Raw genomic sequence first — 71,328 nt, 5'->3', positions numbered from 1 at the left:
TCTTCTGAAAAAGATGCGGCTGGATCTTATTCTGAAGTTGTGCAGGTGGGGTCAGCCAAGGGGGGGCCTGGATCCGCTCTGCCTGGCTGAGAGGCTGCAGGGTCGCTCCTGTCACTGTTTGCCCTTCCCAGGAAGTCACCCCCTGGGATCGGGCTCAGGCTGGCAGTTTGCTTTGGAGCTCTGAGGACTCTTTTCATATAGATTCCTCTACCAAAACTTTCCAGGATTTTCACCACTTTTGGCTCCCCAGCCTCCGGTTACAGCAGGTGGGGGGGCTTTGGATTTGGCTCTGCCTGCAGGGGAGCGGGCAGTGGGGAGGACAGAGGTAGCGGGGGCAGCCAGGGCTTGAGCAGGGCATGAATGGCTCTGCCCAGAGAGATGGATGGGATGGAGGTGGAAGAGCTCAGGAAAGTTGCTGTGGAGGCACAGACAGTTCATTCAGAAGCCTTGAAGCCTGTCTCATTGGCTGCTGGAGTTGGGGTGGAAAGCATGCTGAGATTGCAGATCAGACCTGAGAGTTTTCCAGCTGAATACCTGCGGGCAGGGATACAGTGTGGAACCTGTCACAATCCATTGGAAAGCATCACAAAGACAAAGTCGGGGTCTACAGCTGGAGAGCAGCCCAATTTGTATGAATCTAAAAAGATCCAATTTAGTGAATCCAGATGTGAGATAGCAGGCTCTGGCCTTTCTTCCTGTCACCAAGAACTTGGAGCTCTCCTCCCCAGCACTTCCTGGCAGGGCTCCCAGGAAAGTTGCTGCAGCAACACTACTGCCAAGTGACGCCAGCTGGGGGCTATTTACAGACTACGAACAAGACAGGGCTGCTTTGGAAGGTGCCTAGAGCTGTTTATTTTTCAGCATCAGTCTCATTACATGATTATGATAATGGGAAGCTGCTAGCAGCTCACAATCCAGGCAGCAGGCCAAAAAATGTAAGGTTACAACTTACTTTATAAGCTTCTTGACCAATCACACAAAGCAAAAGCATATTGACAGTAGTTCTATCCAATCACCAGAAGCACACGTAGCTTTGGTTAAAACAATGCTGTCTTATTTCGAATACAATACCTGTTGATAAGCCTTAAAACACAACACACAGAACTCCATTATTAAGCTCCAACCTTCCTACTATCTTGCTAGATAAGCTTTCTGCAGCTTAAAGAGCTATTCAGACAAGCGTTAATACACAGGCTTATTGTTCAATTTGCCCTTGCCTTTTCCTACTGTTTAAATATTTTTTTCTGCTGACCTATCTCATGACTGTTGCTTTAGCTCTGCTCACAATTCTGCTGTATCTGAGGCCTGCCTTTTGCAGCTTTCCCAAAACCCTCTAATTTTATGGATTCCCTCAATTCCCTCTCTCTCTTCACCCAAAAAGAAACCTTACCAATCGTATCATTTATTACTTGCGTTTTGTAGCCTTACTATAATATTTTTGTTTCTTATCTGCTTAAAGCATGTTTTTGTTGGCACTAAGCATTGCTGTATTACAACACAGTAATTTAATGCAGTGAAGGTCCAGTCATTGGAAAGGGCATAAATTATGCCTGACAATAGTTACAAGTCATTATTCAAAAATCTCTTGTCGATTCCAGGGTCTTAACTCAAAACCTTCCTCCACTTCTATTCCTTCATCCACCACCTCCATGACCTTTTGAGCACCTGTCTGTGAATCCATTTCCTACCTCTCTCTCTTGAGTGAGAGAAACTTCTTGGACAGTTTTGTTAAACATTCATCACACACACTGAAGTGTTCAAGGTATTACTATTAATATCACTACCAAAACACCCAAAACATGAGACCTATCTTGCAAAGTTCCCTTAGCCAAGGTGCAAAGCTCTATTCTTGGAACAAATCATCTAACCAGGACCCACTATCTTCTTTAATTTGGGCTGTCAAATCTCTCAGTTTTTGTATGCTTTTGAGGATGGATTCAGAGTGGTCAGACAGGTTCATACAACACAATCCTTCAAATTCTTCACAACCATGTCCTTGTGCCAGTAAAAGAAAATCAGTTGTTGCTCTATTTGGAAGGGTAGCATGTCTAACACTATTAACATCGGTCAACATGTCACTGATTGCAGTGGATGTGGCATTAGTTTGTTTACTCAGCCAATATGCAAACCAATCTAATTGTTTCAATGCCATTGCTGAAGCCAGTTGGGGTGAAAAGAAACCTGCTGAAACCCTTTTCGCAGCCTTCCAAGGCATGAAATCACTTCTACAGTTCTCATCTTAATGATGAGAACTTGGAGCTTTTTGGCAGCATTCATGGGATGGCTGATTGCTGTGAAAACACTTACTGTTCTGATGGATCATATACAGGAGTGATGAAAAGGAAAAACAACCACGGTCTAAATCTTCCATTGCAACTACCTAATTGGTCTAATATTATTCAAAATTTAGAAAAACTTTGAATTCAAACAAACACTTCCTTGCCTTACCTGTAAGATATGGTCATAATGATGTAAATCCACAATACAAAATTCCTTCTCACCATGAGATCAAAGAACTTATAGGAAGAATGCAAAAAAAAATTATTATAACTTTACCTGATCAGCCTCCAACTGTAACAGAGATGCTAACAGCTTGCAGTAAGCTCACCTCTCCAAAACATCTTGCTAATGTGCTAGTCAATGCTTTTGGAAAGCAGATTGCAGATTCTTAAGAAAAGTTAGGAAACCATTGGGAGATAATTTGGGAAAGGCTTTGGGAGAAAATTTGGGACAAAAAATGGAAAAGCTTGAAAAGACCCTTGAAGCATAAAGAAACATTTTCTAAAAATCTGCTGGTACAGTTGGACTCTGATAAAAAGGCTTGTGGCTTTGCTTGTGGTAAAGCAGGACACATGAATAGAGATTGTCCTACAACAACAATCAAACTTAAACCTCTTTCTATTTGCCCTCAATGTAGGAAAGGGAAGCATCTTGCTAAGTACTGTCATTCTCAATTTGACATCGATGGCAAAGCTTTATCATTATACTCAAAAAAGAGCTCGGATTATCACCACACCTCGACACAAGTAGTGACCTCCCTACAGTCAATTACCCAGTCAAATGGCATTGGTACCTCAGTCATTTATCCCTCAGTCATCCATCCCTCAAATGGTCCCAGGTCAATACCCTCATGTACAAGGTTTGAATTGGCCTCCTCAAAAATTGATACACCTTTTAAATAAGTTCTGTTATGAAAGTATGAGACGGAGTGGGGATCCATTCTGAATTAGGTGAAGTGCCTAGAAGAGGTGAGAGGTCTGTAGGGCCAAAGCTGAAGAAAGGCCGCATTCCAGAGACAGCAAGGAGACAGAGAAAGAAAAACAGAAATTACCGCAAGGTCGATCTGCCCCAGACCTAGGAATTCCTCTGATAAAGAAGAACTAGTGCTAAATGTCACGCGGAATGAATATGTATGAACTTATTGTGAAACTGTATGCATATGCATTTGGGAGGGGATAAAAGACGACCTGAGATCTTCAGAGGTACGCATGCCTTGTTGGGGGACTTGCATCCGGCGCGTGTCGTAAAATAAACATACCGGGCTTTACAACTTTTATAAAGTTGTGAAGTTTCTTCTTTTCTCCGCAAAACATTATGGCGAGCCAGATAGGAGTTCTCTGTCCCCGCAGGGGCAGGGGGGATAGACGGACCTCCAAGGCGCGCCCTAGGATTTTTTCCTGGTGGGGCTCCGCTCGTCTCAACTTGCCACCTGCGAGGACAGACAAGGACCTGCTGGCCTGCGGAGGAAGATACGGTATGTACTGAGGGGCCCCTGGGGGAGGGAAAGGAGAGCAAGGGAGTAAACCACCCGGAGACGTCTGGGTTCAGCTGATAGAGCAGCTGTATTAGAGATGGGGTTCATCGTTCTGATAGAGCAGACCGCTAGTGGCTCTGGGGGTGAGCCGGGTGAACCCGTGTATGTGTGTTGAGGGTTCATAGTTCTGATAGAGCAGAACCGCTAGAGGCTCTGGGGGTGAGCCGGGTGAACCCGTGTATGTGTGTTAGGGGTTCATAGTTCTGATAGAGCAGAAGTGTTGAGCCCGTGTATGTTTTGTTTGCATGTGTGTGATGTCCAGACACTGTGTTGCTGTATGGTTAATGTGTGCATTGTGTGGTCGGTGCACTGTGTTTCTAATCGTGCAAGTGTATAAGTGTATGGTGTATAAAAGAGAATAAATCTACAGTGCGGGGGGGTCAGTACTACCCGTGTTTGAAGCAGCCGAGTGAGGCCTGAGGCGCCGGCTGCAGCAGGCTGTGGGGGCAGGGACAGAAGTGCCCCGCAGAGAAGCGAGTGGAAGAATGTCAGTGATGGTACTTATCGTGTTTAAATGTAGTGATTTGTGTAGATCTGGTACATTTTAACCGTGAGTATGAGTGTGAGCTCAGAGAGTTCCTTTGCCTTGGATGTTTGATTTTGATTGTGTCCAAGAAAATTGATGTGAGTAAATGCTGAATTATGGTATGCTATGTTGTGTTGAGAAAAGTGAGCACTTTGAGAGATATGCCCTTTCCCAGTGGTTTTGTGTGGTGATTTTCTTCCGCTGCATTGTGGTAATTTGATTTTCATTGTATAGTAGTGTTTGTGGAGATTTTAAGATTTTGTTGCAACAAGAGTGGCATTTTACATAGGAGAACTATAGTACAGTGATTTATGCTTAACTACGATAGAGTTAAAGGAATTCTAAGAATTCCCCCCCTCACAGCAATTCAAGCCTTGGCTCTAGGGAATTTGAGATAAAGGGGGGTGCAGGTGCGAGTGTTTCTGTCTGAAGGCATATCAGAGTTTCGGCTGTGACTAGCACAGCCTTTTTGCAAAGCAGTAAAACAAGTGTAAGTAGGCACAGTGCTTAATTAGATTGTGCAAGGAAAGAACTAGAAAAGACTGATATTTTGTCTGATCAGAATATAGTGTCTATATCACGTTTTTGATTAGCATGCTGTGTGAGGTGACAGTGGCTGTCCCCTGGGCACAGGGACAGCTCTGGCTGCCCCGTCTCCCCAGGGAACACGGGATTGGCCTGTGAGCAAAAGCTGGATGTGCAGTTATTATTGCAGTGCGGTGTTTATGAGAAACACTGGTTTTGCTGTTCTAATAAGTGTTAGGGCACATGTAAATTAGAAGTTTCTGGTCAAGCAGATTCAGAACCTAAGGTCTTAGAACTTGTGTGTGGGAACCACATCTGATACCTGCCACCTGGAGCTGTGTGTATAGGAGGAAAACTGAGAAACTACTGTGAAGGTCTGTAAAAAGGTTTGAGTGGAAGCGAGATAGGGCAAAGAGAAATAAATAATGAGAACTGACCAGAGCAAAGAGGTTCCTAAATTAGCCCCTTTTGAGAGGGGCTCAGTGGGAGAAGGCTGCCAGTAGGAGCAGCTCAGAAAATAAAAAGATTTATAATACTTCATTGCTGTTAGTACTGTTTTAAAGTAGGAGGATAAATGGGATAGAGTTTTGTATGCTGAAATGTCTTTGTGTTTTAAGAAATCACCCAGATTTCTTGAAAAGGGAAAACAAGGCAAAGAGAAAGCAAATCAAACATGTTGTTCAGCATGCAGCATAAGATAGCAACGTATGAAACCAGACAAAGATCATCATGCTGAAATGCAAAGCAATCACAGTTCACAAAATGAGTACACATGATTTGCTAAAGGCTCCTCCCAAGGTAAGGGAGGAAGGGTAAAGATGACCTCCCCAAAAGGGAAGAATTTTTGTTGACACAAGGGCCATATATTCAGTTTTAAATAAAACTTTAGTACCTGTGGAGAATGTTTATGTTGTAGTGTGGGGAATGAACAACTGGCCAGTCTGAGAAGGCATACTTGTGCAAACCTTTAAAGTAACATGTGTACTATGTGTACCTAAAAGCTTTTGTACAATTCGCTCAATTTGCTAAACATTCTCAAATGAGAAAGGTTACTCTGGAGGCAAATGATATAAAGATGTTTAGCTTAACATTAACAGACACTGAAATTAAGAAAGACATTAGTAAGGAGGTATTAGAATAAGTAAACAAGTGTTTTCAAGGGTATGGGCCTCTGCTGTACCAGGGAGACTGAAAGATGCTCCCCCATGAGCATCAAGTTTAAGGAAAGAACACAACTAGTGAGAACTGAGTAGTACCCTCAAAAGAAAGATAAGGAAGGAATCAGCCCAATAACTGATAGTACTGGATTAAGAGCTGTCAATAAGATAACACAGAATTTATACCCTGTGGTAGCAAATCCATATACCTTACTAACTTGTTTAACACCTGAGCTAACCTGGTTCACTGTTTTAGGCCTAAGAGATGCCTTCTTTTGCCTCCCTATCCACGAAGCCAGCCAGAAAATTTTTGCATTCAAACACAAGCTCACATAGTCCATGTGCCTGAAGGCTTCAAGATTCCCCACTCCGATTGGAGAACAGCTTGCAAAGACCCAGAGTCCCAGGAAGCTCCACAAGAGGAAAGGAGGCTGTTGCAGTACATGGACGATTTTCTAGTAGCCACTCAGATGAGGGAAGCGAGAGAAGCCTGGACAGTAAGCCTTTTGAATTTCCTAGGACTCCAAGGACGCAGAGTCTCAAAGAAAAGGCACAGGTAGTGAAACAGAAGGTAATCTACCTGGGGTAAGAATTATGGACTGCTCGCCAGACCCCTCTATGCTCTTATTGCCAATGGAAACAGAGATCTCCAGTGGACACAAGACACCACATGGGCCTTTCGCCAACTAGAGGGAGTGCCCTCGTGTCAGTTCCAGCTTTGAAACTTCCAGATGTAAGTAAACCATTCTTTCTATTTTTCCCAAGCAAAGAATTGCCCAGGGAATACTGGCTCAGGACTTAGACCCTTACTGAAGGGCAGTTGCTTACTTCTCTAAGCAACTAGATGCAACAGCCAAAGGATGGCCAGGTTGCCTCAGAGCTGTAGCAGCAGTCATGCTGAATATTCAAGAGGCATGCAAGTTTACCCTGGGACAAAAATGTGCTAGTGTCCCACACAGTGTCGCAGTACTGGAAGTAAAGGGTGGCCACTGGCTCTCACCACAGAGGTTTACGATGTAGAGATAGTGGTGACTAACATTGTCAACCCAGCTTCTTTTCTCAGTGGACACCATAGTTGCCTAGAGACCACCGAAGCTACGTACTCCCGTCGCCCAGACTTAAGGGACACTCCTCCGGACGATGCAGAGACCTGGTTCACTGACAGGAAAGCGACATTGCAAAGTTCACAGTGACCACCTGCAGAGAGGTAATCGAGTCTAGACCCTTACCAACAGGTACCTCTGCGCAGAAGGCTGAGGTAATTGCCCTGACCCGTGCCCTGGAAAGGGCAAAAGGGAGGAGAATAACCATCTACACAGACCCAAGGAATGCATTTGGAGTCACACATGCACATGGAGCCATCTAGAAAGGGAGGGGACTGCTGACCTCACAAGGAAAGAAGAGACAATCCAGCTGCTAGAAGCAGTTCAGCTACCTGAAAAGGCATATTAAGGCACACTAGAGAGTGAGCTTAAAATTGGAGGAAAGAAATGAGCTGGCGGATGGAGAGGCAAAGAAAGCAGCAAAGGGTGAGGTACAGATTTTCCTCGAAGGTAAGCCATAATACAATAATACTAACCAAAAGAGACGTACAACTGCAAGGGGTGGGCTACCATTGAAAGAGAGCTAATAATCCCTTCCCATTTTCGTAGTTACTAGTGAAGGAAGAGCACTAGAAAACACACTAGGGCCTAACTACTTAGAAGCCTTTTATAGAGTGTGGCTCCTTTTCAAAATGACCAAGGCTGCGAGTGATACAGAGTGCATTACACAAATCTGATTGAAACAATCGTTGTATCGTTGTCAAGAATTTATATGCCACTATCACTCAGGTAAGCCGACAATGTGATCCTTGCCTCCAGACTAACCCCAAAATACACCCCCGGCCAAAACTCGGTCAGACTGGGAGAGGCCATGGGCCTGTACAGCAGTGGCAAATTAACTTTTCAGAACTCCCAAGGAAAGGGGGGTATCAGTATTTACTGGTATTGATAGATACATTTTCAGGGTGGCCAGAAACATTCCCCACCAGAACTGTCAAAGCTCAAGAGGTGACCAGATTATTTTTATAAGGAATAATACCACGCTTCAGAGTTCCAGCCACGATATCCTCAGATAAAGAATCACATTTCATTTCCAAAATAGTGCAACAGATTAGTAGCCATCTAGGCACAGATTAAGAACTTCACACCCCATACCACCCCCAATCAAGCGGCCAGGTAGAGAGAATGAATCATTTGATTAAGCAGCAAATCATAAGACTGGGGCAAGAAGTTAATCTACCCTAGCCCAAGCTCTTCCACTAGCAATATTGCAAATTCAAACTAAAACCTTGAGCTAAAGGAATGCTGAGTCCTTTTGGAATGCCTTATAGAAGACCATATAGAACACAAAGAGAATGTCCAGAATACATGGTGGCATTAAGCAAACAGCTCAGAGTAATTGAGAAACATGTAGCTGGAACTTGGAGCAAGGAGTTAGATAGCCTGGGGATGATGTATATGTTAAGTCTCTTACAAAGAAGACTTCAGAACCACAGTAAGACAGACCACTGCGAGTACTTCTCACCACCTTCACTGCAATCAAAATCAAGGAGCAGAATGCCTAGATCCATCACTCTCGGGTGAAGAAGGCCCAGAAACCCCTTAAGGAGTGACGCCAGGAGACAATGAACTGCGATTAAAACTTACTCGGGCAAAATGAGTATATTGCGGTCGGGAGTAGCTCATATTTTAGTTTGTAGAATTGTATTGTGTGTAATCATAACTAAAGTTTCAGAACTTGAGAGTACCTCTGTTCAAAGTAATGCTAAATGGCCTTGGTCCCTGGCATTTAATCAGTATACTGGATCATAAGAAAACCTTCTGAGATAAAAGATTTAAACATATCTACTGTAGTCATCCACGAGAATCAGATATGTGAGGAGCAAGAATGGCAAGAACAGGAACTGTGGACTCTTCAAGGAATCAGAGGAGAAGAAATCAAAGTAGGGTGCCAGGTCATCAATAGGGTAGCTTATGAGAGACCAGATGTAATTAGTGTCTGAACCTCTCCTGGTGTATATGAACACCAGGAAGTCTGTGATAACCTAAGTGAATCAGACTGTTAGTGTAATTTCACCTTGATGCAGCCTGTAGAAGTGACCTGCCTTTGAGCTCGAATTACTATCAGACTTTCATTTGAATTCAAAGTGGATGTGACTGAACAACAGCTATTATTCAATCCAGAATGGTCTCTCAAATGTGTAGAGTTGATAATGCAAATTAACATCTCAAAAATCCAACCAGCCTGCTCCTCCTTCCTAAAAACTCCCTTTGAGGGCTGGACACTGCACTTTTTACCACAGCAAGGCCTTATACACCCCATACTAGTTCAGACTAAAACAGGCATATCTCAGGAGCAGAACAAGAAAAGAAGGAGACAGCTCTCCTGGTGCCTAAAACCAGGAACACCAAGAAATCAGTTTCCTTAGGTCATTTTCCAAGCCGGTTGGCTGAACACTCAGGCAATGACTGGTAAAGGGCGCTGAACTGCAGGTGGTAAATTAACCCAAGCAAGGAAGGTGATTTTCTTTATTTATAGCTATCCCTTTTCCTACTGAGATTTGGATCAGTGATTGTCCCAGTCTGAAGCAGTTAGATTCTGCTTAAAAGAGGTAGAGAGAGACTCCCCCTCAGAGCTCAGCAGCAAGCTGTAAGATTTTGAGCATCACTTTTGTGCTGAGTGTTTCAAGTAGCAGAAACCTAGTCCCAGTTTCTTCTGAAGCACTGCAAATGAATTTAAGCTCTTCTCTTAGACTTCCCCTTCATTATTTACTTGAGACTTAGACCTGAAGCTAAGGGCAAGGTGGGTGAAGTTTCGTAGACCAAGAGAGACATTCCTGCTTGCCACACATCTGAGAAATCAGGTGCTCTAGAGGGGAAAGGAGATTCCTGAAGTCTCTACATTTCAGAACAAACATTGCCTCAAATATGACCTAAACCTCTGTCAGATACACTTGTGAAGTGTGTCTGAATTTGCAGTGTGAGCCCAGCACATCCCTCTGGCAGGGAGGGATGGTCATAAACAGAAAGCAGTTCCTGTTCCCCATAACAAACATCTAACTGGTATATTAGAGACAAAATTAAGAGTTTTAAATAGAATTGATTCAGAAATACTGGTGAATAAACTGGCCACTGCAGCAAGTAGCCTAACAAAATTGAAGCAGCCTTTATAGTAATCTCTATTGGCATTAAGAACTAGCCAGTGACAGATTTCAAAAGTACTGCCAAAGTAAAGAAGTATGAAAAGGCCGGGGACCAAGACCACAAGTTGATAGTAGAAACACTTAGTATAGTACAAGATAATGTGTCTTTAGCTTTCAGTTGTATACAAGCACAGTTATAGATACAAGCAACAGCAGCTCTGATCATATGGGAAAGGGGTGAAAGTAATTTTCCAGCTAAAATTCAAGAAATTGTGTGAGATAATGCAATTGATATTGAAAGGAAGTTTCAATCCTGGCAGACTATGGTGAATTTCACCTATGATCCTGTTTCTAATGTGGCAACTGCCTTTGTGCTTACCATACATAATGCCACTGTTTATGTTGTCCATCCCATCATTGCTCTAAGATCAAACCACGAAAAAACAATACTCTATCCTTCAGAACATAGAGTATGGGCACGAAAGATGAATAGAAAGTGGCAGACAGTAAACTTAGAATCCTGCATTACTAGAGAACAGATGGGATTCATTTGCGAAAGCAATACTATTAATGCTCAAGGTGTGTGTTTGGACACTGAACAGAGTATTTGTCCCTTCAAAGTCCATCCAGTCACTGACAAGAAAACTGTGCTCGTATATACTAGAAAAGGGGGTATGCTTGAGAACTGCTTGTGCTGCTGTACAAATTGATAGCAATGATGTTATTCTGTCTAGTAGAAACCATTCTAATCTCTGTATATGTAATTTTGTTAAAGTTATTAGATGTGATCTTTGGGTGGTCACCAACTGCGAATAGAATCTTTAATAAGTTGTGTCACCCCATTGTAGTCTTACTAATATTAGTTGGGATAAATTTAGGACTATCTATTATATTGTTAATTTAGTACTGGAGAATGCTACAACAAATAGCTGTACTAACATCTTTGTCAAAAGCACACGGTGAAGCACTAAAAGACACTTACTGTTGTGAAAGTTTTCATTAAGTAAAAGAATTTACTTATTTCCTAGGAAAGGGGGGAATGAGACGGAGTGGGGATCCATTCTGAATTAGGTGAAGTGCCTAGAAGAGGTGAGAGGTCTGTAGGGCCAAAGCTGAAGAAAGGCCGCATTCCAGAGACAGCAAGGAGACAGAGAAAGAAAAACAGAAATTACCGCAAGGTCGATCTGCCCCAGACCTAGGAATTCCTCTGATAAAGAAGAACTAGTGCTAAATGTCACGCGGAATGAATATGTATGAACTTATTGTGAAACTGTATGCATATGCATTTGGGAGGGGGATAAAAGACGACCTGAGATCTTCAGAGGTATGCATGCCTTGTTGGGGGACTTGCGTCCGGCGCGTGTCGTGAAATAAACATACCGGGCTTTACAACTTTTATAAAGTTGTGAAGTTTCTTCATTTCTCCGCAAAACACCTCGACACAAGTAGTGACCTCCTTACAGTCAATTACCCAGTCAAATGGCATTGGTACCTCAGTCATTTATCCCTCAGTCATCCATCCCTCAAATGGTCCCAGGTCAATACCCTCATGTACAAGGTTTGAATTGGCCTCTTCAGTAATTGATACACCTTTTAAATAAGTTCTGTTATGAAAGTATTTCTACTGGAATTATCAGGTTTTTCAGCAAAGACAAGAGCTTTTGATTCTAGGCTTTTTTCAGACTTTCAGTCCTTCCAGTGGTTGTTTCAATAAATTGTAACAAAGAGCTAATATATTTAACTCTTGCTTTTAATGTTCCTATAGTGACTCCATCAAAAACACCTATAGCTATTGCATTTCTTCTACCCATGAGTACAGCCAAGCAAAACAACTTTCCAGAGAATTCAGTGCTGTCTGTGCCATTTGGAAGCTCAGGTCCTGAGGTCTTTTGGGTGCAATTTTTGGACCGCAACCAAGCAAAATTGACTTGCTGCCTGACTCACTGTGGTAAAACAATCTACATTACAGGCATGCTGGATACTGGTGCAGATGTCACTGTAATCTCTCACATGTTTTGTCCCAGCCATTCGGATTTAGTAGCTCCTGCAGGTTCCCTCACAGGGATTGGAGGTGCTACTGTATGTTGGCAAAGTGCATCCATGATTAACATTACAGGTCCTGAAGGAAAGACAGCAATAGTGCACCCTTTTCTTGTTCAGAAGCTTCTCACCGTCTGGGGGAGAGACATCCTGTCCCAATGGGGAGCAGAACGGGAGGTGGGCCTGTGATGGAAACCACGTCAAAACCTGCCACTTGAAAGCTGAACTGGAAAACTGATCATCCTATATGGACTGATCAATGGCCTTTAACAGAGAAAAATTTAAATATCCTTAAATCATTGGTAAAGGAGCAATTACAACAAGGTCACATCACTCCCACAAATAGTCCCTGGAATTCACGAGTATTCATCATCCACAGGAAGACATTGGACTCCTGGAGGCTGTTTCATGACATGAAGATCAATGTAATGACTGAAGACATGCGACCTCTTCAACCTGGACTTCCTTTTTTATCAATGATCCCAAAACACTGGCCTCTCATTGTCATTGATTTAAAGGATTGTTTTTTCCACATCCCACTTCATCCCAATGATGCTCCAAGATTTACCTTTTCAGTTCCAGTCATCAATCAAAGAGAACCCATGCAGAGATAGCACTGGAAAACATTGCCTCTAGAAATTAAGAATTTGCCTATAATTTGACAATATTTTGTTGCACAAGTTTTGTCTCCAGTTCAACAGAAGTATCCAAGATCCGTGATTTCACACTACAGGAATGATTTGCTCATCGCAGCTCCAATGAAGCCAGAGATGGAGCAAGCTTGTCCTAGTGTTGTTACTGAAATCCAAAATGCTGGACTTAAAATTTCTATACCCAAAATTCAAGAAGTTCCACCTTGGAACTATCTGGGATGGAAGATGACTGAAAAAAACAATTACACTGCAGAAGATACAGCTCCAGACCGGTGTCAACACCCTGCAAGATTTACAACAGCTTCTAGAAGAAATCAGTTGGGTCAGACCTGCTTTGGGAATCACCAACGATGAATTGGGTCCAATTTTTAATTTGTCGAGAGGAAGCCGCGTCATCGACTCTCCTGAACTCTAATACCTGAAGCTTGTGCAGCGCGTGACAAGGTCATGGAGGCTCTCCAAAGATAACAAGCTCATCGCTGTATTCCAGAAAAGCCATTCTTTTCTGCAATTTTAGGAGGAAAGATGCAACTTTGTTCTGTCATTTTTCAATGAGACCCTTCTGAGAGAGATCCTTTGTTGAAAATAGAATGGGGTTTTCTTCCCTCAAGGTTTCAAAGACTATTTTTACAGTCTTAGAGAGGATAACACAAATTCTGATTAAGGCCCGAACAAGGTTGTTAAGTTTAGCAGGTGAAGAATTTGCAGTTCTCTATTTGCCACTGAAAAAAATTATCTTGATTGGGCAATGCAAAATTCTGCAAATTCTGATGATTTGCAAGGAGAATTATTAAATGTTGCAGATATTGCTTCTATTCATTACCCAGCTCACAAATTGTTGCAGGCAAAACTGAGTTTTAGAGAGAAACCTTTGTTAAGTAAAGAACCTTAAAACACAATAACTCTCTTCACTGATGGGATCTGGCAGAAGTCACAAATCAGTCATTACTTGGTTGAACCAAACCAAGTTCCCAACTAAAACTTGGGAATCATCTATTCAAATAGTAGAGGGATCTCCTCTGATTGCTGAGCTTGCTGCTGTGGTTCAGGCTTCTCAGTTCTTCCCACAACCTTTTAATTTATTCACACATTCTGCATTTGTTGCCAATGTGGTTAAAAGACTAGAAGGATCAGTTCTAAAGAATCCTAGTAACGACACTTGATATCATTGGCTTTCATGGCTTTTTACAACTTTGCAATAACGAACTAATCCACAGTTTGTTTCTCACATCAGGGCTCATTCTTCGCTTCCTGGATTTTTTGTAGAAGGAAACGCCAGAGCAGACAAACTGACAGTGGTTATTTCAAACACTTTGCCAAACATTTTGGAACAAGCAAAACTGAGTCATGCCTTTTTTCACCAAGACGCACAAGCACTTGTGCGAATGTTTCAAATTTCCAAAAGTCAAGCTAAAGCTATCATTAGTACTTGCCCTGACTGTCAGCTTGTGCAGCCTCCTGTTTCTAGAAAGAGTTGTTCGACCCACGGGGTTTGCAAAGCCTGCAGTTATGGCAAATAGATATCATTAAATAGCCTTCCTTTGGTAAATTTACCAGTACTCATGTTTCAGCGGACACGTTGTCTGGTGCAGTTTTTGCATCTCTTCACAGAGGGGAAGCAGGTATTCATGCCTGTCAACATTTTTAGCAGAGCTTTTGCTTCACTGGGTGTGCCCCAAGAAGAAAAAACTGTCAATGATCCCACATATATATCTCAAAAATTGGCCACATTTTTAAAGATTGGGGTGTTCGTCATATCCTTGGTATTCCACATTCTCCCACAAGCCAAGCAGTTGCTGAGAGGACACATCAGACATTAAAACGCATTCTTGATCAAGAGAGGGGGGAGTCAAAGTCACACCACAGATGAGGTTAAACAAAGCTTTGCATGGTTTTAATTTCTTAAACAATTCTGTTGCAGAACCTGATCCACCAATTTCTAGGCATTTTTACAATAACACACAGGCAAAACTGAAAGAAAATCCCCCTGTTTTAATTAGAAACCATGGGACAGGACCAATTGAAGGTCCTTTCTGATTAATCCCTTGGGACAAAGGGTATGCTTCTGTCTCTACAGGTGCAGGAATTAAGTGGGTCCCAGCAAAAAACGTCAAACCATATCGCACCCCAGGAAAGTTGACGAGTTCAAGACCGTAGAAGCAAGTACGCAGACGTGAGCCAAACAGAGGGATCACGGGTCACACCTGACGTTCCTTGTGCATCGGTGGAACCTGCAAACACTAATTTTATGTGGTTTATAAATGTGTCACTTGTTGGTTTCATAGAGCTCTATTGGAGAAAGTGTAGGTTTTGTTTGGTTCATTTTTATTAAAGGTCAAAAGTAATGTTTTTGAATTGAGAAGAATATGGGAGGAGCTTTAGCCAACAATTAGCTCACAAAAAGGATGATGCAAAATCAAATGTTACTATGGTGCTAGTTTTGATTGCTTCTTAAAGTGTGGAGTTTTGGTCGATTTGTAGTGTAGATTTGTCTGTGGAACAACCAAAACCAAATGTCTGGGTGACCTTAGCCAAGACAGCAGGCTCGGATACCATGTGTTTGTCTAATTCGGAACAGAAAAGCCTTTCTCAACCTGACTAGTCAGTGTGCCAGTAAAGAATATGCCCTTGGTTAAAAAGCAATTCAATAGTAAGCCTGGTGAAATTGACAATGGGAGCAGCCCTGTATAGGCTTGTAACATTTGGGAAAAAGAACTTCCCAAAGCAGTACCTGAACCCCAAGAATCGGAAATCCTTGGTCCTTTAACAATGGATTTTTGCCTTACGTTTACAGCTAATGATTAGTGAGAAAGTGATCCTCCAAAGTACAATGTTACTCCTCATTATAGTGCATATAGAAATTCAAGGTTTTGGTGTAATTATTAAGAATGTTGGGATGTGCTTTCTAAGGCTGACCAATATCCACGACAATTACCAAAAGGATGTTGGTTCACCTGTGTAGATAGGCCCTGGCAGGGCATCCCATCATGCCCTGAAGGTGGCCCATGTAGCAATGGGATGCTCACTGTAGTTGCGCCTACTGCCAAAGTGGTCATTAAGAAGAAGCAAAGGGGAACAAGATCTGGTCGTCATTATCGTGAAAACTGTAGAAGTTATTTCAGGCCTTAAAAGGCTGCAAAAAGGGTATCAGCAGGTTTGTTTTTACCCCAACTGGCTTCAGCAATGGCATTGAAACAATTAGATCAGGTTGGATGTTGGCTGAGTAAACAAACTAATGCCACATCCACTGCAATCAGTGACATGTTGACCGATGTTAATAGTGTTAGACATGCTACCCTTCCAAATAGAGCAGCAATTGATTTTCTTTGACTGGCACAAGGACATGGTTGTGAAGAATTTGAAGGATTGTGTTGTATGAACCTGTCTGATCACTCTGAATCCACCCACAAAAGCATACAAAAACTGAATGATTTGACAGCCCAAATTAAAGAAGATAGTGGGTCCTGGTTAGATGATTTGTTCCAAGAATAGAGCTTTGCACCTCGGCTAAGGGAACTTTTCAAGATAAGTCTCATGTTTTGGGTGTTTTGGTAGTGATATTAATAGTAATACCTTGAACACTTCAGTGTGTGCGACGAGAGAGGAACAAAACTTTCCAATAAGTTTTTATCATACAAGAGAGAGAAGTAGGAAGTAGATTCACAGAAAGTGCTCAAAATCTCACAAAGATGGTGGATGAAGGAATAGAAATTGAAGAAGGTTTTGAGTTAAGACCCTGGAATTGACAAGAGATTTTTGAACAATGACTTGTAACTATTGTCAGGCATAATTTATGCCCTTTCCACTGACTGGACCTTCACAGCATTAAATTGCTGTGTTGTAATACAGCAATGCTTAGTGCCAACAAAAACATGCTTTAAGCAGAGAATAAGGAAAAATATTAGAGTAAGGCTACAAAAGGCAAGTAATAAATTACACGATTGTGTAATATTTTTTAAGTGAACAGAGAGGGGGAACTTTGGGAATCCTTAAAATTAGAGGGTTTCAGAAAAGCTGCAGAAGGCAGGCACCTCAGATACATCAGATTTGTGAACAGTGCTAAAGCAACAGTCATGAGATAGGTCAGCAGAAAAAGTATTTAAACTGTAGAAAAGACAAGGGCAAATCGAACAATAAGCCTGTGTATTAATGCTTGTCTGAATAGCTCTCTAAAATGCAGAAAGTTTATCTAGGAAGATATTAGGAAGGTTAAAGCTTAAAAATAGAGCTCTTTGCATTGTGTCTTACAAACAGGTACTGTATTCAAAATAAGCAAGCATTGTTTTAACCAAAGCTACGTGTGCTTCTGGTGATTGGATAGAACTACTGTCAATATGCTTTTGCTTTGTGTGATTGGTCAAGAAGCTTATAAAGTAAGTTGTAACCTTACATTTTTTGGCCTGCTGCCTGGATTGTGAGCTGTTAGCATCTTCCCATTTTCATAATCATGTAATGAGACTGATACTGAAAAAATAAGTAGCTCAAGGCACTTTCCCAGCAGCCCTGTCGTGTTCGCGTCTGTAAATAAACCCCTGACTGGCGTCATTTCTGACTGGGCCTGAGGCAGGGGCTGCCATTCCTCACTTGTGGGGAGACTGGAGCTGCCAGAACCACACTGAGCCTGCAGGCACTGCCTGACAGCGCTGCAGCCACTGGGATGGTCGCGCCTCTGAGGCTCAGCCACTCCCTGCTGCTGCTGCTGCTGCTTTTAGGCACACGCAAAGCTCACTGTTAGGCCACGACGGTCTCTGCTTTTGCCCTCTTCCTGTCCCTGTGTAGGGATGGAGCATTGCTATGCTTTCAGGAAGCTCTCTAGGAAAAACTTCAGCATTGCAAGCTCCTCTGCGCCCTCCATAGATGCATGCTGTGGAATCCCTGACAGCTGCCTTCAGAGCATCCTCAAGCTGGCTCTTCTAAAACCCAGGGTCCTTGTTCCCTTCAGCATGCTCAGCATGACTTTGAACTCCATGGTGCTGTGCAACTGAAGCAACAGGAGAGGGACCTTTGCAGCCTGAGCAGCCCTTGTTGCTCTCTGCCCGTGCACATAACACAGCGTGGAAGAGAACGGCAGCAGGGCCCTGCATGTCCCCGGGCTCAGGATTTGTGCCACTTCAGCACAGGTGTGTAAAAAGTGACAAAGCCAAACTGTTTGTTAAGGGAAGGCAAAGCAAAGGGGTGAACTGGGAGGCAAAAAAGGGGATGGGCAGGGCCTGGGGGTTGGAGAGAGGGAGGGAGGGAGCTGCCAACAGGGAGGGAGATGACAGGAGCTACTGGAGCTTCCCACAGCTGTGACCAACAAGAGCTGTGCCTGGAGTTCCAGTTGGAACCCTGTGCTCTGCAGGTGGTCTCATCGTCATTGGGAACTGGGGGTTACCGAAGGACACGGGTTCTTCTGGTCCTGCAGACCAAGTTTGGCAGCTCTTGCCTCGAAGTTCACCTGGATAAATTGGGTGATCAAGGAGGGGCACTCGTATTCCCTCAGGGCTTGAAGAGCTAGAGAAAAGAAGCACAGAGCCACGGTTAGAGGCCGGATTGCAGGAATCCAGGGAAACACTCCTGCCAGGGCCATTCCAACCATCTCCTGCTATGGCCAGAAGGGAGGCAGAGACAAGGGCTTGGGCCAAAAGGTGCTGGCCTCGGCTCCCTCACATGTGCCTGAAAGCTCTCCGGGCTCTGCCCCCGCTGCCCCTTGTCTGCACAGGGAGCAGAGCCCTCGGCAGCCTGGGCAGGGATTGTAGCTCCGGAGCCAGGATTTGCAGCTGCCCCCGGCGGCCCGCACTGGCACCCGTGTGGCTGCCCTCATTCACCCTGACTGAGGATCTGGAGCTATTCCTTCTGCCCCATCATGAGCACTCCGGTGACCTCTGGCAAGACAGAGCCCGTGGCGGCCCCGGGTGGCACAGCTGCCCGACACGGGCAATGCCAGCCCTGCGGCCGCACGCCCTCCTGCCCCTGCAGGGCTCCTGCCGGGTCCCTGCCTCCCGCTGTCGCCCCAGGGCATGGCTGCAGGAGGGCGGCGGCAGTGCCGAGGGCGGGCGGGGCTGCAGCGGCCCGGGCGCGGCTCCCGCTGCCGGGGCAGCAGCTGGGCTGGGGGCAAGGAGGGGCGTGGGGCTGATGGCTCATCGATCAACCTGACGGCCGCCTGTCGCAGGCGCCTCTGTGGGCTCTGCAGGAAGAGCAGGGCCCAGCGCAGGTGCTCGGCCGCTCGGCTCTTGTCCTCCAGCAGCTGCGGGGAGCACCGACAGGGAAGGCTTGGCGCGGGCTCTGCCCCTCGGCCAGGCGCTCTCTTCGCCCAGCCGCGGCCGAGCAGGCCCGCATGGGCCAGGGCAGGTAGCGACGTGTGGGGCGCAGGCTGGCGGGCCCGGCTGCGGCGCCAGGCGGGGGCACAGCTGCCAGCCCCAGCACGGGGGGCAGGGGGCTTCTCCAGCCTTTGTCTGGGCCTCCTGGGCTGTTCTTACTAGGCGCTTGGCGAACTTCATCCGCTGCTGCTTTGTCAGCAGCTCCTCCAGGTCCCTCTTCCTCTGGAAGCGGGCTGCACAAAGCAGGGCTTGGAAAGAGGCCTGGAGAGCAGCAGAGAGCCGCAGGTGGCACCACAGCCCAGGGCACAGGACCCGCATGCCTGTGCCAAGGCCAGGGAAGGCCGGAGCCTGCAAGCTGCCAGGGCAGGAGGCAGCCCAGCTCCTTGCCAGGGATGCAGCAGCGTCACACAAAACCTGACCTTTGCCACACCCCGGATGTCATCGTGCCAGAGCAAGGAGAGAGGGAGCAGGCTCTGGCTCACAATTCTCATGTGAGGCTTTTCCCCCTCTTCCTCTGCCAGCTCCATCACTTTGCAGAAGAGCCGAATGGAGAGCAGCTGCACCTGGCTGTCCTCCTGGAGGAAAGGAAAAGACCTCAGCACCAACTACTCCAGGCCCATCGGGGCAGAGGCCCAAATGTGCACAGGCACAACATTTCTGGGCAGCGTCCAGTGCCCATGGCTGGGGGTACAGAGCCTTACATTCTCCAGATATGGCAGGAGGTGCTCAGCCAGCTTCAGGGCGGTGGCGCTGGGTATCTTGAGGTCTTCCATGTGGAGCATGTGTGTGAGCACAGGGAGGATGATGGCGACCGTTGCTACATCTGCATGTGCCAGCTGCTCCAGCAGGTGTTGACAGAGGCCGCGTATTCCTCCACCCTGTGTGCAAGGGCAGGCCATGCTGTGAGGCTGAGGACAGCCGCAGCACCAACAGCTGTTTGGGGCACTCGGGCAGCTGAAGGGGGAGGCAGGAGAGCTGGGAGCAGCTGCCTCTGCTGCCAAAGGCCAGCCAAGGCCAAAGGTCTGTGTTGGCCAGCCCCACGCTGTCAGCGTGTCTTCAGCCACTGCCCCTTCTCACCAGCGAGTGCTCCTTGCTGAGCACCATGAGGCCTCTGAGCTCCGGGTGCAGCCTGTCCCTGCACTCACTTGGCAGGTGCCTGAACACAACCAACAGGGCACTGCTACTTTGCTTGGTCAAGTGCACAGCCTGCAGGGCCGTGACAGCCTCCAGTCTTCCCTCAGCCACTGCCCTGACAGAGTCTGCTGCATGCTCAGGGGAGGCTGAGGTGACATCAGCCTCTGCCCACAGCTCAGCCGTACCCTCGGTTGTTGCGGCGCTGGTGTTTCTGCGCCCAAGGCCCAGGAACCTCCGCAGTATCTGCAACAGAAGGAAGGGCGGGAAGAGAGGGACATTCTGTGGCCTGCTTCAAGCGTGGCGCTGGGCCGAGCAGTGCCAGCAGGCCCAGCCCAGGTGGGGATGTCTGCAGGTACCTGCGCTGCTCTGTGGAAGCGGCCGCGAGTGGGGTCCTGCTCTTGTGTCCCATCCTTGCCCGCATCTGGCAAAGAGCGAGTGCAGCCAGAGCTGAGGGGCTGCGGGAGAGGCCGGAGAACACGGCCCAGCCCTGCACGGCCCAGGCAGGGACAGCCCCCAGGTGCCCAGGGGACAGAGCTTTGCCAGCGGGGGCAGCCCCAGCCCCTCTTCCATCCTGTCTGCGGGCACGTCCACAGGGGCACGTAGAGGTTTGCAGTTACGTATGATCTTTTTCTCCGCCAGCAGGCCTTACCAGCAAGTACTGAGCTAACGTAGGGCTATGCTGCCAGCCCAAATCTGCACTTCCTTTGCCCAGCCTGTGTGCAAGTGGGGCATGTGCTGGGCATGGCTGGAGATTTGCATGGCCAAAATCCTCCTGCATTTACATCTGCCCATGGCTTTGACTAGCACAAATTACAACACATTCATCTCACTTGACAAATGGCATTTGTTATAAATTGATACACCAGCACTGACAGCATATAACTATAGAGATCTTTGTTAAATTTTAAAAAAGTAATTTTTTTGATTGTTTCACCATACTATTTAGAAACATACAAATATAAACTTCTTTTAATAAAAACTACTCTGCAAACCTCTACTACACACAAAAAGATCAATGGAAATTATCAACTGAATTTATTGCATATTACAAGTGTACAGCCCATATAGAGATACAAAACTATCAGTATCTCCACGTAATACCAAGAACTCGATAAATAGAATTCCTCCACTATACAACCCCAAACAAATTTAAATAGAACTATATACATATATAACCACCACAATATACACATGTGAATATTGATTAAATGTTACATATTACATTCAAGATTCAGATACAAAAAAAACCCTATTTATAAAGAGACACACAGCACTACCTGTGGAGAGTTTTGTTAACAGTTGCTTAGCTGAGCAAGGCCATGCCAACATAATGCCGCTGGTTAAGCTTGAAAGGGAAGTCAGCAGTCGGTGACCAATGACAGGCAAGGACATGATGCCCTTGCCGCAACATGAGGATAGGGAAGAGAAATTCTTGCTGAAAATATGCAGAAAGTACCAAAAGAATAACTACAAAGATGCAGAAGTAGGCGTAGTTGATGATATGTAACTAACCAATCCTGAGCTCAGCTTTTGCAATATGTATGAAGCTTATTATGAACTGTATTTAACCCGCTGTATCGATCAATAAAATTGGACCTGTGATGAACCAATTGGTGTCCAGGTCTCCTTCCATCGACAAATGGTGACCCCGAACGTTTGCCCTCTCATCTCGGATTAAAAGAAAAAGCGGGGAACGCGCCACGGTCGAGGAAGTTGGGTTTGGCTCTTTGCAGCCAGGACGGTGCGGAATTTGAAGCACCCTCGAGGTTCACAACGGTGAATCGAGCCAATACGTGCTGCTGGAAGCCTGGAGAGCTGCAACAGGGCGCGCTGATGAATAGTATGGATAGGCGAACAGCATATGATCTTTTCGCCGCGTATTTAGAATGGCGAGGAGTAAAGGGGATAGATTCAAAAAAGGAATTACCAGGGTTACTGGCTTACGGCCATGCTAAAGGAATTTTCGCTAACCCACATACAGTTCATGAGCTAGCAGAGTGGAAAAAGTTTGGGGATATCCTGTGGGATAGTGTTAGACGATGATAAGCCAGCAAAGAAATTAGGCAAGCTATGGTGGGTGGTGTATAACACGTTGCTTCAGCAGGTATCTGAGAGAAAGACAGCAGAAAGGGTGACAGAAGCTCATAAGAGGAATATAGGGTATGGTCCTGAGGATGATCCCCTGGCACCTTCTTTAACTAAGATACTTATGACTAAGAGTCCCCAGCAAAGTGGTGTGGAGGATTTTCCTATAGACACAGTGGAACTGTCTGTACCCTTCCTGTTAGGGGGGGAGGGCGAGTTGGATGATGGAGGTAAGAGCAAGCCAGCTTTGCCTCTGCCGCCAGCTTCAGGCGGGTTGGATGGTGGGGGTGGGAGCAAGCCAGCTTTGCCTCCGCCGCCAGCTTTGCCTCCGCCGCCAGCTTTGCCTCCGCCGCTTCCCCCGAGCGAGCCAGCTCCGGCGGGGGGGCCGCTTCCCCTGCGCGAGCCGGCTCCAGTTCCACTTCCCCCCCCCCCCCCGGAAAGCTCGGTGTCTGTACCGAAGCACCAGCAGCATAGCACCCTTAAAAAGTCAGACCCTGTCCCAGGGGCACACAGTGACCTATGGGGGGAGATGGCTAAACAGAGGAGGGAAGCGTAGCTTCTAGTCTTGCATGTCCGGTCACATACACACCACAGTATGATGCACAGGAGAATCTTACGCATAATATAGCGGAATATGCTCCCTTAGATTGGAAGTTGTTAGCTCAGTTACATTCTACGGTTAGTCAGTTTGGAGTAAAAAGTGAACCTGTTAGGCAAATGCTAGATAACCTTTTTAATACTCAGGTTTTATGCCCTAATGATTTAAGAGGAATAATGCATTTAATATTCACTCAGCACCAGCAGTTATTGTTTAATGCACATTGGCAAGCTCTGGTTAATGAGTCGGTTGCTGTACAATGAGTTCAGGGAGATCCATTACATGGAGTAACAGTAGAGGAGCTTATGGGCTTAGGGGCATATTTGCGTACAGAGGCACAGATGATATCAGGAGCAGATAAACTTAGAGAGTCTATGCGATTAGTGCGTGATGCAATAGACATGGTTAAAGAGCCAGGAGGGTTACCGGCTTATATGGGTATTAAACAGGGTAGAGAAGAATCATTTGGAAGTTTTATCAATAGGGCAGCTGCTGCCATAGATCGGGCTGGTGTTGCGGACTACGTGAAAGGGGCGCTATTAAAGCAGTGGGCCTTGCAAAATAGCAATCCAGCAACACAAAGAGTGTTAGCTACTTTAGGGGCAAATTGGACCATTGAGGAGGCATTAGAGCGAATGGCATTAATGCCAACAGCTTCACAGGCATTTATAGCAGAAGCTTTAAAGGAATTAGGATTAGGGTTGCAAAAGCAAGCAGAGTCTACTCAGAATCAGGTGTTAGCTGCTCTTGCTCCTCTCCGAAGCGGCTCACTGGCAGTCACGCAAGGAGGCTCAAGACCATTCATCAAGTGTTACCGATGCAGCAATGAGGGACATACGCGCCAAGGATGTCGAGCAACTGGCATATGGTGTCAAAACTGCCAGTCCAGCTCCCACAATTCTACGGCTTGTAAGCACTGGTCGGGAAACGATTGGAGGAGCGCAAAGGGGGCGGCGCCCAGACACAAGTTGCTGCCGTGACATCGGAGACACCAGCTGCTGCCATAACATCACTGCCACCTCCTGTCTGCAACTAGCAACAACAGGGAGCCTCGGTTTGGACTTAACAGCAGCAGTAGACGTCACACTAATGACGAACCGGCCTGAGAGGATACCCACTGGAGTAAAGGGTCCTCTTATATTAAATGGACAAAGATGTGGAGCATTGTTACTAGGACGTTCCTCAACAACCATGCTGGGATTATTTGTAATGACTAGTGTTATTGATGCGGACTATACAGGGGAAATACAAATCATGGTTTACACCCTTTATCCCCCGATTAAAATAACAAAAGGACAACGCATCGCACAATTGGTACCGCTATCACAAATGACATCAGGTATACCATCATTTTCTGGGCAAACACGGAATGAGAAGGGTTTTGGCTCTACTGGTGTTACACTTTTGACTGTGGATTTACAAAATAGACCAAAGCAAAAAGTTGACATTACCCATGGACATCAAAGCATAACCCTTTATGGATTTTTGGATACAGGAGCAGATACCAGCATCATTTCTCCAGAAGCGTGGCCACAACATTGGCCCCTATTCCCATCATCAAACATGCTCACAGGAGTAGGAGGATTTACATTAGCCAGCAGATCGCCGCCTTTGTCGGTGTACATTGATAATCAACAAGTATCTGCTGTGTTTTCAATTGTTCAATTGCCTCCTACAGTTTCCTGTTTAATTGGAAGGGACATTTTAACACAATTGGGAGTGGTGTTAACTAATCAGCACCCTTTGGGGTAATTGCCATTGCTTGGACTTTCCCCATTCCACTCACCTGGAAAACGGATACACCGGTGATGGTTAAGCAATGGCCATTAAAAGGGGAGAGTCTTATGCACGCCCATGAATTGGTAAAGGAAAAATACACACAGGGACACCTACGACTCTCTACGAGCCCTTGGAATACACCTATTTTTGTAATCAAAAAGAAATCAGGGAAATACCGTTTGTTACATGATTTACAAGCTGTAAATGACCAGATGGAACTAATGGGGGCCTTACAGCCTGGTCTTCCAAATCCAGCTATGATTCCAGAACATTGGCCACTTTTAATTATTGACCTAAAGGATTGTTTTTTCACTACTGGGCTGCATCCTGATGACATGAAGAGATTTGCTTTTACTTTACTGGCAATATATCATGGAGAACCAGACAAAAGATTTGAATGGATGGCATTACCACAGGGCATGCGCAATTCGCCCACGTTTGTCAGCTTTATGTTGATGCTGCATTACAGCCACTACGTCGCAAATGGCCAGCAACTATAATATATCATTATATGGACGATATTTTGTTTGCACAGCAACAACCATTTTCCTCTTTGCAGATTGACAGCATTAGAGATACTCTTGCAGCATATTCGCTTGTTATTGCTACAGAGAAAATTCAGACCACAAAGCCATGGAAATATTTGGGATGGACTTTAACTGATCAAATAGTAATACCTCAAAAACTGGAATTACAATTAGATATTAAGACTCTGCATGATGCACAGAAGTTGCTGGGAGACTTACAGTGGTTGAAGCCCATTGTGGGAATACCAAATCATTTGTTAGAATCCTTACGGCCTTTGTTAAAGGGCGTTGACCCCACTACTCCTGTATACCTGACAAAGGAGCACCATCTTGCCTTGCAGCAAATTAGTAACTGTGTACAACAAGGGTATGTGTCTCGTCGACAACTCGATCACCCCATTGACCTTACCATCTGGAATAGCCCTTGCCATTTGCTTGGTGCTCTCTCTCAACAACAAAAGAAAACGGGGGAGATACGGGTGTTGGAATGGTTGTCACCACCACTACAGCATAAGAAAACAATATTTTCAAAAATCGAACAATTGGCTGCGTTAATCAAAAAGGGGCGTCTCAGAATTACTGAAGTGGATGGTCGAGAACCCGCTACCATTAGATTGCCTATGGTAAAAGAAACCCTGGACTGGTACTTGATTAATTCAAAGGATCTACAGGAAGCATTATTGACATCATCTGCTAAAGCAGAGACCAGCAAATTAGTGCCCAGAGTTTTGCAATAGATGACAGAATGGAACTGGATTACCCGACCGTTGAGAGAAGAACACCCCATAGAAGGAGCTATTACAGCTTTTACAGATGCAGGAAAGATATCAAGGCGTGCTGCTGTCACCTGGCAAGAAAAAGGACAATGGAAGCATCAGCTCCTCACAGCAGACCCTGCAGATAGCTCACAAACCTTGGAATTGTTAGCAGTAGTATGGGCAGTATCCAACTTACAGGAGCCTTTAAATGTGGTCACAGACTCTATGTATGTCACAGGAGTAGTCAGACAAATAGAGGAAGCATCAATTAAGGAAGTGAATAATAAACGATTGTATGAGTTACTGGTACAATTAAGAAAAGCTTTACGGGAGAGAAATGCAGCGCATTCTGTGATTCATATTAGGACCCATAAATGGTCTGAAGGTTTAGGAGAAGGGAATGAACGTGCAGACAAATTGGTTACCTTACCCATTGATAACTCTTGTCCTGTTGATAAGCATACATTGGCAAGAGAAGCACATAGTAGATATCATCAAAATGCAAAAGGATTAATTAGCAAGGCACTTTGAGCTGAGTTTGTCAGAAGCCAAGGCCATTGTTAGAGCATGTCCAACATGTAGTTATCATAATGGTGGAATAGATTTAGGCGTCGGAGTTAATCCTCAAGGTTTAGAAATAAATGAGAAATGGGAAATGGATGTTACGCATGTAGCTATATTTGGTAGAGACAAGTATGTGCATGTCACTATAGATACATATCGTCATTACATATGGGCTACGGCTCAGGCAGGAGAGAAAGCTATACATGTTATCAGGCACCTGTTAAGTTGTTTCGCTGTCATGGGAGTCCCAAAGAGTATCAAAACGGTTAATGGTCCAGCTTATGTAAGTGCTAGGGTCCAGAAATTTTTGAATCAGTGGTCCGTTAAGCATGTGACAGGTATTCCATACTCCCCTACTGGACAGGCAATAGTGGAAAGAGCAAACGGCACCCTTAAGCAGTATATTGAAAAGCATCAAGATTTAAGAGACCCACAAGCATGTTTGGCTAAGGTTCTGTATGTGATCAACCATTTATGTATTTTTGGGGAAGACAATACCCCCCCTGCAATTAAACATCACCCGAGGTCAAGTCAGGAAACTACTAAGGAAACAGAGGTCTGGGTTAAGTATAAGAACCCGAGTACAGGATTATGGGAAAAACCTGCAAAAGTGTTATACTGGGGTCGGGGGTATCTTTGTGTTTCCTCACCTACAGGGCCTTTGTGGGTGCCTGCTAAGTGGACTAAACCTGTTTTTGATGCAGCATCTGGTGATCAACCTCACAGAGGAGGACAAGGAGCGACTGGGGAAAAAACTGCCTCTAGTCCTACGACCGCTACTGCTACAGCTGAAGGGATACTCGAAAGCGGTGGACAGAGCACTGACGCATCACTACCGGACAGCTCAGGAGCTGATTGGTTTTATTGACTCATTATCAACCTTTCGTTTAACAGGTCCAGCAAATGAAAATTGCTTTGACTGTCACAATCCACATTGTGCTGCTTGGATAGCCCTACGTTGTGGGGGTTGTGGTAGAACTTTTTGGATAGAACAATCGTTATTATTGGGTTTGTGGTGTAATACTTGCCGGCACGAGTACACGTGGGGTGAAAACTGGCAGGATGAATTAAGGAGACAAACGGGGCAAAATGCATATGCAGCTTTAAATCTTTATGAGTCTCCTGAACAGAAAATTCTTACTTATTACCGATGGGACTTACAATGTATTGTGAATAGAATCAAGGTTCAAAGTAAATCACGCTTAGTCTCTGCAAGGTGTAGAAAATTAGTACCCCTAACGCAGCGTTCAATTATAGGACCCATCAGGGGGGATCCCAAAAGAGCATTAGACTGCTGCATTGAAAAGTTGCAAAAATTGAGTTTGCAAGTGACAGGACCAGTGAAATTAGGAGCAGCAAAACTGAAGACAGATAAGAAAAAGAAGGCAAGAAAGGGAACGACCTCATCTGAGTAAGGCTATTAGTGATTGCTAATTAGTTTTCTATGATTAGGGCAATTGCACGTATATGGGACCCTGCCTGGTGGGAGGGTGTAGTTGTTGAAGAAGACAAAGAACAGCGATTACGAAATAAGGTACGCCTTGCGCTAAAGAAAGAGCTTGAATTGTTAGCCTAATATAGTAAGAAAGGTGAAGAGGCTTTGCAATCACCACCATTGAATTGGTTGGATTGGGTTATAGAGATGAGATTTAATACTGATCTTTTCTTATGTTCACTTCCTTGCTATGTTTGTAAAAAGGATAATGACAAGTGCTATGCATGGGTAGCTTTGCATTGTGCAGATTGCAATAAGGTTTATTGGTACTCACAAAGGGCAATAGGATATTTATGGTGTAGACCTTGTTTTGGGAAGTGGATTCGAGACTCTTCCTGGTATAGAGCTCTTGAGCAAAGTACTGGCCTACCAGGAAGGTCAGGATTACAACTTTATGAGAGTGCAGAACAAGTAGCTATAGCATATATTAGGTGGAAGTTGCAGCAAGTACTTAGAGAATTTGAAATTACTACAGCCTCACGCATCATAGCAGCTTGCTGTAAAGCTAATTTGCCTTTAAACCTACCTGACGCTATACCTGTGAGCAAGGATGCTGATTTGGAATTAGATCAATGTATTCAAAGACTGACTCAGGACCCCATTAGCCGTTCTAGCAAACCAGGGAAAAGACAGCGAAGAAAGGAAAAACAGGGAAAGAAGAGAGAAAAATGAGGTTTGTTTATATTATTCTGCTCAATGCGGTAACATGTGAAGCAGTAGGAATAACACATTTTAGTCAGCCAAGAGAAAATCTATGGGTAACACTTGCTAATCAAATTAACCAATCATCGCTTTGTCTTAGTCTTGGGGGGGTTAATAACCCATTTCGAACATGCCTGGTGGGACTTCTGGTGTGGTCTCCTGGAGAATTTTGCAGTTTAATAAATAATTGAACCTTATGCATGCATAACATGTCAAACATTAAATTGCCAGCACAACAAGGGTATACTGCACGTCAGAGTGATGGCTATCGTGAATGCTTACTAATCCAATCACTTAACACTTCTTTGCATTCTCCTCCTGAGGAATTGGATCTTTTTGGAAGTACAAGCGCCAGTATGTCTAACACTACAGCTGGCGGATGGTTTAGCTTCAAACCCTTGGGTGCCTAGAATTTAAATCAACCTAAAGAAACATGGGCCACCTTAGATTCATCCCTGAATTTGAGTAAATTCTCTCCACAGCATTACAGTCAATGTAACGACACAAATATCATGGCACCAATGAAATTACCCACAGGAATATTTTTGATTTGTGGAGACAGAGCGTGGAATGGTATACCAGCTAAACCACAGGGTGGACCCTCTTATTTGGGAAAATTGTCATTGTTTCACCCTAACGTATCCTTGCTAATGCAGCTGAGTCAAAATTCAAACAGGAAGAGACGTAGCATACATGACTTAGACTGCAGCCAGATAGGAGATCCACAGTTTTGGGGTACATTCAAACAAGTGGTAGTTTCAACTATCTTGCCAGGAGGATCTGCCAATAAAGCTATGAATTTAGCAAAGCAATTAGGGTGCTGGGCAAAGGATGAGCTAAACAAGACATCACAAATTCTAGACATGCTAACCGCAGATGTGCAGAGTGTTAACCATGCTGTTTTGCAGAATAAAGCTGCTGTAGATTTTTTGCTCTTAGCACAAGGGCATGGATGTGAAGAGTTTGAGGGAATGTGTTGCATGAATTTGTCTGATCATTCAGTGTCCATTCCCACTAAGATAAAAGAACTGCAACAGGGACTTCACAATCTCAAGGAAGAAGACGGTTTAGGAATTGACGAATGGCTTAAAAGCTTAGGACTTGGACCATGGCTGAGGAACCTTGTGACATATGCTATAGGACTACTGGGTGTAATTTTAATGTTTTTTCTTATTTTGCCTTGTGTCTTTAATTGTATTCAAAACATGGTCAGCCGTATGATAGCAAAAACCTGGCACACTAGTCTTCTTGCTCAAGAAGAAAACGGGGGAAATGTGGAGAGTTTTGTTAACAGTTGGTTAGCTGAGAAAGGCCATGCTGACATAATGTCGCTGGTTAAGCTTGAAAGGGAAGTCAGCAGTCAGTGACCAATGACAGGCAAGGACATGATGCCCTTGCCGCAACATGAGGATAGGGAAGAGAGATTCTTGCTGAAAATATGCAGAAAGTATCAAAAGAATAACCACAAAGATGCAGAAGTAGGCATAGTTGATGATATGTAACTAACCAATCCTGAGCTCAGCTTTTGCAATGTGTATGAAGCTTATTATGAACTGTATTTAACCCACTGTATCAATCAATTAATCGGACCTGTGATGAACCAATTGGTGTCCGGGTCTCCTTCCATCAACAACTACCAATCTAAATAACTGTACAACTGCATCAATAGAAATATACAGCTATACATCCGGATATATATGTAAATATAGCAGATATAGAAATAGATCAATATACATCTAAAACTACAAAACCAGACATATATGCCGATACAAATACCAGTATACCTATTTAAAAAGAGATATACCAAAAACTACATCAATACAAATAGATACCTATACAACTGTATACTTATGGAAATCTAAACACAGATATTAAAACATACATAAAGAACTAGATACATATACACACAAATATGTAACTGCAAACCTCTATGTATGTATATGCGTCCATATATATACATATAACATTCATAAATATAATATATATTAATAACTATATTATAATATAATATGTATGGAAATAGGCTTGTACAAATAGCAGGCTACATATGCACAAGTCCATATAATTATGCCTGTTCACATGCAAGTCCGTGTATCTTTAAACAGAGCTCCAAGCAGAGGGATCCCAGCTGCCCCATCTTCAAAGCCTCTCCCTCGGGCTCCTCCTCCCGTGCAGAGCAGCTCTCCTGGACAGCGACAGCAGATGGGGCATCCGGCAAGCAAAGGGAACACTGAGTGAGTAAGGGGACGTTTCTCTTGGCAGCAGCTGCACTTCCATCAGGGAAGAGGAAATGTCAGAGCCTCCCCAAGAGGGTCGGAAAGAGAAAGCAGCCGAGCGGCCCAGACTGTGGTGAGCGCAGCCGCGGCGGGACTGTCCCGCCGCCCCGGCAGCCCGGCAGAGCCGGCACAGCTCCCGATCCCTGCTGGCACAGCTGCCTTGCCCAAGGACTGCCTGTGCCAGCCGGGGCAGTTGCGCTGAGGAGTCCCAGAACGGGCAGGGCCCGCTGCTGCCCCGCCGGGCAGTGCCCACGGCCACAGCCCACAGCAGCCTCAGCCCCAGCCTGCCTCCCCGGGCCTGTGGCCTCAGCCGGGCTCCCTGCAGGCTGGCAGCAGCAGGTCCCCGTTCACTGCTCTCGCTGCTGGCCTTCAGCTCCTCCCTGCTGCCTCCCGTCAGTCTCTGGCTGTCCTCTGCAGCTGTGGCAAAAGTGGAGGCTCTGGAATTGCTTCCGAGGCTTGGCAGAGCTGCAGTCCCAGAGCCCTCTGCGCTCCCTGCTGGCCCTGTCCACCCGCTCAGCCCCGCCATGCTCTGGGTGAAGCCCCAGCCCCTTTCAGTTTCTTCAGCCCCTCACAGTCCTCTCACCCCCCTCAGTCCCTTCTGAGCCATCCCGTCACCTGAGACCCTCCACCCCATCAGCCTGTGCCACTTCCGTGTAACCTCAGTGCCACCATGGCCCTCGGCTGCCCCACAGCCCTCAGCCCCAGCAGCAGCTCAGGGTCACCGTCCCTTCGACGCCTCAGCCCCCTCAGCCCCCTCAGCCCCCTCAGTCTCACCGTCCTTCAGCAGTTCCTCAGGGGACAGTGCCTGTGGCCAGCTGCAGCTCCCACCACTCCAGGGACAGCTGGGGCTGGAAGTGCTGCTCCACCCAGCCCGGCCACCAGCTCGGACCCAGCACAGGGACAGGGGACACAGGGGGCACCGGGGGAAAAGCAAGAGGTGAAATGGCAGCCGAGGGGGGAAAGAGGTAAAAATGCAGCCTAGGCTTACACAGCTCGATCTATGCATCTAAACTTCCACATACCTCTAACTAAATAACTATGCATATTTCTAGATCTATATCTAAGCATCTAAATTTAGGTATCTAAATGTAGGCATCTAAATGTAGACCTCTAAATGTAACTCCATTAATGTATAAATGTAAATCTCAAAATCTAGAAATGTAACTAATTCTATCCCATCTATAACAACATAGATCAATTTTACTATATAGATGTATATATATGCACATATAAACACACCTCTGTAAATCTATAAATACAACTATATGGATATAGAATTAGAATTGTGGAAATCTGTGAATCTATGTGTACACGAAGGGATTCCAGTTGTCTCATACTCACAGGCTCTCCTTCTGATCCTTCTTCCCATGCAGGGCAGCCCTCCTGGCAAGGCAGATCAGCTGGAAGTCTGGGAAGCAAAGGGAACACTGGGTCAATATTGGCCTTTGTGCATCATTTGTCCTTTTGGAAGTAACTGTCCTTCTATCAAAGTCTGTAAAAGATGGGCCGAAAGGCAAAATCTCACTTGGCAATTTGAAGCCTGCTTTTCAAAGAGCCAGACTCCTTCCAAGAGTTTATAACTTCTGAAGTTTTGAAGTATCCCAATACACTGAAAGCCCTCGCAGTGCAGAGGGCCCCCATGAGAGCTTGAAACACAGACAGTGCCAGCTGCCACAAAGAAGCCCAGCCTGGTTCTTTCTCTGTGCTGACAGAGAGATCTCAGTCATCCCTGAAATGGCTGAAGCTGAAGGTGCTGGGAGCTGAGTTATGAACTAGCACCGTTCCCTGCCATCTGCAACCTGCCCTCTGCAGTGAGCCACAGCTCCTCCAAAACAACCACTAGCTCTGGGATGAACAGCTCTGTGACAAATGACCAGGTAATATTGATTTGGAATTTAGGTATTAGCTTATGGACGTTGTTAGTGATTATAAGTATTTAGAAATAACATCAGTTAGAACTCTTTTAGCTGCTTGTAATAGAACAGAATCCATCAGCTTAAGCTTGCACAGTGTTGCTCATAGAAACATTAGTGTAATGAATATATCATCTATGGATCACTTATGGAAACAATTGTGTGATGAATGGATTGTGTTACAGAGCGTAGCAAAACATAAGGGGAAAAAAGGCTTGTGTGTAACTAAAAACAGTGTAAGGCTGTCCACTGACCAACCTGTCCAAGTGATAAAATAACCCTGACACAAACCAGAGCACCAGAGGACAATTAGAGAATACCATGTGAAATTTAGGGAGAACATACTAATGCCTTATCAGAGGATGTGAAACAGCAGGAAAGAGAATCAAGAAGAAGTAAAATATGTTGACCTGACAAACAGGATGTCATGCAGTAAACCTGAGTGTGCAGAAGTCAAACAAAGGAGTTGCCAAAACATCGGAAAATTCCCAAGAATGCTTGAATAATTCATGAAACACATGAATACGCTTGCATCTCAGCAAAGTAACACCATAAAAATAACACTGTGGCTACACACCAGGTGTTGTTTGGGTGTTAGCCCCAAGCACCACAGTGCTGCAAATATTGTCTTTTCTTATCCTATTAGTATTAAACTTTTAACAATTCTAAGAAGTGAGTTCTGTTTTTCACAGCTGTGAAGGAAAGAGCTCCCTAACAGGACTGCAGGCAGCACCAGCTTTGCTCAAGGATGCAGACCCAAAGTGCTCTCTCTCTACTTTAGTTCTCACTAATTTAAAGGGGTAATTTCAGTTTTTCCTTGAGCTCCTGGATTTGTGACTAATGATTTCCTTGGCCTCAGAGCTTCTCCTGCTTGTATTTTTAATGTATCTCACTACAGCTATCAGCAGAGTGGCATTACATTGATTTAATGCTTGGAGACAAAAAGCTCAGATTTCTACACTGACCTTTTTCTGGGCTTTTCCTCTCTTGCTTCAAGAGTCACTCAGCGTTGCCTCCAGAGCACTGACATCCTGCAGCAAACTTATCCACGGACATCAGCACAAAACTGGGACACCTGGCTTGGTGACACAACTGCCACAAGGTCAGGTTTACTCCCTGCTCTCTTGCCCCAGCACAGGACTCAGTGTCAGAGCCTCTGGAGAAGCGTGGAGGGCAGGGCTCAGGCAGGTTGTGCCCGTGCAGGATTTGAACTCAAGGCAGCAGGAAGCACCAAGCCTGCAGACAGGAACTCAACCCTTCTCATCTCCCTTCCTGCCAGAGGCAGGCTCAGAGCAGCCATCTCACCCCTCTCTAAACCAGTGGGGCCTCTGTCCTTACCAAGCTCCTTGGGCTCCTGGGAATTGTTGCTGCAGCTCTCCGTGCTAGGCAAAGCTCCCTCTGCTGCAGCTCTGTCCACAGGCTCCCCTCCTAAAGACTCAGGGGCAACATTAATATTCCCCTTGAAAGAGAAACAGAAATGAAGAAACCCTTCTCACCACCTACAAAAAACACCTGGTCCACCAACTCCATGGCTCAGACACTTAATCCCTTCTTCCTAACAACAACTCGGGGCCCCAAAGCCATTCAACAGTCAGAAAAATTGACTTCTCAAACACAGTCCAAAAGCTGTCAGAGCTGACAGTGTTGAACATGGGGCTGACACTGAACACGTTGAATGGCTGCTAAGAAGGAGTCCTGCCAGCTCCTGGCACAGGGATGTGCTCCTTCCTCCACAGCCCTGAGCACAGCAGTCTCGTCCAGGCTGCAGCTTGGGAGGGACAGCATGGGAACACACATCTCTTCCCACAGAGATGCCCAAGAGCAACAGGAATGAGCTCTGCAACATGGACAGCAAGACTGGCCAGTTTGCCCAGCTGAGGATTTCCCAGATGGAAACTGGACTGCAGGCAGTAGCTTACTGAGAGGACAAGAAAGCTGCAGCTGCAGCCCAGCCCCAGCCACGGCTCTGGGAGCGCCTACACACACGGCAGGGCTCACACAGCAGCAGCAGCTGCAGCCCAGCCCTTGCTTTGCCTTGGCCTTCCCACCCAAAAGAGGCACAGCCCACATCTGCTGCAGCTGCAACAGAGGCACCTCTGGCATGCCCCTCCCCGCATGGGACACTTGGCCTTCAGTGCCACTTCTCCAAACACTCTTCTCTTCTTTCCCATCAAACAAAGCCTCTTAGAACCTACAAAGCTTCCAATTCCTCACCACAAATGCTCCTGCATCAGGGGTTCTTCCCATGAAAAGGAGCACCCAAACCTGGCCAACACAAGCTCACACCTTTTCATCCTTAGTCCAGGATGACATTTTCATTCCCTCTTCTTTAGGAAGTCATGCTTTACCAGGCAAAACCTGCCTCGTCCATTCACAGCTGAACTCCAGAAGCCTTTCCTTCTCAGCCATGCAACAGCATTCACAAGTTCTCAGTCCAGCCCCTTTCTTCCCAGTCCAATGCAGTTGCCCAAGCAGAGGGAGAAAACATCTCCAGTGTCTCAAGCACCATGTCCAGATCCGGCGGTGGCAATTCCTCTTTCCCAGGAGTATTCCACAGCCAGCTGTGGCTGTCCATGCTGCAGAACCTGCACTGGCAGCTGGAGTGCTGGGGGCTGAAGTGTCTGGCCTGGCTGCAAGAATCCAAACACATTGGTCAGGCTCCACAATGTGTCTTTGGGACGCAGAGCTCTAGTGCTGCCTTGGATCAAACATCACAGGAAGCTCACAGCAACCTCCGTTCCAGAAATGTGTTCAGACTTCCAAGGGGATTGAAGGAGTGAGTTCTTCCTCTTAAAAATATTTATCCAAATTGACATGTACATAGATTAAAGCATGGACTGGAAATCTGATATAGACACACACAGAGACACAGACACACACAAAGACCCTATAATCACAGTTTTTTGCATCTTCCCAGCAGCTTTGGGATTTGGCTACATTTGGTTTCTCATCACAAAAGACCACAGAAAATGGATTCACCCAGGAAGAGCCCAGATCTGTAGACATGCATGCTAAACTTGTACTTTGAGTTTATCCTAGAAACAGCCTTGAGGGTGAGGCCATATTCTTCAGCTGCAGCTGTTGTGGGGCACACGGAGCTCATTTCAATGGCATGGCTTGATTTGCAGGGCAGGCAGTCTTAAACATCTGCAATGTCCTGTCAGAGTCCCAGTTTGGCTTCATTCAAAGAAAGAGGAGAGTGCACCTAACACTGGCCACTTGTTAGGCAATATCTTTCACAGTGCCCTTGTACCCTTACAGAGAGTCAGTCTACAAAATGCCCAGAACACCCTCCAAATCTGCAGCGAGGACAGGAAAATGAGGCAGAGAATCTTTCTGTTTTCAAGGTCCCCCTTCCTAGATGACTTGACACTTTCTACCTGCTTCTCACTTTAGATCTACCCATGATAGAGCACTGCAGGAAAACTCTTGAAAAGGGTCATTAACCAGGAGCTGCTTGGAAAGCAAGGGTAGAAGCTCTTTCCCTCCCTAATGGGCTGCGGGCTGGCAACTGCTGCTCTGAAGATGTGCAGCTGCTCCTCTCTCTCGAGGCCATGGAAGGGTTGTGATGGTCTATGGGTACCAGAGGAACGATGAGCTCAGGTTGGCATTTAAGCTCCATGGGAACAAGCAGAATGAAGAGCTCACAGTGGAGATGAAATTTGCCTGTTCTTGGCTCCTCTGGTGAAACGCCAAGAAGTCCAGATGAAGCAAACACCTTCTCCCAAGAAGCTAGGAAAACCTCAGAATCCTGAGCACCTGCACTTAGCCTGGAATGGCGTGGAGGCAGCTCTAAATGCTCAGGTGAGGCAGCACTGAGGTCCTAGTATGAGAGCTGTGTAGCAGTGAGGGAAGGAAAAGGGAAGCAAAGGGAAGGCTGGGTCACTATTGGTCTTTGGGTGTGCTTCCCTTGGCGGCAACTGTACTTCTGTCAGGGAAAACAAAAGCTCCCTGAATTGTTAAAACTGAAAATCACGGACAAAGACTCTCTAACTAGTCAAAGTTAGAAAGTGGTATGTTCATTACGCTGACGGCTGGCACAGGGGAGGGTCATTCCTGAAATGTGTGACCGCTGGCCGGGCTCGGCTCGGCACGGCACAGCACAGCAGGTTCCAGCAGGACAGGGAAGGGCAAGGCCAGCAGGGAAGGGCAGGGCAGGGCACTGGGAGCAGTGACAGGCTCTGTCCCCATGCTGCATCCCATGCCTGGGTAACCATCGGGGACAGAGAGGAAGGACATTGCTCTGGCTTGGCTAGGAAAGGATGAAAAGCGGGACTTGGAAAACATTAATGTGGACTCCTTTTTAGCGGACTAGCTGGTTTTATCTCAGCATGTCCTCCTGGCAGAGTTGGCGCATTTCTCGTGATTTGGAGTCAGCTAGAGCAGCAGGAAGGGGCAGCAATTTTGTCAGCATGGATATCAAAGTCAAAGTGCTGCCCTGTGGATGGATGTTGCTTTCCTCAAAGCATTTCTGGCCTAGAGTTGTAGTGAACTCACACTGGTGTCTTCCCAAACAGCGTTGCTATTTTCTTTCCTCAGGAATCACCTTTTCCTTTTCTTCCCCCCATCTGGGGAGATCTCCAATGCAAATGCCTCCTGCAGCCAACTCCTGTCACTGTAGACTGACAAAGGAGATCTTGCAATGGAGAGAGACTCCCTAGAGCTGCTGTGGAGAGCTGAAGGGGGAAACTTTGTCCGTTAGTCTTGAAGTCATGTTGGGGAGCTGCTTGTGCTCTGGGGGACGGACACCAATGATGTTTATCCAAGCCTTGCAGTTCATTCCAGAGTTTCTTGACACACCACAGAGACTTTGGGGTTGTCATATTGGCAAACCAATTTCAGTCTGGGCACTTCTTGAAATGCTTCAATTATCCTTTTTTTCACTTTTCTGCAGAAATATTGTCATCATCTATTCCTTCCAGAGAATCTCTTTCTACTTTTTGGAGAATTCCTTTTTCTGCCCTCCCAGATCAGCCCAATTCCCAGGGCTCCTTCCCAAAGTGAGGTGTAGCCCGTGGCCTCCACTCTCCAGCTGGAACAGAAAGAAAGCACAGAGTTTGCTGTTGTGGGAGAGGAGCTTCTCGTTCCTGCCTGCTTTCCCTTTGGGACAGGTTGGTGTGTGCTCATTTGATAAAGGCAGGTTTAAACTCTCAAGCAGTTGTTTCGAACTGCTCCCTTCTCGAGCTCTTCTGTGGGTATCGTTGGACAAAAGGCCTCTTGGTGGGAGCTCCCTGTGGCAGCTTAAGGAAGGAGGTTGATATTTCAGGGTTGTGCCTGCTGAAAGCAGCTGGTTTTTAGAGGTGTCCAGAATTAGAAGTGGCTCCTTTTCTCACCTGCCTGCAGAAAAGGAAGTTGCAAAGTGGGAATTTCATTTGTGGAGATGGCCACCAGGGGTGTTTACCAAGAGATGGGCTGGCAGAGAGGCAGGTCTCCTGCTAAACTGGCTGTGTGTTTGTTTTGATGGTGGGGAGGGTCAGAGATGCAGACATAGACACCAGCTGAAGAAACAGTGTAATTTACTGTAATGCAAAAGTGCAAAAAAGATTCAGAAAAGGATAAGCTAAGCAATGAACCTCAGCATTATTACAAAAGGGTGCCTCTGGTTATTAAGGAAGATACATCGCCAGGTACCCCAATGCTTTTCCCTTCATCCAGTGCTGCACATCAGCTGGGGGAAGCTGTCCCAGCCAAGCCCTGCAGAGCCACGGCCAGGAACCGGGAAATCCTGTGGTGCCTCCACCTTTGCTGGCCATGAGGCTCCCAAGTGCACTGTGAGAGTAGCCCGGCTCTGATAGTGCTGGACGAGCAATGTGCCAGAGCTTCTGCTGGGGGCACAGCTGGTTTCATTCTCCTCTTGCTCCTCGAGCCTGCCCAGGGCTCGAGAAGCAACCAAGGCCAGGTGTGGCCGTGTCCGTTTTCCTCATGCAGAAAGATGCAGACGTATTTCACCAGTGAATGGCTGCAACAATATTTTTGACAGTAATACTTGGTTAAGGAGCAGATACATAGAACATTGGGTTGGAAAGATCATCTAGAGGGCAGCTTTGGCTCAGGTCCTGTTGTTGAGGCTTCAGTCAGGGTCTGTTGTTCAGACCTTATTCCTTTGGTATTTTGTGGTGCAAATCAGTGCTGTGCAGAGCTGGAAACAAACAAGTCTGTCTTTAGCACATTTGAGACAGGGAACAGGATTAGCCCTTCAAGGCCAGGCTAGGGCCAAGAGCAGAAGGCCAGCACCCTGCTTTTGCCCAGAGGCAGCCCTGCAGAGCAAGCAGCCACTCCTGCCCAGGGCCTGAGGTGCCCGAAGCTGCCTCCCCGCTGTGCAGCTCTGCAGAGCCCGTGGGGCGCAGGGTCCTGGGCAGCCAGGGCAGCCCGGCTGCCTTGGAGCACAAGGAGTGGCCCAGAGAGAAGCTGCTGCCCTTTGCTTTGGAACTGTTCCTCAGAGTCTTGTCAATAATCCACAGTGTCTGATGTGTTTTCTTTTCCTCTCCCAACTTTACCAGAGCTTTTTGAGAAAATTGACTGAAGTAGCTTCTGCTGCTGCTGGTGGTGCTTTTGCCTGCAGGTGAGGGCAGGAGATTTGAACCAAGGACGGAGTCCATTGTTAACACCCCAGCTTTGCCAAGTCAAGAAAACCATTCACAATTGGGCAGCCAGTGCTGGGCAATTTTCCTAGTTTTTGGAAAGCTCCCACCTTAAGAAATCCAAGAGATTTTCCTCCATGAGGATACCAGCAGTACCATGATGCCAATGTTTTCCACCCCGTTGTCTGTGTCTTTGGTTCTTTTGAGACTTCCTCAGTTCCCAGCAGGAATGAAATTACCTGTGATCATGTGATTTGAGAGCTCTGTGTTGTTTGTTGCCCCATGAGTGTTCATGACAAGCTGGACACCCCAGTCGTGCCTCTGTTGAGTTAAATTCATCCCAATTCTGTGCAAACAGCAGCCCCGAGATGCTGAGAAGAGCAAGCACAGTGGGTGGGTGTGCATGCACATGCCCAGGGGCTGATTGCTGTGCGGGCAGAAGGTTTTGCACTGTTGTAATTCTTCACTCTCCCAAGCTGGAGGAAGAAACCAAATCTATATGAAATGAAAATATATAAATCTATATGAAATGAAAAAATATCAAAATGAATGAAATAATACCTATTAATTTCTCATAGATGTAATTTAACATCTATATACTATTGCCGGCTGGGGGTCTCTGTACGAATCACGAACGGGACGGGACTGCTGAGGAGCGCGCCTTGAGCTGTTTGTTTTCCAGCATCAGTCTCATGACTTGGGTATGACTATGGGAAGATACCAGCAGCTCACATCTGTGGCAGCAGGCAAAGAACTTAATGGTACAGCTTCCTTGAAAAGTTTTTTGACCAATCACACAAAGCAGAAGCATATTGACAGTAGTTCTATCCAACCACTATACGCACACGTACCTTTTGTTAAAACAGTGCTTGCTTCTTTTGAATAAAATACCTGCTTGTAAGCCTTAAAACACAATGCACTGAGCTCCAGTATTAAGCTGAGAAGTTCCTAATATCTTGCTAGAGATACTTTTTTGAAGGTTAGGGAGTTGTCCTAACCAAGCATTAATACACAGACCATTGTTCTTTTTGTCCTTACTTTTCTACTTCTTCTATAACTTTTCTGCTGACAAATCTTATGGCTGCTGCTTAGCTCTAATTGCAGGTCTGCTGTTTCTGAGGTCTGCCTTTTGCAGCTTTCCCAAAACTCTCTGATTTGAAGGATTCCCACAATTCCCCCTCACGGTACAACTAAAAAGAAACCTTTGTATCCGTGTAGTTTATTAACTACCTTGCATTTCATAGCTTTACTATAGTATACCTGCTTATTACTTGCTTCAAGCATCCTTTTTGCTCGCATTAAGCCTTGCTATATTCCAACACAGCAATTTTAATGCTGTGAAAGTCCAGTCAGTTCAAAGGGCAAAAGTCACGTCTGATAACAATTACAAGTCATTGTTCCAAAATAGTCTCGTCTGTTCCAAGGTCTTATTCAAAACCTTCCTCCATGTTCTATACCTTCCTTCACCATCTGTGTGAGATTTCAAGAACTCCCTGTGAAACCATTTCCTACCTCTCTCTCTTGTGTGAGAGAAACTTCTTTGATAGTTTTGCCCATCATTTGTCACACACACCAATGTATGCAAGGTATTACTACTAGTACCACTACCAAAACACCCAATCCATAGAGACCTATGCTACAAGGTCCCCTTAGCCAAGATGCAAAGCTCCATCCTTGGAACAAATCATCTAACCATGACCCACCATCTTCTTTAATTGGAGCTGTCAAATCTTTCAGCTTTTGTATGCTTTTGAGGATGGATTCAGAGTGATCAGACAGGTTCATGCAACGCAGTCCTTCAAATTCCTCACAACCATGTCCTTGTGCCAGTAAAAGAAAATCAAGTGCTGCTCTGTTCCGTAAGGTTGCATGTCTGACAACACTAACATCAGTCATCATGTCACTAATTGCAATGCAAGTAGCACTGTCTTCTTTCTTCAGCCAACACCCCAATCGCTATAATGGTTTCAGTGCCTCACCCGAGGCAAGTGGATGCAGAAATAAATTTGATGTAACTCATTTTGCAGGGCCCTAGGGTCTGAAATTGCTATAACACTTTTCTTTGTAATGATGGACAAATCTTTTTTCTCTGTGTTTTCTCTTGATGGCTTTTTTAACGATAGGTGCTTTCACAGTGAGTTGTCTGATGCTACATGGGCCACCTTTAATTTTTGAGGAATTCAGGCTCTACCTCCACAAATGAGCCAATATTCTGTTACTAATTGTTGTGGGGACTCATCTAGGTCATCTGCTTGTCAGCAGTTTCACCCTTAGGGGACACTGGGGTAGTACAGTTGCACCACAAACTTGAGTATCTGTCCACAGGATGATGGGGAGTAACATTTAACTGTGGATCTCCCTGGTACTGAAAGGCAGCACAGAATTCCATTAGAAATGAACCAAGAATTCCAATTCTTGAGGTTCAGAAGGTGCTTTAAAGAGATCAGGGGCTCAATGATGCCAGCTGCTTATGGGATTGGTCTCGTTGGCAGCCTCACACCAATATTTGTCACGATTGGGTATTGGCCATTCCTTGGCTGGCACTGGCACACCGACCAAACAGGTCACAAAGGGTTTGTCTGGGCTCAAATTGGTCAAACATATGGTGTCTGAGCCTGGTGACTTGGCTAAAGCAAGGTAAACGTTCATTTTTGGTTGATCTACAGGCATATATGCACTGCAAAAGCAAGCAAGCAAAACCAACAAATGCCAGTATATCATTTGATCAAGCTCCATGTTCCTGTGCAGCTGCTTTTTGGCAAAAGCTTCCCCATCTCTTTCAGTTCTCAAGCAAATCTTTTAGCACTTGTTCAGGGACTGGCCAACTATAGGGCACTAAACTGTCCCTCTGAACTCCAATTTTTACAAATGTGGATATCTTAGAATTCTTTTGAACAAAATGGGCACCATGCTTTTGCTGAAAGAGCTCTATGATACAAACAATTTTCACAGTCCAAGAATCAACAATCAGACTCAAGATTTGTAGCTTTCACAGGTTGAACAGGGAAGGTCTGGCATGAACCATAGTTTCTCGGTGCGGCTCACGTCTGCGTGCTCAGTTCCCTGCTGGTGGAATTGTCGGTGCGCTCTTGTGTATGAGACAGTTTCATGTCCTTCGCAGGGACCCACTTAGGTCTGGCACCTGTGCAAATAAATACAAGCATACCCTTTGCCCCAAGTGATTAGTGCAAATGTCCTTCAATTTGTCCTAACTCAAGGTTTCTGATCAAAATTTTCTTACAATTTTGCCTGTGTGCTGTTTGAAAAGTGCCTAAAAATTGGAGGATTATGTCCTGCAAATGAGCTATTCAAAGCATAAAGACATCTAAAGCTATGCTCAACACCTTATCAGAGGTGTTGCTTGGATCCCCCTTTTGTTGACCTAGAAAGGGTTTTAGAGTGTGGTGCGTCCTTTCAACAATTGCCTGACCTGTGTGGGAATAGGGAATTCCAAAAGTGTGGCAAACACTCCAGTCCATCAGAAATGTTGCCAATTTTTGAGCTCTGCATGTGGGGCCATTTGTCAGTTTTTGCCTCGTGGGGGATCAGTTTGGCAAGCTCTGGACTCCAGTGACACTGACAAGGACAAAAGCAAAAGACGAGAGGCGGTCTTTCTTCTCGGGACCAAAGTCCCACTGCTTTAATGGAGAACAACTCCAGGAGAGAAAGGGGAGAAAGGGAGCATCTAGGAGAGGAAAGAGGATGTCCAGGAGAGGAAAGAGAGCGTCCACCTGGTGGCAGGAGATTTTTAACCCTGGAGGAGGGGGGGTGGTAGAAAGGAACTACCATAGGTCAACATACGTAAATCACCACACTGTAGTTTTCTGCATAAATTGCTGCACTTGTTGCAAACAAAATCCTAAAATCTCCCCAAATACAACCATTCAGTCCCAAATGCTCACAATGAGGGAGAAAAACCACTCAACCCCCCTGTATACCCAGGCACCCGGTGTCACAGGGAGTACCAACCCCTGCAACTACAAAGTCCATACACACAAGCTCACCGGGAAAGGAGTATCTCTTTATGAGGGGACAGAGTGCTCGCTTTTCTCAACACAACACACACCATAAATCACAACAGCATCCACCCACATCATCTTCCTCAAACATTCACACACTGAAAACACAACCACAATTACAACACACAGGAAAAATTGCAGCAATAAAACAGGATTTGCTCAATTCACCCCCAGAATTGCTAGCAGGTCCTTATTGACACAGCAAATCCTTTCTGCTGGCGGCCAGACCCAAACCCAAACTGTACAGGCGTACGTTGTGCGCAGGACATCTCTGTGTGACTTAGGAACAGCCCTTCCCCTGCGTTCGCCGTACGGGTTACTTTATACAGAGTTAAACATTCCCTTTCTCCACAGTCCCAGCAGTCTTGTCTGTCCTCCATGAGGGACAGCCAAGAGCGGAGGTGCCTCCAGGAAAGGAATGTCCTGGCAGTGCCCAGAGACGTCCACAGCGCGGCTGTTCTCGCTGGAGCAGAGAAGCGTTCCTGGCGCGGTCACCAAATGAGGTGTGGAATAGAACTCACCACAGCTGAAGTTAGAAGGTGGTGTGTTTATTACAGCACCAGGCACAGGAGGAGTTGTCTCCTAAAGACATGTGTGAAGAATCACTGGCTCTCTACTTATCTAAAATATCTTACACATTCATATAATTCCCAAAAAACCCAACACATATTCATTAGGTAACACTGCCTACCCTCCTTTGTATTAAAATGTATTATAATTGAGTCCAAAGTTCCTTCACATTTCTGCAGTCTTTCACTTCAAATGGGTTGGTGGGTTTTAAAGTGGGGAATGGTGTCCTTCTGATGAAGGCCAAGACGTCTTCCTCAATTTGACCTCTTTCCTTATGACCTGTTGGCAGGCTTTTGCACTTCTTGGCTATAGCTGAAGTTTCGGGGCCCAGGTGCAGGCTCTGGTCCTCTTCTTTGTCACAAAGAAATCCGCATCCCATCCTGCTTCTTTAAACATAGTAAAGACAGGCAAGGGATATATTACCCTAGCCTTAACTACCTTACCTGCAAAACATTAACTATCCCTTATTATTTCTACTCTTCTTGCTATACTCCTTCCCCCTAACTAAATCTTGCTGAAATTTTAACTCTTCCAGTTCTTTTAAATCCTTGATTCATTGGCCTCATCTCGCCAGCCATGTGTGAGCCAATGACGTAACTGGGAAATTCCACTCCTGAGCAGGAGATATAGGGCCCGGTTCTGAGCTGGAAGGGTGAGAAGGATGAGATGCACACCATTTTCATCCAGGGGATGTCCTGAAAGTGCACTGCCTACCTTCCCCTGCAGCCGAGCACCATGCTCCACCTCCTTCTCCTGCTCCGCAGATTTTTAGGAATCCAGGGGTTGCTGTGTATTATTTGCTATTGCAACTAATAGAATGAATTTCCTTTGCAAGCCCTGTTTTGTCCTGGGCTCTTTTGTGCATGGGGCTCCTCCTGAACCTGTGACAAAGGCCAGCAGGGACCTACAGGACACTCCTATACTCATGTCAGGAAATTCTGAGAAGTGCTTTAAGTATCAATAAGTCAAAAGGTATCAATCAGTAAATCAAATAATTTGGCGGAATATTTAGCCTGTGAGTTTTAGCAAAGTATTGAAAATGTCTTAGATCCATGGGTACAAACAAGTAAGTGAGATTGCTGGATGTGCACGTATCAGGGAAGTGATTCCCCACACACCCAGTGCTGAGATCAAGTATTGCCTCTCTTCTAACCCTGAGCTGGCAGCAGGGATCAGGCCCTGCTTGGTAACATTCATTTTGAAGACTTCTGTTGAGCAGGTAAGAATGGCCCAAATTAAATCTTTTCCAGCTGTTTCCCTTTGGTTCACCTGTTTGAGGGTTAAAATTCTGTGCTGCAGGTCTCCTGGGTGTGTGCAGAGCAGAGCAGCCCCAGAAACCCCTTGGCTTGCCCACCAGTTGTCATGCCTTGCTGCCAGGTGTGCCCAGCTGTGGCAGGAGAAGGAGCCCGCAGCACAGTGCGCATCGTGCCCTGCCCAGCCGGGGCTCTCTGGCACAGAGCAGCAGCAGCGCCAGCACCGTTCAACCCGCTCCTGCCTTGGCTTCCCCTGGCACACAGAAGCCTCTGGAAATCAGCACCGCCAGCAGCGTTCCCAGCTTGGAGCAGCTGCTGCTGGCGGGCAGATGCTGCCGGTTCGACTGCTGCCAAAGGGCAAGAAAGGCAGAGATGTACATGCACCAGAGCTCTGGGCATGTCCAAGAAAGGTGCAAATATTTGGAGAGATTTGTTAGGAAGGATTTCAGTTGTGATGCCAACAGTGCCTTCTCTCCTGGTTCTGTGTGTTCCAGACAAGTAATGCAATGGTTGGCTCTGACAATTAAGAAGCAAATGTTATGTGGATGTTCAAATGTGTAGTGATGATATTGTTATATATCCTCCCATAGTCCTCTTTCTCCTCCCCTTTGTAATAGCCTTGGTAGTCAGGGCATTTGGGGAGGGCTGGCTTGTGACCAGCAGGCAGGGGGAAACAACATCTGTCCTCCAGTCAAGGTGCAAGAAAGTAATCTCCACCAATGGACAGCAGAGAAAAAGTTGACTGACAAAACTTTTGGAGGGACTAAGGGTATAAAAGGCAGAGCATCCTCTTTGTAGATGAGCACATGTCTGCTAGTCATGGAGGCTCTCAATGCTGCAATCATTCCTTATTCATTCCTTTGTTAATGTTTAATATACCTTTAAAATGTTAAAAGTGAGAGTCATTTCTCACACTTGCAATGCTGTGGGCCATTGTCTTGGTCTGATTTCCTTTGCTTGGGTGCCATCTGAGTGCTCAGTTGGGGTACAGACTGTACGTGCTTGGGGCACTCCTGGAATTCCTCTTGGATCCCTTGAAAGACAGGGTTTGGCCCATGAGGGGAATTTGTGCTGCTTTGTGACAGAGGAGAACTTCCCAGGCTCTTTTGTGTTTGCTGTAGGGAAGGTTGGGTATTGCTTTGCATAAACTCACAGACCAACACAGAGCTGTTCCTTTGTGATGTCAGGGCATGGTTGCCACGTCGTCATAGTGACATCAGAAGGTTGCCTTGGTGCACAGAAGGCCTGAGTGTCAGAGCAGCCCTAGGCCTGCTCAGATCAGGAGAACCTTCCTGGTCAAAGCATGTGTCAGTAGGCAGCTGCCTACTGACAAGAGGCTTGTTTATTTAGCTTTTAGAAAAGTTGCAGAAATGCCAATAATGAACCATCTCGCCACTGCAGCTTTTGCTGCATATGGCATTGCTTATTCCATTTATTATTTTACGAATTTCGCACGTAAGTAGAGGTTTCCCTTCCGTTTAGGTTATGGTGTAACCTGACCTGGGTTTTCTATGTCTTCCTTCTCTTACTTAGTGACTGAGTGTCTGATTTTGAAACAGAAAGAGCATTAGGGTGCCACTGCTTTGGTAAAGCTCCTGTCAAGGCATTCATCTAAAAAGGGAGTGTCTGTAGCCACAGGGGCAGCATTTGCAAGGGAACCTGCAGGGCTTCCATTCCCTCCACAGGAGAGTCTGTGGCAGCAGAGTCTGTCATTTCCTCAGTTTGCTGGGACAAGCAAGACACCTTGGAAAATGTAGACTGGCAGACCTTCTTGGAATGCCTTTTAAAATCTCTGCAGTTGTTCCCAGAATTCAGAGAAAGCTTCTTTCTTTTTAAATTTTGTCATGAAAGGATTTGACTAACTTGACCTTTTACTGAGTGCTAAAATAGTTGTTCCCTTGGAAAGCAAGTGCAAACTCTAAAGCAGTGAATGTCTGCTCCTGAACCTCAGAGGTGCTGCTGTGCTCTTCCACAATAGAACTGACATAGCTCAGAGGGATTTTGGGGAACCTTTTCTGGGACACTGTTTCCTGAAAGTTAATCAGAATTAGTGCATGACACTGATTGAAAAAAGAAGGAGTACCTGAAAGAGAGGATTTCAGAAGCTGTCTTATGTGTTTGGTAGAACAGGAGCATTGAGTGTTAAAGATCAATTTGCATTTTCTAGATCAAATTTGTATTCATTTACTGGCTAAACTGGCTGCAGTGTAGGCACAAGCAAGAAGATTGTCCTGATCTCTTGCTAGCTGTGTGAATGAAATGTGTCTCCTGGAGGGATGTTGTGAAACGGGAAATCATCTCTGTTTGGGTTGACTTGCTCTGAGGGATTCAGCAGCCCAGGCAGTTTTATGAGAGCATCTGGTTCATTTTCCCTTCCAAATACAGGACACCTGAAGCGTGTATTCAGCAGTGCTGAAGATCCTGAGGTGAGTGAGAAAGGAGCATTTCATGTTGCTGGTGTTTAAGAATTGTAGAGGAAGATGTGAGCTTGGCCAGTAGAAGTAGAGTGTAGAGGGCCAGCTAGGAAGGCCGAAAGAAAATACATATTAATGCCTACAACAACAATAACAAAGGCATGAGAGGATACTTTAAAATTTCCATCTCAGAGGATGGAAGAACGACAAATACAGTTTTGCAGAGAGAACCTTGCTTGCTGACGGCAGATAGGGTGGAATATTTACTTAAGAGCAAATTCCTGTACAGTTGAATTAGACAATTTTAATTTAGTCAGAGTGCCTTACAATTCTATTCTTATCAAACTTCATGACATCTACTTAGAAGATGTCGTTGTAGAAAAGGAAGGACACCTTGCAATGGTGCCTGCTGTATCTGAAGTGAAATGGGCACCATTGTGTCTGGGGAGCTGCGTGGCCCAAAAGGACGCAGGGGTGGTGGCCTTGAGTAGCTGAAGATGAGGCAGCGTGTGGCCAGGTGGCCAAGAAGGCCAAGGGCATGGTGGCCTGTGTCAGCAGCAGTGGGGCAGCAGGAGCAGGCCAGTGAGCGTGGCCCTGTGCTGGGCAGCGCCGCGGCCACAGCTGGAGTGCTGTGTGCACTGTGGGCCCCTGGGAAGCAGAGAGTCATTGAGGGGCTGCAGCGTGTGCACAGAAGGACAGGGGAGCTGGGCAAGGGGGTGGAGCACAAAGCCCGTTAGGAGGTGCTGAGGGAGCTTCAGCCTGGACAATGGGAGGCTCTTGAGGCACCTCCAGGCAGACCTTCCATCAATCCCTGCAGGACAGTGCTCAGCACAAGGGCTGTTTCAATGCCAAACATGCCATCACTGCATCCAAGGGCTTTAGACACTGGAGTGGGTGACACTTCCATCTTGTGGTTTGTTGGCTCCTTGGTTTGCAAGCACAAGATAGGTTGTTCATTTTCCTGTTTATCCAGCAAGCAATGATGCTTCTGCACAGCGTTTTCTGCTTTTTCCTGCCCTGGATGGAATTCTGATCCAGTTTTAGGTTTCCACATCTGCAGCAGCAGTAGCAAAGGCATTGCTGTTGCTTTCCTTGTTTACCATTTCAGTGCTTTCAAGAACTAAAAGCTCTGTTTTTCTGAGATAACCTTGCTTGCTGATAGCAGCCAGGCAGGAGAATCAACTTCATATCCATCTAGAGTGCTGTTGAATTGTCTCTTTTTAATTTGGTGGCTGTGACTTAGAACCCCTCTGTCGCTATGAAATGTTACGACTTTTTCCTTAGAAGATGTGGTGGTAGCTGTTAAAAGAAATGAGGTTCTACATGATAGGTACCGGGCTGTCCCTCATGCTTCTCTCTTGCCACAGATGACAGAAGCAAGAGCCGTCTCTCCCCTGGCTCCCGCTGCTCCTGGAGAAGAAGCCAAAGAGGAGCAAAATGAGGTGGATGACAACAACCCTCCAACGTTGTTCTCACCGCCCTATTCCAGACCTGTAAGTGCCAGTTGTGTGTGGTGCTGTCTTTAGTGCAAGGCAGAGCTGACAGTTTTGGAGCAGCCAGCACTTTGCTGTTGCAGGCTGAGGATGCTGGGTGCTGGAGTCCTGCCAGGAGCTAGGGATTTCCTCCAGGCAGCCACCGCACAACTTGGCCTTTGACCTGTCATGTTGAGGCCGCAAAGGGCTGGTGCCTCTGGGAGAGCATGTGGCTGCTTGGCTCAGGGAAGCTCTATCGCTTGGCTTCTGCAGTGCTATGGCCAAGAGCAAAGGAGGAGGTGCTGGAGGTGCCAGGGCTTGGTTTGTTTGTTTTCCCTTTTTGGCAAGGTGTGTTTGGCTTGTGAAAGTGGTCTGCACTTTCCTTGAGCAGTTCTTCACTGGTAGAGTCTAATTTGGGCACACTGTCTTTTGGCTTTTGATAAGCTGCAAAGGAGGATTGTGTTGTCCATGCAGCTGTGGGGGCCCATTCTTGTCCCATGTGGAAAAGGAACAAAGTGCGGAGTTGCGACGCCGCCTTGTCAGGCCAAAAGCAGAAGCGGCCAGTTTCTGTTGGGGCATATTTTGGTGTAGTCCGCAGCTTTAGCAAGTGCCTTGGAGCCATGAGTGCGGGTTAAGCTGCAAGTCCTTGCCTGCTGTCTTGTGTTTCTCAGAAGAGGTAGACCATCTTGCAATGGTGCCTGCTGTATCTGAAGTGAAATGGGCACCACTGTGTCTGGGGAGCTGTGTGGCCCAAAAGGACGCAGGGCTGGTGGCCTTGAGTAGCTGAAGATGAGGCAGCGTGTGGCCAGGTGGCCAAGAAGGCCAAGGGCATGGTGGCCTGTGTCAGCAGCAGTGGGGCAGCAGGAGCAGGGCAGTGAGCGTGGCCCTGTGCTGGGCAGCGCCGCGGCCACAGCTGGAGTGCTGTGTGCACTGTGGGCCCCTGGGAAGCAGAGAGTCATTGAGGGGCTGCAGCCTGTGCACAGAAGGACAGGGGAGCTGGGCAAGGGGGTGGAGCACAAGGCCAGTGAGGAGGTGCTGAGGGAGCTTCAGCCTGGACAATGGGAGGCTCTTGAGGCACCTCCGGGCAGACTTCCATCAATCCCTGCATGACAGTGCTCAGCACAAGGGCTGTTTCAGTGCCAAACATGCCGTCACGGCATCCAAGGGCTTTAGACACTGGAGTGGGTGCCACTTCCATCTTGTGGTTTGTGTGTTTCCTAGGAGGAGAAGCCCTATTCATTTTCTCTTTTTCCAGCAAGTAGGGATGCTTCCGCAAAAACTTTCCTGTCCTTATAGGCACTGGAAGGGATTCTGAGCCCTTTTTACTTTTCCATATCTGCTAAGCAGTTGCAAAGACCTTGCTGGCTCTTTCCTACTTTTCCATTTCAGAGCTTTCAAGAACCAAAAGCTGCCTTTTGCAGAGATAAATTTTCCTGCAAATAGCCAGGGAGGAATATCGAAGTCATAGCCATGTGCTGTTTTTTTGAATGTGCCCATTTTAATCTGGTTGGAGTGACTTAGAATGCCATTGCTAACAAAGTTGATGATTTCTCCTTAGAAGAGGTGGCGGTGGGTATGAGGAGAAACAAGGTTATAGGCATCAGGTAACGTCGTGTCCTTATGATTCTCTCTTGTCACAGGTGAGGAAAGCAAGAGCCGTCTTCCCCCTGGCTCTCTCTGCTATTGAAGAAGAAGCCAGAGAGAAGGATAATGAGAAAGACGACCACTGCCTTTGTCCAGCCATGGTCAGACCACGGCCTGCTCATCATTTCAAGAGAGTAAGTGCCCGTTGTGGGGGGCGCTGTCTTTAGTGCAAGGCAGAGATGCAAGTTTCTGAGCAGCCAGCACTTGCTGTGTCTGGCCGAGAATGCTGAGTACTGGAGTCCTGCAGGACGTAGCCATTTCCTGCAGGGAGTGACAGCGAGAAATTGGCCTTTGACCTGTCCTGTTGGGGCAGTGCAGAGTTGGGGGCTTCAGCTGAGCTTCTGTCTGCTTGGTTCAGGGAAGCTCCATCTCTGGGCTTCTGCGATGTCATGGCCAAGGGCACACATGGTAGTGCTGGAGGTCAAAAGGCTTTGTTTGCTTCTTTTCCCTTTTTGGAAAGGTGTCTTTGGCTTGTGGGAGTGTTCTGCAGTTTTCTTGAGTCATTCTTCACTTGTAGAGACACTGTTGGCCCAGCTGTGTTTTGGCTTTTGGGAAGGTTCAAACACCAGATGGGGAAACTTTCGGCTGATCTGTTTAGTGGTGAAGAATGAAGCTTTGGCAAGTGCATTGGAGCCAAGAGTGGGGGTGATGCTGCAAGTCCTTGACTGCTGTCTTGTGTTGCTCAGAACAGGAAGGCCAACCTGCAGTTGTTCCTGCTGTATCTGAGGTGAAATGGGCACCTTTGTGGCTGCGGAGCTGCATGGGCCTAAAGGACGCGGGGTTGCTGCCGGCCTTGAGTAGCTGCAGATGAGTCAGCGTGTGGCCAGGTGGCCAAGAAGGCCAAGGGCATGGTGGCCTGTGTCAGCAGCAGTGGGGCAGCAGGAGCAGGGCAGTGAGCGTGGCCCTGTGCTGGGCAGCGCCGCGGCCACAGCTGGAGTGCTGTGTGCAGTTGTGGGCCCCTGGGAAGCAGAGAGTCATGGAGGGGCTGCAGCGTGTGCACAGAAGGACAGGGGAGCTGGGCAAGGGGGTGGAGCACAAGGCCCGTGAGGAGGTGCTGAGGGAGCTTCAGCCTGGACAATGGGAGGCTCTTGAGGCACCTCCAGGCAGACCTTCCATCAATCCCTGCAGGACAGTGCTCAGCACAAGGGCTGTTTCAGTGCCAAACTTGCCATCCCTGCATCCAAGGGCTTAAGATACTGGAGTGGTTGACACTTCCATCTTGTGGTTTGTGGGTTTCCTAGGAGGAAAAGCCCTGTTCATTTTCTCTTTTTCCAGCAAGCAAGGATGCTGCTGCGCCCTCTTTTCTGCCCTTATCAGGCTCTGGAAGGCATTTCGCACCCTTTTTTTACCTTGATGCAGATGGAGCATTTGTGTTTCCAAGCCTTCATGCATGGCCTTAAAGATCACTTTGGGTTTAACACTGTCTCTGTTTTTCAACAGCCCTGAGAATCACTGTGTGACGTGTTTGGAAATTTAGCAGGAGGTCAATATCCTTGCATTCCATCTGCTCCTTAGAGATCACAGAAACTGGAAGGGGCTGAGCTGCATTTCTATTCCAGCCACTTTAGCACTGTCAGTGTGGTTGAGTCCAAGAGAACTTGCCCGAGCACAGATGCACAAAGAGTGCAGTTCCCACTGCAATGCTCTGGGTCTGACTCCTTTCCATAAGGACCTACAATCTCCACATTCCCCAAGAATGTGCTTTTTTGAGGAACAGGAGAACAATTTCAGGATTGCTGCTGAATGGCACACTGGCTACCAGGTTTGATGTGTGCAGCAACAGAGAGGGCAGTAACTGGAGATTATAGTAGTGAGATCTATCTGTCTATCTTCCTACCTATCTATCTATGTAACATTTACATAACTGAATCTTCCTGGCTCTGGCCCAAGGCAGTTGGGGATGCAAAGATCACCAAAAGCATCCCTTCTGGAGAGGATTAGAGACATGTTCCCTCGACCAATTCTGAGCAGGCAGAGATGTTTCCCCCTCCAGATATGATGGTTTTTCCATTCAGAATTGTTTTCCTCCTTAGGCTTTTTGTGTCCTGATGTCTCCTATTAATTCTTTCAATTTCTGCCTGTCCTAGAGAGGTGCAACAATTCCATGTTTAGGTGGTGTTTGGTGACTCTGGTCATACATGCCATGCATTACATGACACATGGTTTCCTTCACTGGCTTCCTCAGGGCTGTAAGTGCATTCGTTCATGGGACCTTAGGAGAGTGTCTTTTTCTGCTGGTCAGAATTCTCAGTTGACAAAAGAGGGAGAAGAAACACTTTGGTCTTCCTCCATGTACTCAGGTGGCCATAGAGGCTCTGTGACCTCCATCAGAGATCTTTGCATGCATCCTCATCTCCTGAATGACCAGGTTTTCTAGCAAGAGAGTGGATGTCAGAAAGGCAGAAATGCTGGTGCAGGCCTGAAGAGAACATGAACTCCAGGAGTGTCTCTCACAAGGGCTGAGCTCACCCAGGATGCCACCTGCAGAGCCAGGATGGAGCTGTGGGACATGGTGGGGTGTCAGTCACTACAGAAAGACAAACAGGACATGGCAGAAGCAGAGGGAGGCCCTCACCAGACCCTTGAGAAATGCCTCACCTTCCCTGTCAGCTGCCTGAGAGGCTGTTTAAGCTTCAATCCCAGATGGCCCCTGATTATAAGGCCAGGGTCACTTTGGAATCTGTGCCTCCTCTCGGGCAGAGAATGACCCAGCAGAGCAGCAGCACAGTGCTTTTGGAACGTGTGAGCCCAGCAGTCTTTGAGTCTTGACCCACAAAGGTCATGTGGGAAGTTGAAACCCATCTTCTCTTGCTTTCTGTTCAGGTGCTTCTAGAGAAAGAGCAGGAGCAGAGTGCTTCATCAGAGATGCCATGCCAGACTCAGGGAGAGCTGTTCCCAGCCCGAGAGCAGGAAGAGCAGCTCAGGCAGCAGGTGGAAGAGCCACAGGAGAATGGCCAGGTGAGCCTGACTGGCCAGGAGACAGAGGGAAGGGCAGGAAGAGGGGCATAAACCAGAGCTCTTGGGACTGGGGAGGCCAGGAGTCCCACAGGCACTGAAAGCACAGGGCCTTGGAATTTGCAGAGATCAGCCCTGGGACAGGAGGTTTGCAATGGAAGCAGATGTGGGGAGGGAAGCAGAAAGAAGTGGCTGAATAAATGTGATTTTGAGGCTGCAAGAGGAAAAAGCTGAGCTTGATGGCAGCTCCCAGTCACTTGCTCTGCATTTGTGTGCACAGAAGATCAAGGCAGAGCCACAAGCAGAGCTGCCCGAAGCTCAGAGTGCCATCATGGATGTGAAGAGAAAGAACAGGGAAGACATGGGAAGAATTCAAGAGGAGAATCTCCATCAGCACAGGAGCCATCAACAAAACCAGGTGAGTGAAAGAGTGGCAGCCACTCCACTCATGAAGTGTCCTTTCCCTTCTCCTTTACAGTCTATCAAAGGACATGTGCAGGCAGAGCTGCAGGACTCTGAGGCTAGCAACAGGGCAAGGGAGAAGAGGCTGGAGGAAGAAATGAAAATTGTCAGAGAGAAACTTAATCGCCTCCCTCAGGCTCTAGAATGAGTGAAAGTGGGATGCAGTCACTGCAGTCACCAAACTGGTGGTTTCTGCCCTTCTTGCCTTTCCACTCAGAGCAGCAGGGAGTGGGGCCATGCCTCTGAGTGCCATCTTGCTCTAGTGTGTATCACAGTCATTCTGAAGGACATTTCCTGGTGTGCTCAATCTCCACTGCTGCTCTGTTCTTCTGGCCTATTCCTGCTGTCCTTGTTCCTTCAAGTGTTTGTACAGTGGAACGTGGTGACCCAGATGGAGGACTGAAACAAGCTGTCTGTATCCCTTGTCAATCTCTTCTTTGCCTTTCCTCACAGTCAACGACTCCTGGCTGACAGGGACAAGCTGTAGTGTCTGACTGCTTTGTTCTGTTTGACTTGAGGTGCAAGTGTTGACATCTCACCGGGCAGCCTGCAAAGAATTCCAGCCAATGTCTGGCAATGAAGGGCCCCAAGTTTGGAGTGAGGCACAGGAACAGTGCCCACCAGAAGTGCTCCAGGTCCAGCACATCATGGGCTCTGATCCTGCTGCCGCAGCAGCATCATCCCAAGGAAGCCTTTCTGTCGAAGCTCGGAGCTCAAGCTCGGGCAGTTACTTCATCTCCCTGAAAGAGGAGACTGAGAAGAAGCACCTGGAGATGCTGGGTACGTCTGGGGTGTTTCTTGTCTGAGGGACAGTGTGTTGTGGGCAGGTGTCAGCAGAGCTGTACCAAATGCTCCTCCTGAGTTTGGTGTCACAGGGCCATTTAGGACTCCCCAGAGGAAGTGCTGTGCTCCGAGGCAGCGAGAGAGAGCTCTGGGTGTTCCTGCTGCCTCTGAGGGCACCTTGGACTGGCTTGGGTTTGCCTGAGCTTCTCTCTCTGCTAAAGGTTGAAGCAGGGGATGTTCTGGGATCAACAGAAGGCTGTGACCTTGCAAATGATCTAGACAAGTCTTGTGTGCTAGTGCCAAACTGAACAGAATTTTTACTTTCCTAAATTCTCCTTAGACTCCTGACTTCGAACCAGTAATCAGAGCAAAAAACTTCACAGAAATGGACTGGTTTTGGAGTTTTGTCTTTTTGGTTGGGGACTTTTTTTTTTGGGAGTGGGGCCATGTTTTTGTGTTGTTTATTTTTTGTGGAGGCCTTTTTTTTTTTCTGTGGCGGGTTTTTTTTGTGTTTTGGGTTTTTTCGGTTTATGGTTTGTGGGGCTTTTTTAGTGGAGTTGGTTTTTCTCCATCCTGAAAGCACCCTTCTGCCCCATGTCTTACTGATGGCATTTTTATGACTGCTACTGTTACCACTACTACATCTGCAGTTTATTTTGACAAGAATGCTATCTTTTTGTCAATAAGAACTATTTTGGAAGGACAACAGGTTACAGGACAAATAGAGAGCAAGAGATGTTTTCCATGTGCCCCCAAAGAAAAAAGCGATACTTTTGTAGCAACCTTTATTTAATCTTCTAGTTTTATGCTTATCAAGATGAGTCCAAGAGACGCATCCAAGTGGCATGATCAGATAAAACTGTACTACAGGCATTTCTCAGGAGAGAGCCTCCAGCCCAGCCATGGTATATTCCTCAGATCCATGGCACTTTTCCATACCCGATTCCCACTCTTTCCCATGACTGTTAGAATCCTACCCATTGGCCCAAGCCCTGCTCAGATCAGTCTCCAGGAAAACACATCAAGTCCTTTGTGATTCTGCAGCACACCCCAATGAATCTGCTTCTTGCCTGTAACAGCTGCCAGTGCTGTGCTCTCAGATAAGACCTGGTGGGGCTGAGACCAGAGCCCAGTGGATTCTGTGTCTGCCATCACCTGTTGGGACAAAAAGGGCACTGTTCCACCCCTCGGTGTGGCTGATCTCAAAGCCCATCCTGTCGTGTCCTCAATGGGGGCAAGAGCTTGTAAGAGGCTCAGGCTTGCTGTGGCTTCTTCCCACTGCTTGCCAGTGCTCATGCTTGGGCTTTGCCAGCCTTGATGTGCTAGCTGCCCTGCCCCTGAGGGCTGGAGGGACTGCAGAGGCTGCAGCCTTCCTTAGCTGGGAGAGGGGCATCTTTGAGCTCAGCCTGCTCATAAACAGGTCAGGCTCCTGATGCTGAAAGCCCCTTTGGGATCAGTTACAGCATGAGCTGCTCTGGTTTACAAATGGAAATAAATTCCTTTGGCCAACTGCTGAAAGGGTGGGGAAGATATCCTTCTCTCCTGGGAATGCATCTCCCCATGCTTTGTTTCCTGTCAAGAGAACTCTTCAAAGGACTGTACAAAATCAGTCTCTGTGCCAGCCATCTGCACTGCAGGGCTGCCTGTCCTGTTGCTGTTGTGGTTGTGGTTGTTGTTACCCAGCTGACCACAAAGGGCTCAGAGCCCCAGACAGTGGGGATGCCTTTTGTATCTCCTGGAAGCTGGGATCTCTGCTTTAAAGTCACCATCCCGCATTTTGTTTCCCTCAGAGAGAATGGTGAACCAGGAAAATCCCTTTAGGATATACACCGAAATGGAACACATTGGCAGCGGGTGAGTCCAACCACAGTTACTCCTGCACAGCCATGGCCCAGGTGTTTTTCTGGTGGAATGTCTATCCAGTGTGAAGTCAGGCCAGCTGCAAACATGTTCACACACTGGGGATAAGATGACCCCATCTCTCAGTGCTGCTCAGAATTTGTGAGTGTGCTCAGAAGGCATTGTCAGTGACATCTCCGTGCTGCCAAGGTCTTGCCTGCATCAAGGAACAGGACGTGGAAGATCTCCTTGTGTCTCAAGTGTGGGACAGCTCTGTGTTAATTTCCTTAGCATTTTTGTATGTCTCCAAATCATACTGCCCCATTAATGAGAAAAGAAGAAACTTGCTTGCCTGAAAGAGCAACCTAGCCTCTATCAAAGCTGTGTGAGATAACAGTTCCCAAGAACATTTCTTTCCCCTGCTTTGCAGAAGGAAATACTCTGTGGTCAGGATAGGAACCACACAGTTTAGAAAGTGAAACCCAAGAGGAATGACTAAACTCACTTTAGAAGTTGAACCCCAGTGCTTCAGAAACAGGCCCAGTGCCCATGCACTGGAGGAGAGGAAAATGCATCATCTGCCTTCCGGCAGAGCCCTCCTGCCTCCCGCAGGTTTTTGACACTTCCAGCAGACATCTCCTGTGTGGGCTGGCTTTCACTCTAGGAGCTGAACAGCTTCTCCTTTCTCTGCTTCTGTTTTGTTTCTAGGGGTTTTGGACAAGTGGTCAGAGCACTCAACAATGCCACAGGAGGAGAGGTAAATGTCAACAAGCCCCACAGACTCTGCTGCACATGAGGGCTTTCCCCTCTGGTGTGAGCTGTGGTTGGAGCTCTGGGCAGAGCTGTGCTGAAAAGGCACAAGAAGCACAGACTGGTGCCAGCCTGCACAATACATTTGGGACTTTGTCCTCCTCAGCTGCCAGAAGGAAGGCACGGAGGCAGCGGTTCCTTTCACAGAAGGACGTGCTCACTCACTCTCCATTGCTAAAACAAAGGTGGTGCCTTAGAGCACCTCACTGCTCTTTGGGGCTACAGCTTCAGAGTCCTGAATTCTTATTTCTGGCTGCCAGCAAATCCATCTGAAAGCTACTGGTAGTTCCTTAGCCACCTGCAGTGCTTCACTTGGGAACTGCACGTAGGGAGAGATCTGCAAGGTGTCCCTAAAAGCCCTAAGCCATGCCCATAGCCCAAGATGTATGCACAGAGTATTAAGGCATGGATTACTTCTTCTGAATCCCAAACAAAGCAGCAGAGAGTGTGGTCAGAGGTTTGTGGGTGATAGCTGAGACACCACTGTTACCAAGTGGACAAGGCAAAACGTCAGTGGCCCCACATGTCCTGTAACTGTCCCCCAAGGGAGCAGAGAAATGGGCTGTTGGAATGTCAGTTCCTAATTACTGCAGTGCCTAATCACAAGGCAGTTTGGCACAGCTCAGCTGTGTCATTGCAAAATCACTTGCTCCATGTGCGTTGTCGTCTCGTGCCACCAACTTCTCGAGTTACTGATTTTTAATGTCATTTTAGGTGGCCATAAAGAAAATACATCTTCAAGGACTGAGAACGAAGGAACTAACTGTTAATGAAATCATGATCATGAAGAAGTGTAGGAGTCCCAGTGTTGTGAATTATTTAGACAGGTGAGAGGTCATGGTCTTATCCCATCAAGGGGCATTTACATACAGCAAACATGAGAGGTTAAAAATCCACTTTGGTCAGTGGCAGAAAGTAGACCTGTTAATTTTTATTTATTCATATTTCTTTACTCATCTCCAATGGATGTGAGGAGAGTGCATCTTGTCTGCATGAGTTTTCCCTGCCACTTGTCGTTTGAAAATTATTCCAAAATTACTGAAACCTGGGTCAGCTGTATCTTACTAAGTCAACACCCTCAGAGTACATTGCCTCCACATTTTTTCGGGATTGATTTTTTAAAGTTTCTTAAATGCTGATGAACCATCCTAAAGTGGACTTCTCTTAGATCGTTGCCCCTCTTTGTCATTGCTGGGCATGCCAGGAAGACTTGGTGCTTATTTCCAGAACCACCATGCCTGACAGGTTTTTACCTGGGCTGTTACTAAACTGCATTTTTCACCTGCTGGCCATCTAAGACATCTCTAAGACATCTCCTTTTTCACTGCTGTGCCTTTCTCCTCCAGACTGCACAGACTGCAGATTGTCTATTCCTTTGATTCTGTCCTAGTCACAAAGGCACCTGGAAACAAGAAACTCGGAAGCAAAACATCAAGGTAGTCATGCATGTTTATCTCCCCGGCCTTGTTTCCTTCTTTCAGCTACCTTCTGGGTGAGGAACTCTGGCTGGTAATGGAGTACATGGATGGAGGCACCCTGAGTGATGTCATCCGCAAGACCTTCCTGTCTGAAGACCACATTGCAGCCATCAGTCGGGAGGTCAGCAATCCCATCTGTGCTTCTGAGGCCTTGGGCAGGATTGTCTGGGAACAGGGGCTCAGAACAGGAGTGATTTCATGTGCCAAGCTTTGTTTCTGTGTGGCTGGTATGCTATGGGCAAGTAAAAGCATCTCAAGTGAAAGGCCTGCCAGTGGCCCTGCACTCACTGTACTCAGTGCCAGTACTCTTATCTCCTACTGTTGTACTCTCGCTCCGCCTCTTGTATTTGCTGTTCCCCATCTTGCCTCGCTAAACTTTTTTCTGTCCTCACTGCATTCCTTGCCTGTTAAAGCAAAGGTGCTGGTGGCAGGATTTGAAACAAACAGCAAAGAAAAAAGTTAGACTCGATTCTCTCAGTCCTTAGCTAAGAAGGATAGAAGTGCAGCCAAAATGCTCTTTGCTTCTGAGCACATCCACTGCAGCAGGAGTCATCCTGGCTGGTTTGCAGGGGAAAGTCTAAAAGAGCAGGTGCTGTTGCTCTTTCCAAAGCTGACATGCCTTTCCTCAGAAAGGTCCTGCTCGGCAAGTGTTGGAGCAGCAAGCTCTTCCTCTCAATGGCACTGTGTTCTGCCATTACTCCCCATTCCCCTGGAGCGGGAATCTTTTAGATTCTTTGTTTCTTTCTCGTGTGATGAAATCACATCACTCATTTTTGCCCTCCTCTTTCTCTTTCCTCTCTCAGTGCCTGCAAGGACTGGATTTTCTTCATTCAAACAATGTGATCCATCGAGATGTTAAGAGTGACAACATCCTTCTCAGAACCGATGGCTCTGTCAAGCTGAGTCAGTAGATTCTTGGTCAGGTGCAGCGTTCCAGGGATGTGGGTGTGGGGCTGCTTGGAGTGACAGCCAGCTCCCCAAAAATGGTGCTGGTGGCAGCGCAGGGACACCCACTGTGAGCTGAGGGCGCAGTTGCCACGTGCACAGAGATAGGACAAGGAACAAGAAGTCAAGAGTAGTGTTATCCTGTGTGTGTCCAGGAAGAGGGAGGGAGCTACAAGTCTAAAGTTTCCAAAGAACAAAAGCCACTGCTGGAGGCAGTGTAAAAAATCGGGGGATTTTTTAAGTTGCCATTGTCAGGAGATTCAACAGCACATTTTCAAACCTCTACTGGGGAATTCTTTTGCTTGCTTTCCCAATTGCACAGAATTAAAATAAAACCAGTATTTTTCTTTCTCCTCAGCTGATTTTGGCCTCTCTACTCAGCTCAACTCTGAGCAGAGCAGACCGTGCTTGGTAGCCGGGACTCCTTGGTGGATGGCGCCTGAAGTGGCGACAGGTCAACCATATGGCCCCAAAGTGGACATATGGTCTTTTGGAATTGTGGGGATTGAAATGTTAGAAAAAGAACCTCCTTACTGGGACCAAAGTCATGCCTCGGTAAGCAGCAAATACTCACCGATCCCACTGTCTTTCTCACCTGTCCCATTCCCTGCATGCCATTGGACAAAATCCCATTGCCATCTGCTGGAACTACTTCCACCAAGGTCCCCTCTAAAAATGTCCCTGCAACACATCAGCATCTGCTGTAGATTTGGATACATCAGTGGTCGAACTCAAGCCTTACCACATGCAAACAAACTCCATTCTCAGGAAACACTTTCCTTTGGGTTATAAGTGGTTCCAGTTCTTTTGTCTGTGGAGATGGCCCCAGAAAAAGGAAACAAGCATCTTAGAACTTCTGTTATCTTTCCATAAATGAAGGAAGGAAACCCAAACCCAACAAAGTTTCTAAAACTGTAGTCTTTAGAGGGGAACCTAACCCAGTGTGCAGTTTCTTCTCACTGGGAAACATGCCTGCAACCTGGGCATGAGTGTGTAAAGGCCACTGAGTCTCTTCTGCTTCTTGTGCAGTGCTGCTGTACTGCATTTAGTGACCATGTTTTTTCACAGCCCAAGGCACGTTCTCTGTGTCACCAAGCCAGAGCCTGGTGATGTGGAGAGCCTGCCAAAACCTCCCGTTTGTTTCCTGGCACTTTCTGAGATGGGCCTACCACTAATGCATTGACTTGAGTAGCCAAATGAGCAGAGGGTGACCATAGGGATGGCACCTCTCCTTCTTCTGACCATGACAATTTTGTCTTTTGCTGCAAAATGGGAAGCTGCAATTTTCAGACTGCTGAGAGACAGAGCTGCAGGTGGCACCTGTGTGCCCAAGCAAGCATTTCCATCCCAATACACCGCAGCAGGCATCTTAATGTGGCTGTGTTGAAGATGAGTTTGTAAATCTTTATTTCCTTACCTGGGGATTACCTGATGGATTTTCTTTCTTTTCTTCCAATTCCCATTGTTTTCAAGAACAGCACAAAAAGCTTGATGAGTTTTGTTCTAAGGCACGTGTGCTTAAAGGACCAACAAGCAGTGCAGAGATGCCTTCCATGAACTAACCCTTGAAATTAGTTAGTATAGCACAGTCCCTCTTCCATAAAGCCTCTAAAACTGGTATGAATCCTCAGAGAAGCAAACATGCTTTTGCTGATGTAGTTCCCACTAACTAGGTCAGTCAATGAAATCAGCTGCCATGGCAAGATCTGTAGGATGGTGGAAAAGCTGTGGCCGCATCAGGGTTTGGATTTTTGGTTGGGAAAGGAAAGTCATCTCTGGGTCTCTGTCAGGGCAGTAACTGCCACTGAGGAACAGAGGCTAAACAAAGGGATCTGGGAGAGCCTTAGAGATGTGAAAGCAGCAGGTGGAGCCTCATGAGTTTTTTTCTCCAGGCTCGACGCCTGATAGCCAAAGTAGGGACCCCAAAACTGCAGCATCCCAAGCTCCTCTCAGCTTTGCTGCGTGACTTCCTGAGCTGCTGCCTGCAGAGAGATGAGGAGCAGCGCTGGTCTGCCAAGGAGCTCCTGCAGGTAAAATGTGAAGGGGCTGCAGGTGAAACAGGCTCTGAGGGATGGGCTCCTCCTCCACTCAAGTCCAAGACATCAGATGAGCCCTCTTCTTCCTCACTTCCACTCTTGGGGCTCTTCAAATGAAAATGGTGAGGAATCCTAGACTGGGCTGGGCTGGCAGGGCCCTCTAAAGGTCCTCTGGTGCAAGTGTCCTGCAATGAGCAGGGACATCTTGAAAGAGATCAGGTAGCTCAGAGCCCTTTCCCACCTGACTTGAAATGGTTGCAGGGACGGGGCACCTACAAGCTCTTGGGGCAACCTGTGCCAGGGTGGCACCATGCTCCGAGTAAACAAGTTCTTCCTTAGACCTACTCTGACTTGATCCCCATTTTGTTTAAAAATATTCACCCACATCCTATTGTAATTGGCCTAGTTAAAAAAGATGTCCCCCACGTTCTTCAAAGCCACTCTGAAGTCTTGGAAAGTGGCAATAAAGTCTCCCTTGGGCCTGTTCTTCACAAAGCTGAATAACTCCACCTCTCTCTACATTTCCTGAGAGGAGAGGTGCTCTGTTTTCTGTTTCTGTCACGCTCTTAGTTTTTTAATTTGGTGCTGTGTTCAGTTTTACCTAATGTCAAAAGAATTGAAGTAGAGCAATGCAGGGTACAGAGACATGAAATGGAGGTGCAGGAACCCAAGGAAGCCAGTCCCAGCTGAGCAGTCAGAGATTTGGCTGTGGGCAGGAGGGGCTGTGGGGGTTCACTCTGAGCCTCTGAGGGGCCCTGGTTTGTGCCCCCCAGCCCTGGTTTGTGCCCCCCAGCCCACCCTTAGAGGTTTCTGCCACAAACAGAGACAGCCAGGAGGGACTTGTCCCAGCCCCATCTGCTGCCTGGCACCCTCAAGCAGACGGGAACTGTGCCAGGGTTGCTGCCAGGTTGTGTGGCAGAGTGGGAACTGCAGGGCCCAGTGCCCCTGGGCTGGCCCTGCTGGGAAGGAAGGTGCCGACCAGCACACAAGGGGCAGGGCATGGAAAGGTAGACACTGCTCTGTCTCCCTGCGGAAATCAGCACAGTGCCTGTCTTACAAAGAGAGGGACCAATGAGAGGCTTTGGAGTTTCCTGAAAAGAAGAAACTCCAAGGACAGAAAGCACCATTTCTAGAGCACTGGCAGGGCTAAAATCTCAGCAAGATGAAGACACCTGTATAAATGGGTGAGTGAGATTCTGGGCCAGGTTTGCCTGTGATGGCAAAATCCTGCACATCAAGATGGAGGTGTAGACGGTCCCATTGTTCCTCTTCCTGCATCCTTCTAGGGGCAGGAGCAATCCTGTGAAGCACTGAGCTCGGAAAGTCATGGTTCATTGTATTTTGTTGATTTGGTTTTTTTCCCTTTGGGCAGCATCCATTTGTAAGATATGCTGAGCCTGCGTCCAGCCTGGTGCCACTGATTGTTGCAGTGAAGAGGAAGGAGACAAAAATGTGACAATCACATCAGGACCATTTATTTATTCCTTAACAGGTTTAGAGTAGGATTGTAGGTTAGGACTAGGATTAGGATTAGATTAAGGATTAGGATAAGAATAAGGATAAGGATAAGGATAAGGATAAGGATAAGGATAAGGATAAGGATAAGGATAGGCATAAGGATAAGGATAAGGATAAGCATAGGCATAAGGATAAACATATGGATAAGGATAAGGATAAGCATAGGCATAAGGATAAGGATAAGCATAGGCATAACGATAAACATAACGATAAACATATGGATAAGGATAAGGATAAGGACAAGGATAAGGATAAGGATAAAGATAAGGATAAGGATAAGGATAAGGATAAGGATAAGGATAAGGATAAGGACAAGGACAAGGACAAAGATAAGGATAAGGATAAGGATAAGGATAAGGATAAGGATAAGGATAAGGATAAGGATAAGGATAAGGATAAGGATAAGGATTAGGGTTAAGGTAAGGGTTAGGGTTAGAGTAGGATTGTCTAATAGGACTGCAGAATAGGATTGAAAATCAATAAAGTTTCTGAAACCACAACTCACCTTGAAGATCCCCTTCCTTCTCACTCTGCGAATGAACTCCAGAATTCCATCTGAATTGTCTGTTGTTTCTTAAAGGAGGAAAGTGAAACGGTGTCTTTGGTATGGTGTCAAAGTGGGGAAGGATCTTCTTCAGTCATCCTCTCCAGACCAGACTGCCTTTGGAATATGGCCCACTGGTCAGTTTTTGGCCATCTTTGGTACTTCTATTTGAGGCAGAAAGGACAATGGCATTTGCAGGCAAAAGCAAAGGAAGAATGGGGCAGCCCAAACATCTTATGCAGATGCAGGCCTTCAGCTGTGACTGGAGAGCATTGGAGCTCCTGCCACTTGGACTTGGATCCCTAAATGCAATAATCTCTTTGGCTGGAGGAAAGCCTTGATCAAGTGAGAAAGCAGAAAGATCAGAGAGGGTGCTCGGGAAGGTCTCCTGTGGTGCAGAGCTGTCAGCACCTGTGAGGTGAGAGCGGGCCCGGCCTTGCCCGGGCTGGAGCCCCAGCTGAGCCGCGGCCGAGACAGGGTGGAAAGAGGCCCTTGGAGCTGCAAGAGGCAGCAGCCGGGCCCTGGGTGCCTCTTCCTGGGAGCAGGCGAATCCTCTGCCCTCAGAGCCCAGGTGGCAGCTGGCTGCTGCCAAGGGGAAGCGCAGCCGTGCTGGGCACAGCCCAGCCTGGAGGCATTGGCCATCTGCAGTGTGCCCAGGAGCAGAGAAAGGCCAAGGGCAGCCGCGGGCCGCTGGGCTGGCGGAGGATTCCTCCTCTTCTGCTGGCTGCCCTGCAACTCCTGGCAAAGGCCAGCAGTGTGTGCAGCACTCTGGGCACCAGGGCAGGGAGCCGGGCTGCTCGGCAGGCTGGAGCACAGGGCAGCCTCCTTCAGGCCCGGCACTTGTGCCAGGGGAAGCGAGACCAGCGTGAGGCAGGGACAGCTTGGCAGGGCCCATCTGCAGGAGCCAGCGCCTCACGCAGCTCTGGGAGGAAGCGCCTGCAACCCTGCAGTTCTGCACTGAGCCAGAGCAAAGGTGTGACATGCAGAGTGTTTGGCAGAAATATGCAGGCCCACCAGGCCAGCCTGCTTTGTGCTCTCTGGCGCACAGCAAGGGCTGTGCAATGCAGCTCTGAGCTCCTGGGAGAGAGGCACATCAGGGATTTGCCTGAGGCTTGTGCTTGAGGAGTGAACTGATTTGGCAGGGGGCAGAAGGGTTTCAGTAGGCAATTTGTGTTTTCTTCATTAATTTCTGAAAGAAAGTCATAATGTGCTGCACACAGGTAGGGTTATTAGAAAAGAAAGGCCTTATAAAATCAGGCCTTCCTATTGCTATGTTTGCTCAGTTATCCCATCATAAAAAAAACCCCAAACAATATTAAAAGTAGTAGCAATTTTAATTTATTATTTAAAATAAAAAAAATTAAAAATTGGTTATATTATATTTGATTAAAATAAGGGAGAATTTGGTTCCAATAATAGCACATAAGCAAAAGATAACCACGGAGTGTGGAGTGCAGGGCTCTGGGACCCTTGCCAAATCACGTACGAGCTTGCCAAGTGAAGATTCTTCCTTATATGCCATCTGTCAATGCCATCTCCTCCCATTTTCGATTCAGCACACTTCTACCTCCGTCCTCATTATCATCTTTACCACGCATGTGCCACCACTCGGTTTGGTGGTCGCACAAGTCTTTGGGGGTCATCTGAGGAAGATTTTGTAGTCTTCCTCTTTGTCCTTTAATTCAGCTTTGCGTTACACATGCCCACCAAGCCAATACAATGTAAGCCAAAACTAACAAAATTACTGCATTTAGGCATCAAGGCAATAAATCCCTTATAATTAGCATTTTCCTGGGACACAACCAGAGTGTCCCTTCTTTGTTAGTTTTTAGCAACCATTATCTCTTGCTTTCCTCCTGTTCCTGAACATCTGCGGGGAGGGGGGGGAAGGTAGAGCCCCGCCTCTCCCTTTTTCTTTGGCATTACAACTTTTTACTGTTTTAATATTTCTAAATATTAATTACTGTATCAATATTGATTCTTGTTTCAATTTTTATCAGCATGAATCATACCTATTTACCACACTATGGTAAATTCCCAACTGTCCTGTTGCATCTTCTACATGCAGCCAGCTAACTTCCCATGGGTATAGTCCTGAGTGCAGTTAGCACAACAAGCTATTGTGCTGAGAAAACTGTTTGCATCTGTAATAAACAAGAAACCTGTCCATGAGCGTCCACGAAAAAAAATGTAATCACCTGAGTAAGAGTGAGTCTTAGAAAGTGTGAGTCTTAGCATGTACACACTAATACACCTTCTAAGCAATAAATTGTGTGGCAAGGAAACTACCAGCCAGTTGGAGTTGAACACGAGGTCTGTGAAAACAGTATAAAAATGAGTTATTTGACTAAAGAATTGGCTTTCCCTGCATGAAGAAACTGAGTCCTGGCTGCTTTATTGACACAGCAATGTGGCTTCACTCAGCAAGAGCACTTGCAGGGTGTATTGATGAAACACTTGTGTTTGATTCCCAGAATAGGATGGAGAGGCATTAAGTCCAACAAACAGGGCATAGTCTTTTCAATTCCTTTAGCTTTAACAGGAGTGCTGAACCACGTATTCCCCCACTGCAGTGCTTACTGTGTGCAAGTGGCTATCTTGGCCTTGAGAATAAGGAGAGTGGTCCTGCTAAGAAGGTAGCTGGAATGCATTCAGGGGGAAGAAAGTGTTTTTAGGAGGCTCTTGACCACCAAAGGAGAATTTGAGGAATGGGAATATTTCCCAAAGGACTGTGTCAGGAACTGGAGTTGTGTCCCAGGCCCTGCCATATTTGATCCATGTTTGAGCAGGTTGACAAGACAATGAAGAAAAGTGTCTTGTTTAAGAGCTGGGACCTTGAGCCTTGAAAGAGAAACAATGGATTGGTCAATGGGCGGCAGTCAAGCTTTGAAAGGAGAGCAATGCACAATAGAGCCCTTGGTGGCAGGGAGTCATGGAGTCATCCTGAGCCATCATCTCACACGCCAGGCATGTGTGAGCTGATGCTGTAACTGGGGAAATTCCGCTCCTGAGCAGGAGATACAAGACCTAGTTCTGGGCTGGAGATTTGAGAAGGACGAGATGCATAGCGTTTTGATCAAGGGGATGTCCTGCAAGTGCACTGCCTACCTGCCCCTGCTGCTGAGCACCAAGCTCCAACTCCTTCTCCAGTTGATTTTTGGGAATCCAGAGGTCAGTATGTATTATATGCTATTGCAAGTAATGGAATGAATTTGCTTTGCAAGCCCAGTTTTGTCCTGGGTTATTTTGTGCATGGGTCACCTGAACCAGTGACAATGACCAGCAGGGATCTACAGGGCACTCCTACTCTGATGTCAATAAATTCTGAGAAGTGACTGAAATATGTCGATAAATTGGATGTAATGTTTAACCTGTGAGTTTCAGCAAAGTATTGAATATGTCTTAGTTCCATGGATACAAACTACTAGGTGAGATTGCTGGGTGTGCTTGACTTAGGGAAGTTACTCCCTGTGCACCCAGCAATGAAATCAAGTAATGCCTCCTTTCTAACCCTGAGCTGGCAGCAGGGATCAGGCCCTGCTTGGTCACTTTCATTTTGACAACTTCTGTTAGCAGGGAAGAAAGGTCCAAATGAAACCTTCTCCAGCTGTTTTCCTCTGGTTGATCTTTTTAGGCACCAAAGCTCTGTGCCACGGGGGGCCTGGGTGTGTGCAGAGCAATGCAGCCCCCACAAAGCCCTTGGTTTCCCCACAAGTTGCCAGGTTGACTGCTTCCAAAGGGCAAGAAAGGCAGAGATGTACATCCACAGGAGTCCTGGCCATGTCCAATAAAGGTGCAAATATGTGGGGAGATTTGTTAGCAATGATTTCAGCTGTTATGCCAACCCAGTGCCTTCTTTCTTGCTTCTGTGCATTATAGGTGAGTAATGTAATAGTTGGCTCTCACAATTAAGAGATAGATATTATGTGGATAAATATTCTGTTCAAATGTAAAGTGCTGCTATTGTAATATGTCCTCTCATAGTCCTCTTTCTTTTCCCCCTTGTAATAGCCTTGGTAGTCAGGGCAGTTGGGGAGGGCTGGTTTGTGACCAGCAGGCGGGGTGTAACAACACCTGACCTCCAATCAAGATGCAAGAAAGTAATCTCCACCACTGAACGGCAGAGAAAGAGTTGACTGAAAAAACATTGGGAGGGGTTAAGGGTATGAAAAGCAGAGCATCCCTTTTGTAGATGAGCATGTGGCTGCTAATCATGGAGACTTTCCAGTGCTCCAATCTTTCCTTATACAGCCTTTTCTTAAGGTTTAATAAACCTTTAAAAAGTTAAAAGGAGGGTAATTTCTCAGATGGGCAATGCTTTGGGCCATTTTCTTGGTCTCGTTTCCTTTGCTTGGGTGCCATCTGAGTGCCCAGTTGGGGTACAGGCTGTAGGTGCTTTGTGCACTCCTGGAGTTCCTGTTGGATCCCTTGAAAGACAGGGTTTGGCCCGCAAACCCTGCTTTGTGACAGAGAAGAAGTTCCCAGGCTATTTTGTGTTTCCTGTAGGGAAGGTTGGTTATTGCTTGGCATAAATTTACAGACCAACATGGAGCATTTGCTTTGTGATGTCAGGGCATGTTTGCCACCTTGTTGTAGTGACATCAGAAGGTTACCCTGGTGCATGGAAGGCCTGAGTGTCAGAGCAGTCCTAGCACTTGCTCAGTTCAGGATAATCCTCCTGATTGAGGAAATTGTCAGTGGGCTGTTGCACACCAACAGGAGCCTTGCTTTTTCCAGTGTGTGAGCACAGCCTGCAAACTTGCAGGACAGTGTTAAAATGATTGAGGGAATTGCTCCTTTGCTTTTCACTGCCTATGGAATTACCTATGGTGCCTATTTTGTAGCATATTTCACACGTAAGTAGATGTTTCCCCTCTGCTTAGGTTAGGGTGTATCCTAACCTGGCTTTTGTATGTCTTCCTTCTCTTTCTTAGTGACTGAGTTTCTGGTTTTGAAACAGAAAGAGCATTAGGATACCACTGTTTTGGTAAAGCTCCTGTCAAGGCGTTCATCTTAAAAATGGGTGTCTGCAGCCACAGGGGCAGCATTTGCAGGGGAACCTGCAGGGCTTCCGATGGCTCCATGGGAGAGTCTGTGGCAGCAGAGTCTGTCATTTCCTCAGTTTGCTGGGACAAGCAAGACATCTTTGAAAATGCAGACTGGCAGACCTTCAGGAAAGGCTGAATAGTTGGACTAGGACTACTGTTGTAATGTAGCTTAGGATTTTGCGCTCTGCTAGTGTAAGGAAGGCTACTGCGATTAAGTTTGGGAGGGCATAGGAGCGAGCTATGATGAGGTTAATAATGAGGGTGGTTTGGGTTAAGCTAGGAAGAGGATCAGAACCTCTGAGTTAAAGGACTGAAGTCTTTTGCATTTTCCGAGCTCTGCCACGCTAGCTGGTCCTTTTCTTGGACGCGGTGGGGTGTAATAGCCTTCTGTAATTTAGTTGTTTTCATTACTTAAGGCGAAGGCTTGCTTGTGGTATTGGCCTCACTTTTCCTATCCTTTCGTACTGGGAAGAGTTCATCATAGATAGAAACCGACCTGGATTGCGCCAGAACTCAGATCACGTAGGACTGTTAATCGTTGAACAAACAAACCCTTAGTAGCAGCTGCACCACTACGATGTCCTGATCCAACATCGAGGTCGTAAACCTCCTCGTCGATACAGACTCTCGGAGGACATTGCGCTGTTATCCCCGGGGTAGCTTGGTCCATCGATCAATTGTATTGGGTCTGGATGCTATTAGCATGTTGAGGGGTTGCTCTTAGTCTAGAGGTGTGGTCTAATTTTTGGAGGTTTTGTTTTGCTCCAAGGTCGCCCCAACCGAAAAACGCAGACCAGAAGCCAGTAGGTGAGTATGTGTTTTAAGGTGGTTGCTGGTTTTGAAGTTCCACAGGGTCTTCTTGTCTTACAGGTTTATCCCTGCTTTTGTACAGGGAGATCAATTTCACTGATTGCTGGTAAGAGACAGTTAAGACCTCGTTTAGCCATTCATACTAGTCTCGATTTGTGGGACAATTGATTCCACTACCTTTGCACGGTAAGGATACCGCGGCCGTTGAACGTGAGTCACCGGACAGGCATCACCTTCAAAACTTGTTTTGCATTTGCTGAAGGCTATGCTTTTGGTAAACAGTTGGGCCTTGACGGGTTTGCCTAGTTCCTTTTACAGGTTTTAATCTTTCTTAATGGACGCTCCTCTGTCAGGTTAACAAGATACTTAATACTGTGCTTGTTTGATTTGACGTATATTGGTGGTTTGTTCATAATGTACAGATGTAAGCTTGCGTCATAGAGGGAGGACCCTGGTTACTCATTCTAGCATTATTTCTCCTATTTGAATATAGGTTAGCCTGTTAATGGGGAGGGAGTCATAAGGTTCTTATATTTTTGTAATGTAGAGCTTTAACGCACTCTTTGTTGATGGCTGCTTGAGGGCCCACAATGCAGTTGGAAAACCCAGTATTTATCTGCTCAGAGAGATTGTATTCTTTTTTAAAGGAGCTGTACCTCCTTTAAATGGCCCTTAATTCGCTTCATTAGGGTTTGTAGGTTTTCCTTGGAGAAGAATTAAGAGTGAACTTAGATTCGTTTCACAGGCAACTAGCTATCACCCAGCTCAATTGGCTTTTCACCTCTACTGACAAGTCATCCCACTCTTTTGCCACAGAGACGGGTTCGCTCAATAATAGCTGCTCGTAAGTAGCTCGCTTGGGTTTCGGGGTCGCAAACTTAAATTCATTTTGCATTATTTTTCTTGCTAGACCATGATGCAAAAGGTACAAGGGTTGATCTTTGCTGTTTATAGCTTAGTTTTTATTATTATTTCATCTTTCCCTTACGGTACGTGGTCTCTATCGCGCCAATGGTGTCTTTTCTATCACCTATACTGGGAATAGTGAATGCTTTAGTTGGGTGCGGGGGAGTAGCTTTGTTATTCCAGATCATGTCGATTGGGCTAGAGTTTGGC

At 46.6% G+C, this 71,328-nt stretch overlaps 1 protein-coding gene across 1 annotated transcript; it reads left to right on the top strand.

Moving 5' to 3' along the window:
- Nucleotides 1-34,842: 34,842 nt before the first annotated feature.
- LOC131569164 (serine/threonine-protein kinase PAK 3-like) lies at nt 34,843-63,748 on the top strand. Its single transcript, XM_058821387.1, has 12 exons — nt 34,843-34,941; nt 50,862-50,944; nt 51,343-51,392; nt 55,074-55,181; nt 56,975-57,038; nt 57,732-57,780; nt 58,548-58,660; nt 59,315-59,432; nt 60,115-60,214; nt 60,615-60,811; nt 62,149-62,286; nt 63,665-63,748. The coding sequence occupies exons 1-12, from the start codon at nt 34,843-34,845 to the stop codon at nt 63,746-63,748; spliced, it is 1,203 nt and encodes a 400-aa protein (XP_058677370.1).
- The last annotated feature ends 7,580 nt before the right edge of the window (nt 63,749-71,328 follow it).

Source organism: Ammospiza caudacuta, chromosome 29, assembly GCF_027887145.1.
Source record: "Ammospiza caudacuta isolate bAmmCau1 chromosome 29, bAmmCau1.pri, whole genome shotgun sequence".
NCBI lineage: Eukaryota > Metazoa > Chordata > Aves > Passeriformes > Passerellidae > Ammospiza > Ammospiza caudacuta.
The sequence above is the reverse complement of the archived record's forward strand: the minus strand, read 5'-3'. Positions and strand labels throughout refer to the sequence as shown.

Bases quoted from the DNA above. Each gene is read 5' to 3' on its own strand.
- LOC131569164 (XM_058821387.1), top strand. From the start codon at position 34,843: ATGCCCAAGAGCAACAGGAATGAGCTCTGCAACATGGACAGCAAGACT. The intron at 55,182-56,974 runs GTACGTCTGGGG...TGTTTCCCTCAG, and splicing joins GAAGCACCTGGAGATGCTGG to AGAGAATGGTGAACCAGGAA. The intron at 59,433-60,114 runs GTCAGCAATCCC...TTCCTCTCTCAG, and splicing joins TTGCAGCCATCAGTCGGGAG to TGCCTGCAAGGACTGGATTT.